Raw genomic sequence first — 71,262 nt, 5'->3', positions numbered from 1 at the left:
AACATGAAATTGTTTCAAAATAATTATGAGGTGTTGTGGCGAGAGGTACAGAAAGATATGGAGATTTGGAAAAAAACTGCAGCTGTCTCTACTTGGAAGAATAGCAGCAGTTAAGATGAACGTTTTGCCAAGATTTCTTTTTTTGTTTCAAATGATTCCGGTGCTTAAAAGTGACAAACAACTAAGAGAATGGCAAAGTGGAGTGAATAGGTTTGTATGGAATGAGAAAAAACCGAGAGTTAAGCTGAAAATTATGCAAGATGTTTCAGAAAGGGGAGGCCTTAAACTTCCAAACCTACAATTATACTATGAAGCAGCAGCTTTGACACAAGCAAGTGATTGGTTTGGAAGAAAAAAGACTGGAATATTGAATATAGAAAGTTATGATCTTGAATTTGGTTGGCATGCATACTTATTTTATGAGAACAAAGTGGATAAAGTATTTAAAAGCCACATACTCAGAAATTCTTTGATGAGAGTCTGGAGGAAGCACCGATTCAAATGGGATTATAAAATACCGCTATGGCTGGATCTTGGTCATATCTTGTGGAATACAAATATAATGTCACTCGGGGGGGGGGTTATATAAAGAAGTTCTTTTTACAGATGCGGGCAGATGGCAACTGAAGACATTAGAAACGCTGTTGGAAGAAGGGATTAATTTAACTTGGTTACAGTATAACCAACTTCAACTGAGATGGAAAGAGGATCAAAAAACTGGTATAATGATGCATGAAGAAGAACTGGTTAGACATATAAAAGAGAAAGGTCCAATACCTATTAAAAGGGTTTATAATGTTTTATTAGAAAGAGATTCAGAAACTGAACTGGTTAAAGATTGTATGATAAAGTGGGCACAAAATTTTGCAGAACCAGTGATGTTGGAAACATGGGAAAAAATATGGGTTCAGAATGTTAAATTTACACAATCGCAGAATTTGAGGGAAAATTTTTATAAAATGTTTTATAGGTGGCATTTAGATCCTAAGAAGTTATTGTGTATGTACCCTAATGTTCAACCAAAATGCTGGAGATGTGATTGCCTAGATGCCACATATTATCATATGTGGTGGACTTGTAAGAAAGTGAAGGCTTTTTGGATAAAAATTTGGTGGGTCATACAAAATGTTTTGAAGAAAAAAATTCAGTTCTCTCCACAATTGTTTTTATTGGGTATAGTTAAGGGTTTTACATTGGGTGAAGTGAAGCTGATATTGCATATGATTACAGCAGCAAGACTACTGATAGGTCAATATTGGAAAAATGATGCTATGCCCACTATTGAAGAATGGACTTTGAAGATGGCTAGTTTTGCAGAGATGGCGAAGATTTCAGCATATCTAAAAGATCGGACACAAGAGACTTATGTATGGGAGTGGAAAAAGTGGATAGATTATGTGTAGAATAAATATCAAACTAGGAAATATCAGATAGCTTTTAATTGAAGGTATTATATAGTGATAGACTAATTGAATTGTGAAAATGTGAAAAATATATAGGGGGTGGAGGGGTTTAAGTTTTATAAAATATGTTTTTGATTTGGATTATATTCTGTGGAAGTCCAGGGGGAGGGGAGGGTTAGGGGGGTTAGGGAGGGTTAGGGAGGGTTAGGGGGGGAAATTGGGGAGAAAATGTATTTGTAAAACTTTTTCAATAAAAAAAAAAGAACATATATGGCCACAAATTTCATGTATGTAACTCTGAGACACTCTATGGAGAAATGATAGTTGAATGTCATGAAGGTTCATTCATCATGTTTTACTGTGTCTTGGGCTACATGGGCCTCTTGGCCCTTCTCAGCTTCATTGTGGCCTTCCTAGCCAGGAAGTTGCCAGACAGTTTTAATTAATTTTTCAGCAAGCACTTTTCCATATGATTTAATTAAGCTTTGGGTTTTCATTAGTAGTAACATAACAACTGGGTTAATATCAAGATAGACATCAGAAGTAACACAAAGAACAAACTTCAAGATTCTTTGAAAATTGTTGACTGATTTCCTGACCCATTTAAAACCGCTGATAAATTGACTTTTGCCAATGAAGATGATAATACAGTCATTCTGAAACTTTACATCATTCCCAATTAAATTGGGAGATGCATGATACCACCTGAGCAATTATTTTAATGGGCAGTTCTTGATGCCATGAAGCTTTAAATATACGTAAAGAAGTCTTTCTTTGCCTAGGTGAAAACAAGAATATCCAGAGGAAATCTGTGCCTTTTTATGGTTTTGTCACATAGATTAGAACAGGAAGACATAGCATAGTGTGGTGGCCAAATTTAGGCTCAGGTAAAGCAACAAAATTAAGAGATTAACAGATTAAAAGAGTTGAAAGGGACCTTGTAGGTCATCTAGTCCAACCCCCACCTAAGCAGGAGACCCAACACCATTTCTGACAAATGGCAGTCCAATCTCTTCTTGAAAGTCTCAAGTGATGCAGCCACCACAACTTCCAAAGGCAAGCTGTTCACTTTGAAGATACATTATTTTATTTACATACATACAAGCAATAGTACAGGATATTCTGGATTTGCTGAGCACACATAAGCAACAGCAAACCAGGTCTTATATAGGGTATCACAGAAAAAAATTATAGGTGACATTGGAATATTTTAAAGAAACCTCCAAGGTGCTTTTTCAAAAGGCAACTGGACTGTTTCTCCCCACCATCCAGTCAGAACTGATGAAGCTTCTTGGATGAGAAGCAAAATACCTTCTTCTACCTCAAACAAACAAAAACAACCCAGTCCACTTGTCTTTTGAAAAAACAACTTTTTCAAAGTTCAAAGACAATTGTGACCTAAAATGGACACCTAACATCAAAAACGTCATCAAAAAAGCACAACAAAGAATGTTCTTTCTGCGCCAACTCAGAAAGCTCAAACTGCCCAAAGAGCTGCTGATCCAGTTCTACAGAGGAATTATTGAGTCTGTCATCTGCACCGCTATAACTGTTGGCTCTGCAACTCAACAAGAGAGACACAGACTTCAGAGGATAATTAGAACTGCAGAAAAAACAATGGCTACCAACCTGCCTTCCATTGAGGACCTGTATTCTGCACAAGTCAAAAAGAGGGCAGTGAAAATATTTACAGACCCCTCACATCCTGGACATAAACTGTTTCAACTCCTACCCTCAAAACGACGCTATAGAGCACTGCACACCAGAACAACTAGACACCAGAACAGTTTTTTCCCGAACGCCATCACTCTGCTAAACATTATTTATCCCTTCCTACTAGTAGTCATATAATTTTGGGCATATACTACAATATGCGAAAGATTAGGAGCCTAAATTTAGCCTGTGTGTTTGTATGTGAGAGGGAGATTGATTGATTGATTGATTGATTGATTGATTGATTGATTGATTGATTATTCATTCATCCATTCATTCCTTCATTCATTTCAAGAACATATATGGCGACTTCTGGTTTGGTCTTCGCCACCGCCAGACGGTCTTTTTTTAGACCACCAGCCCCGCTGTCTGTAAAGAGCAGCTTCGAGAAAGGAGAAGCAGCTCGAAAAACTCCAAATCCGAAAGGAATTGTGTGCAGAGCCGGCGGCATTTGGTTGAGCCCCTGTGAAGCCCCCAGACTGCTTTTTTTGCTTCTGGGGGAGGAAACAGGCGCGGCTCCCTCTCCAGCCCGCTGAAGCTCCGGACCTTGGGGACGCTTCTACCTGGTAGAACAAAACGGCGTGACCATCCAAACAAGTGAAAGCAATGCAAATTTCCAAATTGAACAGGGCGAAATCGGGACTTGAACCTCAAAACCGCAAGTATTTGCTGTGCTGTGCTAGCCCTGTGATTAAGTTTAAGTGGGAGAGTGAAAGTTTCCTGAAAATGGCGCCCAGCTTCAGCGCAGAGGAATGCTGAAAGTGAAAGTGGATTTGCCTAGTTACTTTAATACGTTACAAAGTCTCACTGCTTGTAACAACTGAAGAGAAAAGACTAAAAGATTATAATAAGCAAGCTTGATTTTGACTTAACTTTATTTTTAATTTGATCAAACCTGGGGGAATTTTTTAGAGGACTTTGTGGAGGAAGAAGGGAAAGAAGAACCTCCCTTTTTGAAAAAGTTAGGCTACGTGGCAGAATGGCTTCTAAACAGACAAAGCAAGACACGAAGGAGGCAGGGGGGGGCTCTCCCACCCAAAAGCCACAACAACAGCCTTCTAGCCAGCAGAGCCAGAGAAAAGAGATTGATCTTGAAAGTTTGAAAGAGTTTATTGCCCAGGCTTTGATGAAACAAGATGAAAATTTGGATGAGAAGTTTAAAAAGTCACAACAGGAAATTAAGCAGGAGATTAAAGAAATTAAAGAGGTGGTGCAAGAAAAATATGAAAAGGTGACTAAAAAATTAATGACAGTTGTGACTGGATTGTCAGAAGCAATTATTAAAACTGATAAAAAAGTGGAGGAACTCAGATCAGAAATGGATGTTAAAAAAAAGGAGACTGATTGTAAAATCTTTGATGCTGACAATAAAATGCAGAGACTTGAAAATGAGATTACAGTGATGCAGTTCAGGTCCATGGAATTTGCCATAAGGCTGAGGGGCTTAAAAGAGAATGATAGGCAAGACCTGAGACAGGTCTGTGCTGATGCATTAGCTGTGATGTTAAAGATTAGTTCTGAAGAGATTTTTTGTAAAATGGACAAAGTGTACAGAGTGAATTCTTGGGTGGCCAGACAAAGACAATTGCCCGGAGATGTGGTGATATATTTTACAGACAGAAAAATGCGAAATAATATTCTGCAAAAGTCCTTTGTCTCTGCTGTGCAAGTGGATGGAAAGGAGATTGGAGTCTATAAAGAGCTACCACCTAAGATGTTAAAAGATAGAAAGGACTTTGGATTTTTAGTGAATGAACTAAAAAAACAACAAATTCCATTTAGATGGGATGCTCCAAGTGGTATAATTTTGAGATATAAAGGAGAAAGATACCGATTAAATACTGTTGAGAAGGCGGAAGAATTCTATTCAAATTTTTTTAAATCAAGTTCACCATCTCCACGTACATCTTCTGTGTTGGAGACAAAGGAGTGTGATAAGGAGAAGCAATCTCAGCAAGAGATGGAAGAGCAGTCTAAGCAGCTGGAACTGGAGGCAATGGAAATGCAGGGAGCTGCAGGAGGATTTCTGGATGCACCCCTGCTAGACTTTCCTTCGGAAATTGTAAATGTACCACCCAAGACTACAAGAGAAGTGGCTTTGGATCTAGCTCGGATGTGTGAAGCTAAAGATCAGCGCATAACTCGAGCAGTTTCTAAGCAAATCAAAGAAAAACAAAAACAGGAAACGCCCAAACCACAGCAATATAAGAAAGGAGTTAAGGGCAATATACAAGAATCTGGAGCCATGGGAGGAGCAAAGCCGAAGACCACCGACTCGGAAAATCTTCAGCACGAGCTCTTGTCGCTTCAAGAAAGTGTACATGACGATTAAATTTTTATCTTGGAATGTGAATGGATTAAACTCACTACAGAAAAGGAAGAAAATAGTTAATTACCTGAGACAATTTAATAATGATATAATTTGTTTACAAGAAACTCATATTAGAATACAAGATCAAAAATACTTGATAAACTCAAGATTAGGAACACATTTTATAACTTCGAATCTGGAAAAAAAGAATGGTGTAGTGATTTATATAAATAAAAGACTGTCAGCTAAAATTATAGAAGCAGATGACTGTGGTAGGTTTATAGCAATTGAACTCTACACAGCAAATGGTCCAATTCTGGTGATTGGAATTTATGCTCCTAATCAACAACAAGAAGATTTTTATAAAATTTTGCATTCTAAAATATTGCAATGGGACTATAGATCTATTCTAATTATGGGAGATTGGAATGGAGTAATTGATTCTAAAATAGACAAAAAGAGCTTGGCAAAGTCAAGGATTAGATTACCACAGACTTTTTTTGATATGAAAGAAGATTTGGAATTAAAAGATATTTGGAGAATACATAACCCAAAAGATTTGGACTTTACCTTCTTTTCAGACAGACATAGATCCTTTTCTAGGATTGATTTTATTTTATTATCATCTGATCTACTTGTAAAAACAAAAAGAACAAAGATTTTTCCAAGGACTTTAACTGACCATAGCCCGGTATGGATAGAAATTGAGATGGGAAAGAGTGAGAAAAGATCATGGAGAGTAAATGAAAATTTGTTTAGATATGAAAAGAATATAACAGAACTTAAAAAGCAGATGAAAGAATTTTTTGAAATGAATTTGAATAAGGGTACCCCTATTGAAATTGTGTGGGATGCGAGTAAGGCATATATGAGAGGGGTACTTATTCATATGAACTCTAAACATAAATTAAACCGACAAAAGAAAAGATCTGAAATGGAAGTAGAAATAAAGAACAAAGAACAGTTACTTATAAAAAATCCAACAGATGAAAGAATACGAGGAGCTATAAAACTTTTGAAAGACCAATTTCAAATGCTTATGGCGGAACAAACAGCAACAAATTTACAATTTGCGAAACATAATACATTTTGCAACACTAATAAACCGGGCAGATGGTTGGCTTATACACTAAGGAAGAAGCAGAGTGCACGGGTCATCGATAGTGTTGACAGCGGAGGGAAGGAAGTTTCTCAACAAAAATTAATTAAAGAAATTTTCTTAGATGATTATACTAAATTATATGCCAAAGATGATACACAGAATGGACTTATAGAGAAATATTTAGAAAAAAGAAGAGTTACAAAAATTTCTAGTCAACAAAAGGAGAGAATGGACTATCCTATAACAGTTGAGAAGATTAGTGCCGCAATTAAACAATTGAAAATAGCTAAAGCACCAGGGATGGATGGTTTAACTGTGGTGTATTATAAAACTTTACAAGCAGAAATGATTGAACATCTTAAAGATCTATTTTGTAGTATACAACAAGGGGGTAAAATACCCCCTTCATGGAAAACAGCTTATATTTCACTGATACCGAAAGAGCAAGTAGGTCCTAAAAAACCTGAGAACTTTAGACCAATATCTCTTCTGAACAATGATTATAAAATTTTTGCAAAAGTATTAGCCAACAGGTTGATGCCAATTATTCAAGAGGTGATTCATTGTGATCAAGTGGGATTTATAGAAGGCAGATACATGAAGGATAATGTAAGGCAAATTATAGATTTATTGGAATATCTTGAGAAGAATAAACAGATCCCTGCAGTGCTGGTTTTCCTGGATGCGGAGAAGGCCTTTGATAGAGTGGATTGGAACTTTCTACTAAAGACTTTAAGAAAGATGGATTTTGGGGATCAATTTCTACAGGCGGTTTCAGCAATTTATCAAGAACAAATGGCACAAATTATTATTAATGGAAGTTTGACAACAAATTTTAGTATTGAAAAAGGAACAAGACAAGGTTGTCCACTATCCCCGTTGCTATTTATTTTAACATTAGAAGTCTTGTTGAACACAATACGGGACTCGAGTACCTTGAAGGGAATAGTGATAAGGCAAGAGGATTACAGAATAAGGGCATTTGCAGATGATCTGGTTGTTACCCTAACACAGCCGATGGAATCAATAATCCAGATGAAAGACATTATAGAACAATATGGTATGGTATCAGGATTTAGATTGAATCAGAGAAAAACTAAGATGATAGTTAAAAATATGACACAAGATCGAAAACAGGAACTTGAAAGCAAGGCAGGTTTTGAGATAGTATCAAAGGTTAAATATCTAGGAGTTCAGGTTGCAGAATCAAACATGAAATTGTTTCAAAATAATTATGAGGTGTTGTGGCGAGAGGTACAGAAAGATATGGAGATTTGGAAAAAAACTGCAGCTGTCTCTACTTGGAAGAATAGCAGCAGTTAAGATGAACGTTTTGCCAAGATTTCTTTTTTTGTTTCAAATGATTCCGGTGCTTAAAAGTGACAAACAACTAAGAGAATGGCAAAGTGGAGTGAATAGGTTTGTATGGAATGAGAAAAAACCGAGAGTTAAGCTGAAAATTATGCAAGATGTTTCAGAAAGGGGAGGCCTTAAACTTCCAAACCTACAATTATACTATGAAGCAGCAGCTTTGACACAAGCAAGTGATTGGTTTGGAAGAAAAAAGACTGGAATATTGAATATAGAAAGTTATGATCTTGAATTTGGTTGGCATGCATACTTATTTTATGAGAACAAAGTGGATAAAGTATTTAAAAGCCACATACTCAGAAATTCTTTGATGAGAGTCTGGAGGAAGCACCGATTCAAATGGGATTATAAAATACCGCTATGGCTGGATCTTGGTCATATCTTGTGGAATACAAATATAATGTCACTCGGGGGGGGGGGGGTTATATAAAGAAGTTCTTTTTACAGATGCGGGCAGATGGCAACTGAAGACATTAGAAACGCTGTTGGAAGAAGGGATTAATTTAACTTGGTTACAGTATAACCAACTTCAACTGAGATGGAAAGAGGATCAAAAAACTGGTATAATGATGCATGAAGAAGAACTGGTTAGACATATAAAAGAGAAAGGTCCAATACCTATTAAAAGGGTTTATAATGTTTTATTAGAAAGAGATTCAGAAACTGAACTGGTTAAAGATTGTATGATAAAGTGGGCACAAAATTTTGCAGAACCAGTGATGTTGGAAACATGGGAAAAAATATGGGTTCAGAATGTTAAATTTACACAATCGCAGAATTTGAGGGAAAATTTTTATAAAATGTTTTATAGGTGGCATTTAGATCCTAAGAAGTTATTGTGTATGTACCCTAATGTTCAACCAAAATGCTGGAGATGTGATTGCCTAGATGCCACATATTATCATATGTGGTGGACTTGTAAGAAAGTGAAGGCTTTTTGGATAAAAATTTGGTGGGTCATACAAAATGTTTTGAAGAAAAAAATTCAGTTCTCTCCACAATTGTTTTTATTGGGTATAGTTAAGGGTTTTACATTGGGTGAAGTGAAGCTGATATTGCATATGATTACAGCAGCAAGACTACTGATAGGTCAATATTGGAAAAATGATGCTATGCCCACTATTGAAGAATGGACTTTGAAGATGGCTAGTTTTGCAGAGATGGCGAAGATTTCAGCATATCTAAAAGATCGGACACAAGAGACTTATGTATGGGAGTGGAAAAAGTGGATAGATTATGTGTAGAATAAATATCAAACTAGGAAATATCAGATAGCTTTTAATTGAAGGTATTATATAGTGATAGACTAATTGAATTGTGAAAATGTGAAAAATATATAGGGGGTGGAGGGGTTTAAGTTTTATAAAATATGTTTTTGATTTGGATTATATTCTGTGGAAGTCCAGGGGGAGGGGAGGGTTAGGGGGGTTAGGGAGGGTTAGGGAGGGTTAGGGGGGGAAATTGGGGAGAAAATGTATTTGTAAAACTTTTTCAATAAAAAAAAAAGAACATATATGGCCACAAATTTCATGTATGTAACTCTGAGACACTCTATGGAGAAATGATAGTTGAATGTCATGAAGGTTCATTCATCATGTTTTACTGTGTCTTGGGCTACATGGGCCTCTTGGCCCTTCTCAGCTTCATTGTGGCCTTCCTAGCCAGGAAGTTGCCAGACAGTTTTAATTAATTTTTCAGCAAGCACTTTTCCATATGATTTAATTAAGCTTTGGGTTTTCATTAGTAGTAACATAACAACTGGGTTAATATCAAGATAGACATCAGAAGTAACACAAAGAACAAACTTCAAGATTCTTTGAAAATTGTTGACTGATTTCCTGACCCATTTAAAACCGCTGATAAATTGACTTTTGCCAATGAAGATGATAATACAGTCATTCTGAAACTTTACATCATTCCCAATTAAATTGGGAGATGCATGATACCACCTGAGCAATTATTTTAATGGGCAGTTCTTGATGCCATGAAGCTTTAAATATACGTAAAGAAGTCTTTCTTTGCCTAGGTGAAAACAAGAATATCCAGAGGAAATCTGTGCCTTTTTATGGTTTTGTCACATAGATTAGAACAGGAAGACATAGCATAGTGTGGTGGCCAAATTTAGGCTCAGGTAAAGCAACAAAATTAAGAGATTAACAGATTAAAAGAGTTGAAAGGGACCTTGTAGGTCATCTAGTCCAACCCCCACCTAAGCAGGAGACCCAACACCATTTCTGACAAATGGCAGTCCAATCTCTTCTTGAAAGTCTCAAGTGATGCAGCCACCACAACTTCCAAAGGCAAGCTGTTCACTTTGAAGATACATTATTTTATTTACATACATACAAGCAATAGTACAGGATATTCTGGATTTGCTGAGCACACATAAGCAACAGCAAACCAGGTCTTATATAGGGTATCACAGAAAAAAATTATAGGTGACATTGGAATATTTTAAAGAAACCTCCAAGGTGCTTTTTCAAAAGGCAACTGGACTGTTTCTCCCCACCATCCAGTCAGAACTGATGAAGCTTCTTGGATGAGAAGCAAAATACCTTCTTCTACCTCAAACAAACAAAAACAACCCAGTCCACTTGTCTTTTGAAAAAACAACTTTTTCAAAGTTCAAAGACAATTGTGACCTAAAATGGACACCTAACATCAAAAACGTCATCAAAAAAGCACAACAAAGAATGTTCTTTCTGCGCCAACTCAGAAAGCTCAAACTGCCCAAAGAGCTGCTGATCCAGTTCTACAGAGGAATTATTGAGTCTGTCATCTGCACCGCTATAACTGTTGGCTCTGCAACTCAACAAGAGAGACACAGACTTCAGAGGATAATTAGAACTGCAGAAAAAACAATGGCTACCAACCTGCCTTCCATTGAGGACCTGTATTCTGCACAAGTCAAAAAGAGGGCAGTGAAAATATTTACAGACCCCTCACATCCTGGACATAAACTGTTTCAACTCCTACCCTCAAAACGACGCTATAGAGCACTGCACACCAGAACAACTAGACACCAGAACAGTTTTTTCCCGAACGCCATCACTCTGCTAAACATTATTTATCCCTTCCTACTAGTAGTCATATAATTTTGGGCATATACTACAATATGCGAAAGATTAGGAGCCTAAATTTAGCCTGTGTGTTTGTATGTGAGAGGGAGATTGATTGATTGATTGATTGATTGATTGATTGATTGATTGATTGATTGATTATTCATTCATCCATTCATTCCTTCATTCATTTCAAGAACATATATGGCGACTTCTGGTTTGGTCTTCGCCACCGCCAGACGGTCTTTTTTTAGACCACCAGCCCCGCTGTCTGTAAAGAGCAGCTTCGAGAAAGGAGAAGCAGCTCGAAAAACTCCAAATCCGAAAGGAATTGTGTGCAGAGCCGGCGGCATTTGGTTGAGCCCCTGTGAAGCCCCCAGACTGCTTTTTTTGCTTCTGGGGGAGGAAACAGGCGCAGCTCCCTCTCCAGCCCGCTGAAGCTCCGGACCTTGGGGACGCTTCTACCTGGTAGAACAAAACGGCGTGACCATCCAAACAAGTGAAAGCAATGCAAATTTCCAAATTGAACAGGGCGAAATCGGGACTTGAACCTCAAAACCGCAAGTATTTGCTGTGCTGTGCTAGCCCTGTGATTAAGTTTAAGTGGGAGAGTGAAAGTTTCCTGAAAATGGCGCCCAGCTTCAGCGCAGAGGAATGCTGAAAGTGAAAGTGGATTTGCCTAGTTACTTTAATACGTTACAAAGTCTCACTGCTTGTAACAACTGAAGAGAAAAGACTAAAAGATTATAATAAGCAAGCTTGATTTTGACTTAACTTTATTTTTAATTTGATCAAACCTGGGGGAATTTTTTAGAGGACTTTGTGGAGGAAGAAGGGAAAGAAGAACCTCCCTTTTTGAAAAAGTTAGGCTACGTGGCAGAATGGCTTCTAAACAGACAAAGCAAGACACGAAGGAGGCAGGGGGGGGGCTCTCCCACCCAAAAGCCACAACAACAGCCTTCTAGCCAGCAGAGCCAGAGAAAAGAGATTGATCTTGAAAGTTTGAAAGAGTTTATTGCCCAGGCTTTGATGAAACAAGATGAAAATTTGGATGAGAAGTTTAAAAAGTCACAACAGGAAATTAAGCAGGAGATTAAAGAAATTAAAGAGGTGGTGCAAGAAAAATATGAAAAGGTGACTAAAAAATTAATGACAGTTGTGACTGGATTGTCAGAAGCAATTATTAAAACTGATAAAAAAGTGGAGGAACTCAGATCAGAAATGGATGTTAAAAAAAAGGAGACTGATTGTAAAATCTTTGATGCTGACAATAAAATGCAGAGACTTGAAAATGAGATTACAGTGATGCAGTTCAGGTCCATGGAATTTGCCATAAGGCTGAGGGGCTTAAAAGAGAATGATAGGCAAGACCTGAGACAGGTCTGTGCTGATGCATTAGCTGTGATGTTAAAGATTAGTTCTGAAGAGATTTTTTGTAAAATGGACAAAGTGTACAGAGTGAATTCTTGGGTGGCCAGACAAAGACAATTGCCCGGAGATGTGGTGATATATTTTACAGACAGAAAAATGCGAAATAATATTCTGCAAAAGTCCTTTGTCTCTGCTGTGCAAGTGGATGGAAAGGAGATTGGAGTCTATAAAGAGCTACCACCTAAGATGTTAAAAGATAGAAAGGACTTTGGATTTTTAGTGAATGAACTAAAAAAACAACAAATTCCATTTAGATGGGATGCTCCAACTGGTATAATTTTGAGATATAAAGGAGAAAGATACCGATTAAATACTGTTGAGAAGGCGGAAGAATTCTATTCAAATTTTTTTAAATCAAGTTCACCATCTCCACGTACATCTTCTGTGTTGGAGACAAAGGAGTGTGATAAGGAGAAGCAATCTCAGCAAGAGATGGAAGAGCAGTCTAAGCAGCTGGAACTGGAGGCAATGGAAATGCAGGGAGCTGCAGGAGGATTTCTGGATGCACCCCTGCTAGACTTTCCTTCGGAAATTGTAAATGTACCACCCAAGACTACAAGAGAAGTGGCTTTGGATCTAGCTCAGATGTGTGAAGCTAAAGATCAGCGCATAACTCGAGCAGTTTCTAAGCAAATCAAAGAAAAACAAAAACAGGAAACGCCCAAACCACAGCAATATAAGAAAGGAGTTAAGGGCAATATACAAGAATCTGGAGCCATGGGAGGAGCAAAGCCGAAGACCACCGACTCGGAAAATCTTCAGCACGAGCTCTTGTCGCTTCAAGAAAGTGTACATGACGATTAAATTTTTATCTTGGAATGTGAATGGATTAAACTCACTACAGAAAAGGAAGAAAATAGTTAATTACCTGAGACAATTTAATAATGATATAATTTGTTTACAAGAAACTCATATTAGAATACAAGATCAAAAATACTTGATAAACTCAAGATTAGGAACACATTTTATAACTTCGAATCTGGAAAAAAAGAATGGTGTAGTGATTTATATAAATAAAAGACTGTCAGCTAAAATTATAGAAGCAGATGACTGTGGTAGGTTTATAGCAATTGAACTCTACACAGCAAATGGTCCAATTCTGGTGATTGGAATTTATGCTCTAATCAACAACAAGAAGATTTTTATAAAATTTTGCATTCTAAAATATTGCAATGGGACTATAGATCTATTCTAATTATGGGAGATTGGAATGGAGTAATTGATTCTAAAATAGACAAAAAGAGCTTGGCAAAGTCAAGGATTAGATTACCACAGACTTTTTTTGATATGAAAGAAGATTTGGAATTAAAAGATATTTGGAGAATACATAACCCAAAAGATTTGGACTTTACCTTCTTTTCAGACAGACATAGATCCTTTTCTAGGATTGATTTTATTTTATTATCATCTGATCTACTTGTAAAAACAAAAAGAACAAAGATTTTTCCAAGGACTTTAACTGACCATAGCCCGGTATGGATAGAAATTGAGATGGGAAAGAGTGAGAAAAGATCATGGAGAGTAAATGAAAATTTGTTTAGATATGAAAAGAATATAACAGAACTTAAAAAGCAGATGAAAGAATTTTTTGAAATGAATTTGAATAAGGGTACCCCTATTGAAATTGTGTGGGATGCGAGTAAGGCATATATGAGAGGGGTACTTATTCATATGAACTCTAAACATAAATTAAACCGACAAAAGAAAAGATCTGAAATGGAAGTAGAAATAAAGAACAAAGAACAGTTACTTATAAAAAATCCAACAGATGAAAGAATACGAGGAGCTATAAAACTTTTGAAAGACCAATTTCAAATGCTTATGGCGGAACAAACAGCAACAAATTTACAATTTGCGAAACATAATACATTTTGCAACACTAATAAACCGGGCAGATGGTTGGCTTATACACTAAGGAAGAAGCAGAGTGCACGGGTCATCGATAGTGTTGACAGCTGAGGGAAGGAAGTTTCTCAACAAAAATTAATTAAAGAAATTTTCTTAGATGATTATACTAAATTATATGCCAAAGATGATACACAGAATGGACTTATAGAGAAATATTTAGAAAAAAGAAGAGTTACAAAAATTTCTAGTCAACAAAAGGAGAGAATGGACTATCCTATAACAGTTGAGAAGATTAGTGCCGCAATTAAACAATTGAAAATAGCTAAAGCACCAGGGACGGATGGTTTAACTGTGGTGTATTATAAAACTTTACAAGCAGAAATGATTGAACATCTTAAAGATCTATTTTGTAGTATACAACAAGGGGGTAAAATACCCCCTTCATGGAAAACAGCTTATATTTCACTGATACCGAAAGAGCAAGTAGGTCCTAAAAAACCTGAGAACTTTAGACCAATATCTCTTCTGAACAATGATTATAAAATTTTTGCAAAAGTATTAGCCAACAGGTTGATGCCAATTATTCAAGAGGTGATTCATTGTGATCAAGTGAGATTTATAGAAGGCAGATACATGAAGGATAATGTAAGGCAAATTATAGATTTATTGGAATATCTTGAGAAGAATAAACAGATCCCTGCAGTGCTGGTTTTCCTGGATGCGGAGAAGGCCTTTGATAGAGTGGATTGGAACTTTCTACTAAAGACTTTAAGAAAGATGGATTTTGGGGATCAATTTCTACAGGCGGTTTCAGCAATTTATCAAGAACAAATGGCACAAATTATTATTAATGGAAGTTTGACAACAAATTTTAGTATTGAAAAAGGAACAAGACAAGGTTGTCCACTATCCCCGTTGCTATTTATTTTAACATTAGAAGTCTTGTTGAACACAATACGGGACTCGAGTACCTTGAAGGGAATAGTGATAAGGCAAGAGGATTACAGAATAAGGGCATTTGCAGATGATCTGGTTGTTACCCTAACACAGCCGATGGAATCAATAATCCAGATGAAAGACATTATAGAACAATATGGTATGGTATCAGGATTTAGATTGAATCAGAGAAAAACTAAGATGATAGTTAAAAATATGACACAAGATCGAAAACAGGAACTTGAAAGCAAGGCAGGTTTTGAGATAGTATCAAAGGTTAAATATCTAGGAGTTCAGGTTGCAGAATCAAACATGAAATTGTTTCAAAATAATTATGAGGTGTTGTGGCGAGAGGTACAGAAAGATATGGAGATTTGGAAAAAAACTGCAGCTGTCTCTACTTGGAAGAATAGCAGCAGTTAAGATGAACGTTTTGCCAAGATTTCTTTTTTTGTTTCAAATGATTCCGGTGCTTAAAAGTGACAAACAACTAAGAGAATGGCAAAGTGGAGTGAATAGGTTTGTATGGAATGAGAAAAAACCGAGAGTTAAGCTGAAAATTATGCAAGATGTTTCAGAAAGGGGAGGCCTTAAACTTCCAAACCTACAATTATACTATGAAGCAGCAGCTTTGACACAAGCAAGTGATTGGTTTGGAAGAAAAAAGACTGGAATATTGAATATAGAAAGTTATGATCTTGAATTTGGTTGGCATGCATACTTATTTTATGAGAACAAAGTGGATAAAGTATTTAAAAGCCACATACTCAGAAATTCTTTGATGAGAGTCTGGAGGAAGCACCGATTCAAATGGGATTATAAAATACCGCTATGGCTGGATCTTGGTCATATCTTGTGGAATACAAATATAATGTCACTCGGGGGGGGGGGGTTATATAAAGAAGTTCTTTTTACAGATGCGGGCAGATGGCAACTGAAGACATTAGAAACGCTGTTGGAAGAAGGGATTAATTTAACTTGGTTACAGTATAACCAACTTCAACTGAGATGGAAAGAGGATCAAAAAACTGGTATAATGATGCATGAAGAAGAACTGGTTAGACATATAAAAGAGAAAGGTCCAATACCTATTAAAAGGGTTTATAATGTTTTATTAGAAAGAGATTCAGAAACTGAACTGGTTAAAGATTGTATGATAAAGTGGGCACAAAATTTTGCAGAACCAGTGATGTTGGAAACATGGGAAAAAATATGGGTTCAGAATGTTAAATTTACACAATCGCAGAATTTGAGGGAAAATTTTTATAAAATGTTTTATAGGTGGCATTTAGATCCTAAGAAGTTATTGTGTATGTACCCTAATGTTCAACCAAAATGCTGGAGATGTGATTGCCTAGATGCCACATATTATCATATGTGGTGGACTTGTAAGAAAGTGAAGGCTTTTTGGATAAAAATTTGGTGGGTCATACAAAATGTTTTGAAGAAAAAAATTCAGTTCTCTCCACAATTGTTTTTATTGGGTATAGTTAAGGGTTTTACATTGGGTGAAGTGAAGCTGATATTGCATATGATTACAGCAGCAAGACTACTGATAGGTCAATATTGGAAAAATGATGCTATGCCCACTATTGAAGAATGGACTTTGAAGATGGCTAGTTTTGCAGAGATGGCGAAGATTTCAGCATATCTAAAAGATCGGACACAAGAGACTTATGTATGGGAGTGGAAAAAGTGGATAGATTATGTGTAGAATAAATATCAAACTAGGAAATATCAGATAGCTTTTAATTGAAGGTATTATATAGTGATAGACTAATTGAATTGTGAAAATGTGAAAAATATATAGGGGGTGGAGGGGTTTAAGTTTTATAAAATATGTTTTTGATTTGGATTATATTCTGTGGAAGTCCAGGGGGAGGGGAGGGTTAGGGGGGTTAGGGAGGGTTAGGGAGGGTTAGGGGGGGAAATTGGGGAGAAAATGTATTTGTAAAACTTTTTCAATTAAAAAAAAAAGAACATATATGGCCACAAATTTCATGTATGTAACTCTGAGAAATAGGCCACTCAGCCAAATTATAGACCTCAAGCGCAGTTCCTCAATCCCCAAGAGGATGCAGAATAAGGTCTCCGTTCACAAACATGTTTGCTCCAGCAACATCTCTCCAGATATCAAAGACATGATGATTAAGTCAACAGGTCAATCCTCCAGTGGCTCTCAAGATGTTTCTGAAGGAACTAGCAGAAGCAAATCTCAGAATCAATATATATATATCTATCCAATATATTGCTCCCTGCTGAGGACCATTCCTCAAAATTGATTGAAGTGCTCCCCAACCATGACAGGGTCAATATGAGAGCTGTTGCCATAAATTTGGGTTCTCAGAATCTTTTTGCTGTTCATAGCATAAATATCTATTTCTTGTGGGCTTTGTGCTAATATTTTTAGACTGTTGATCAGCCAATGCCTACTCAATTCCAGAGCTGACAGATTCTCCCTATTTCTCTATGTGAAACTAGCTACATTACTCCACACCTGTGAAATATACTCTGACCATCATCTTGGAATAATTATACAAGATCAATGAAATTCTGTTAAAACCTCATACCCAGAGTCTTTTAAATTGCTAATAATTAGATATTAGACTCAAAGGTCAACTCTCTCCTTTACACTTTGAGTATCCAGACATAAGGGAGGCTGAAGAAAATGGATCAGATCAATGAATGAGGCACGATATATTCTGAAGACAGATCTCAACCAAGGTAGCATTTCTTTCACTATCTATAGTATCCTGTTTGAATCAAGGCTGCTGGCAACAGCAATACAGGAGAAGCTAAATCAGCAGGAATGTTGGGGATTATTGCCATTTTACTCTATCCAGAATTGACCATGAAGATCCAGCCTCTTAAGTGCACTGGAGATGAAGCCATTCAAATTCCACAGGAATGGTACCAGGAGGGAGACCTTCTCATTGGTGGATTGGTGTCTCATGTTCACTACATGTTCCCCAAAGTTACTTTTGATAAACATCCTTCTGAGGAATCGCTTGCCTTCCCAATGTAAGAAATCCCTCTCTTAGTTTATTTTAATCTAATCCTGCTCTCTCCTTTCCATCTATGTAAAAGTAGATGTTCCATCATCATCTGTTAATGAATATAAATGTATCACGGGCATATCCTTAACAGCAGCTTGTTATATAGAAATGATTTGTTAATTCAACATCCTCTGTTCTAATTAAGCCAAAATCCGATAGACCAGGACAAGCAGATATTCTGTTGAGAACTGAAAACTCTTCCAACTTGGAGGAAAAACAACCGGCCCTAATTCACCATCACCTAATAGGCACTATAATATTTTAAATATAGGCATTGACTGTGGAATGAAAAATCATTTCCAAAGCTTTGGGGTAACACTAGTTATTACTACCGTGTCTCTATTTTTTTCATGTATCGCTTAGAGGCTTGGGATCCACCTGTCCTATTTCAAAAAGATCCACAATCTTTGAAAGAAAAATGCAAAGCTGAAACACAAAACTTTACAAGGAGAAATAGGTCCTCTTCTCTTTACCATCTCCTTTTAAGAATAGAAAGAGTTCACCATGGAAGGATAAATGAATTCCTAATATAGCTAATAGCTATGTTCATCAGCTCTACTCTCCTGATCACTGAGCTCCCCCGTACTATAAATTTGTTCCGCTCAGCTCAGATTCTCATTTTTAAAAAATGAACCCGTTCTGTTTCTTCCAACTTGATAACCTGTCTTCTCTTCAGAGTTTTCTTATGGAGTATTTAATGATTCCTACTATCCCTTATTTTGCTGCTTATCAAGGAGCAAAATGTTTGGATTTTTTACAACACTGAACAGGCTTGAGCTGATTGTACAGGAATTGTTTTCATAATAAGATGAATGTTTTAACAGAATCATAAAGACCTTGTACGTCTTCTAAGCCAGGGATCAGCAACCCGCGGCTCTGGAGCCACATGGGACTCTTTTATCCCTCTGCTGCAGCTCCCTGTCGCTCAAAATATGAGTCACAACCACCAATGTGCGACACCCGCTTGGACATGATTTCTTGAGCTTTTTGACTCCTGGTAGGCAAACCATGGATAAATCCAAGAAAAGAAAAGTTTTAGAAGAAAAAAGAACGTTTAATTCAACTACATATGCTAGTTTTGTAGCCACTCAGGAAATAGTCAGGCACGGGAAAAGTTTTGTGGCTCCCGGTGTTTTTTTTTTTGTTGTTGTTGTTTTTTTTTTTTTTTTTTTTTTTGTGAAACAGGTCCAAATGGCTCTTTGAGCGTTTAAGGTTCCCAACCTTTGTTCTAAGCCAATCCTTGCTCAGAGGACATTATGGAACTGGATGAAGGGCCAAAATTTGAATGGAAATTTTAACATGAATAAACATGAAAAAAAGAAACATAAAGTCTCTCCTTTTTAAAGGCAGGAAAAATGGGATTTCTTCTGTAGATCTCTTCTACATGACAACCATACAGATGTTTCGAGAATATTATCCTCTCTTCCTTCCTTAAAATATTTCATGATTCCTCCAGTTTTTCAAAGGGAATGCACAGTGGTGGGTTTCAACTGGTGTTACCCCTGGTTCACTTTATACATGCGTTTCGCATGCACTTGCTCCATGCAAGCGCAGTGTTTTACGGAACAGCTGAGATGCGGCAATCCGCTCTGCCACACCTTTCAGCTGGGCTAAAAACAATGGAATATAAGGTATGTATAACGGAGACGCGGGTGGGAGGGCCAAGCTAATCGTCAGAGAGAACTGGTTCACTCTCAGCTCACCATTGCCGCTATCAGATCTCCCGAACCAGGCCAAACAATCATGTCCTTTAACATTTCTGGGTATATCAGTTATCCGTTTAAGTATCTGTTAAAGGATACAGTTAAACAAACCACTTCTTATAGGATATGAACCTGGAATCATAAAACTGTGAACTTCAGTATAGTTCTCTTGTCAGTGTGTCTTCCTCGTAGTATTTCTGTCACTGGATATGTCTTCCTTAGTATGTAATGCATAGCACAGTTTTTTTTGAAACAAGTGACTTTTTTACAGTGTGGTAACCAAGTTCTACCAACACGTCTTGGCTTTAGTGTTTGCCGTGAAAGAGATCAACAAGGATTCTCACATCTTGCTTAACATCACTCTTGGATTCCATATCTATGACAGCTACTCTGATGCACTAATGACCTATCGTACCATTCTGGATCTGCTTTTTAAGTCGCATAAAATTGTCCCCAACTATATTTGTGGGACTGAAAAGAAAGTGATGGGAATCATTGGAGGGATGAGTCCCGAAACATCCATACGAATGGCAGAAATTTTGCAGCTTTTCAAGATCCCACAGGTTGGAGCCATAACTAAAGATCTCAAAATTAGGACATCAATCACACAGATTGTCTGCCTTTGAATTCCCCTTCAAGAAGCAACTTGATGGTTTATCGGTAAACAGATGTAAAGAAATTAGGGTAAAGAGGAGTAAAGAAATTAGGGTAAAGGGCAGACTTTGATTAATCCGTGTTTCTCTTCAGTATATTGCTTCGTTCAGTATGATGAATCGAGACATACAGAATTTTAACACATAGTTCTTTGAACCTGCAGGCTTATGCTAGCTATCATTACCTGCCTCGCTTATTTCAGTTCATATATTTGAAGCATAATGTGCACAAATACCTGGGTTTTATATTAAAGATGGGGAGCACAACATGTAGAAGGAACATTCACCTAGGAAGCACTGAAAGATTTGATTCTTTCAATTCAAATATTCAAGTTATCTTGTATTGTAGTATGTAGTATGTAGTATGGGTATGCACAGTATACCCATACAACAAAATTCACTTAACACCCAAAGACCAGGTCCAACATACATAACAATCCCCAAACACACTCCCACCCACACAAATTCCCCACTCCTAAACCACCTAAACATCCACACAACAGACCAAGTAATGTTGTCCAACAGCTCACTGTTGGTGGCCCTTTAGTTCATTGTTGAGTGCAATTATAGCTCTGGGATAAAAACTATTCAGAAAACGTGTGGTCTGAGTTTTAATTGTTCTGTATCTTCTGCCAGAAGAAAACATCCAAAAAGATTGTAAGCAGAATGGGAAGAGTCTCTGAGAATGTTATGCAACTTCCTCAAACAGCGATATTTGAAGATGTCATTCAGGGCTGGCAGCCGGAGCCCGATGATATTCTGGGCAGTTTTAATGATTCTCTGTAAAGCTTTTTTGTCCGCTACAGAGCTGCTATCATGCCATGCAAAAATGCTCTATGTCCGTGATGGCAAACCTATGGCACGGGTGCTACAGGTGGCACACGGAGCCATATCGGTGGGCATGGAAGCTCAGCTCCGACACGCATGCGTGCACCAGCCAGCTGATTTTCGGGCCTTTTGGGCCCACCAGAAATCAGGAAACACACTGTTTCTGGCCTCCGGAGGGCCTCTGGGGTGGGGAGGCTGTTTTTGCCCTCCCCAGGCTCCTAGAAAGGCTCTGGAGTCTGGGGTAAGCAAAAAACGGAGCTACCAGGCCCACTGTGCCATCGTGTGCCAAAAGCGGGGGGAGCACGGGGGGCGGGGCACAGAGAATTATGGATGTGGGCACACGTGCATGAGACCCCACCATGCTCCCCCCACTTTTGGCACACGATGGCAAAAAGGTTAGCCATCACTGCTCTATGTTATGATGCTCTCAATGGTGCTGCGATAGTAGGATAGAAGTAGATGCTGAAATTGATTTATCTTCCTGAGCACTCTCAGGAAGTACAGCCTCTTCTGTGCCTTCTTCACAAGCATCATGATGGTGATGATGATGATTATGATGATGATGATGATGATGATGATGACGACGACTGACAGACAGAGAGACAGAGAGACAGACAGATAGACAGACAAAGTTCAGAAAGGATATCCCCCTTTTAGGGAGATGTCTGAATCTTATCTATATTACTAAACAACCATATTTTGAAAAACAACGTAGTTTACAGTAAATCAATAAAAACAGGACATATCCATCCATTCTCTTACTCTATCATTTTCTCTTTGTCTTATTCCTCCTTTCTTTTTTTTTTTTTTAGATTTCATATGGTTCTTTTCAATTGGCAGTGACTGATGAATCGCGTTTCCCCCCTTTTTATCGCATGGCCCCCAATGAAGATCTCCAGTACAAGGGTTTAATCCAGCTCCTCCTGTACTTTGGATGGAAATGGGTAGGATTTGTCATTGTAGATGATAAACATGGAGAACATTTCATACAAACTCTGGAACCCATGCTCTCTCAAAATAAAATCTGCTCCGAATTCACCGAAAGGATTGACAGAAATTTACACTCTTCCAAAGGATTAGACTTGATTGAACATTGTCTGAGGCACACTACTTTGTTCACAGAGAGAACCGCAAATACAATTATTGTACATGGAGAAAATACAGTCTTTATGTGGCTGGTCTCTATTCTACAAGCCACCCAATTTTTTCTCCCAACACCTTCGGATTCTTCACAGAAAATTTCCACGCGAAAAGTGTGGATCACAATGGCCCAAAATGATTTCACATTACATTGCTTACAAAGAGCTATCGATATGCAAACGTTCCAAGGGGCAATTTCCTTCTCAATTAGCACAAGAGAACTTCCAGGTTTCCAACAATTTATACAGGCCGTCACCCCGTCTGAGGCAAGTCAAGATGGCTTTATTAGAGATTTCTGGAGCCACGCTTTTGGCTGTTCACCACCAAATAATGTTGTTTCTCAAGATGAGGAACATACTGGAGAGGAAAGACTAGAGGACCTTATTGCACCCTTCTTTGAAACCAGAATACTTGGCCATAGTTACAGTATCTATAATGCAATCTATGCTGTGGCTCAAGCATTACAGGCTGTTCAAACATGGAGGACTTATCAGAAGATACAAAACAACAGGGATCAAGGGCGATCAAAGATTATAGAAGCCTGGCAGGTAAGTTTTCCCCTTTCTCAATGCTCTTTTGAAATGTTGTCCTTGACTTATTGAGTGCCAAGACTTATTGAGTCAACAGATCATTGTAGACCATCTATCTAAGCATCACTGATGTTCATCTTTCTTCAAGATTGAAACATTACAAATATTAACCCACTTTTGCCTACACATCAGAGGTGGTATTCAGCCGGTTCATACCGGTTCGGGTCCAGCCACACCGAAAAAAAGATGTGGTGCCTGCAGGCTTCTTGCAGTGAAAATTACCAGCCTCCGGCTCCACTCCACTTCTCGAATGCACCACCACCCTCTTCTATGTGCACCAGCTGCACAGGCTCACCCCATTGCCTACTTCGCTGCTCCGCTTGGACTTGCCCGGGGAAGTCTCTTCAGGGCAGCGGCAGCAGGCAATGGGGTGTGCCTGCATGGCTGGTGCATAGAAGAGGGTGACAGCAGTGCATTCGGGAAACGGAGCAGAGCCGGAGGTCAGTAATTTTCTGTGCAAGAAGCCTGCAGGTACTGCGTCGTTTCTTAGGTGCGGCTGGACTCCAGCCACACCTAAAAAAAGAGGAGGAGGCTGCAGGCATCTCATGACAAGGGGGGGTGAGATGCAGGCTGGTGGGGAGCCCAACGGCGATGCCTCACTTCTGGCTTGCCTTCCCTGGCAGCCAGCCGTAGGAGAAAGGGACAGAGCCGTGTTAGGTCACGCCTGTGAGACGACAAAAGAGGCAGTCATGGGGGAGGAAGCCGGGCTAAGACTAGGGCCTCTGAAGGAGAGGAAACGGGGTGACGCGTGTGACTGGTGAAGGGAGAGCAGGCGACATGCAGTACTAGGCCAGGCCTGGGCAAAAAATAGGTAGAAAGAATAGCTGTAAATTCAATATTTTTTCTACCAGGTTCTGTGGGCGTCGCTTGGTGGGGGGTCATGTGACATAGTGGGCATGGACATGAGTGACGTCAAGTTGGACATGCCCACTCAGTCACATGACCCCCAACACCAAGCCACGCCCACAGAACTCATAGGGAAAAAAATTGAATACCACCACTGTTACACATCTCAGCTTTTTCCTCTTTCCACATCAACAAAACTGGTCCTTAACAGACTTCTGCCTTTCTACTTCTCTGTAGATTTCCTTCCCATAGTTTCTTCTTGCTCTTTTTCCACTAACTCTCTCAATTGTCACTAGAAAAAAAAATCAATATGTACTAAAAAAAATTTAGTCCGTAAGATGGACTATGGTCCAAAATAACCACTAGATTCTTTCAGTCCTCTATACTTCTTTATTCCCAAGGAAGGAAGCCTCCAAACTTAAAAAGTGGTGTTGTTTGAAGCCATTTTGAAAGCTAACCTTATCCTTTTTCTTCCGCAAGCTCCACTCATTTCTGCAGAGAATTTCCTTCAACAACAATGCTGGAGATGAAATTAAATTCAATGAAGATGGAGCATTAGAAGCTGGATTTGACATTGTCAATTTGGTTACTTTCCCAAACAACTCCTATATCAACATCCCAGTTGGGGAACTAGATCTGCAAGGAGAAACCTTCCGTATTCATCAAGACAAAATCCAGTGGCATCATGGATTCACTCAGGTAACATAACAATAATATGGGAGAGAGAGATGTGTGCTTTAGAATTCAATAGATAGGTAGATGATAAAGAGAGATGATAGAGATTGAAACAGAGAAACAGACAGATGAGAGAGACAGAGACAGAGAGAGAGAGAGAGAGAAAGAGACAGAGACAGAGACAGAGACAGAGACAGAGACAGAGAGAGACAGAGAGAGACAGAGAGAGACAGAGAGAGACAGAGAGAGACAGAGACAGAGAGACAGAGACAGAGACAGAGAGACAGAGACAGAGAGACAAAGTGAGAAAGTGACAGAGACAGAGACAGAGACAGAGACAGAGACAGAGAAAGAAAGACAGAGACAGATAGATGATGGACGGACGGATGGACGGATGGATGGATGGATGGATGGACAGATGGACAGATGGACAGATAGACAGACAGATGGACAGATGGACAGATGGATGGACGGACAGTCAGTCAGTCACTCTGGGCAATGGACTATGTGTGTAGATCTGAATGCTTTATTGAGAGAATAGGATATGATGAAACCGAGACAAATAGGGATATATACAGTGAGAATCAAATATAAGATAGACAGTATTAAGTTACTGCTGAACATAACAATCAATAAATACAAGCCGTTTGAATCTCACCAGCAATGCTCTGTGTGTGGGATGTGAACTTGTTCTTGGATGATCATGTGCCACAGATTAAAATGGCTGCTTTTTTGTGCTTTTGCCTTCTCCAAATGCTAAAAGAAATGGAGTCTGGCTTCCCACCATACACTTGGTTTGAGAGTGCGGGCTGATGAATAAATTGGTGGAGTCAGCTCCAAACAATAGAGTTCAGGCATATTTGTCTCTCCAGCCACTGGATGGGGCAAGAGAGCCACAACAGTATAAAAAGTTATATGTTGTAGCATGATACTCCTGCTTCAGCAGGGGCTGGACGAGAAGACCACCAAGGTCCCTATTCTATTCTATTCTATTCTATTCTATTCCATTCCATTCCATTCCATTCCATTCCATTCCATTCCATTCCATTCAAGAAAAGAGGTCCTTATAAATGGCATTGTTTAATTAAGGGGACTTGAAGTGTGCCAACCTTATGAGAGTTATCCAACCAGGCAGCTACTATGTGGGACAGGGAATCCATCATTTAACCAGGCCTTATGTCTTCCTGGGTTTAAAGATAGTAACCAGAGCCTTGACTGGGGAACAGTAGGGAAAATAATCCAGGTTTAGATATAAATGTGGGCTGCATTTCATTCATTAAACTTCAGCTAGATAAAAAAAAACAAATCAAATGCAACTTCGCTTACGTTCCTGGCTCTGGTAACCTTTTGGAGGTTGAATTGTCTGTTACATGGCAGAAATGACTATCAACAGTCATTGCCTGTAAGACAAAAATGTAAGTAAAACATTACTACTGACTTCTTTCTTTATTTGGGGACAGATCCCTCCTCCCTCCTTATGTAATGAGCCATGTCCTCTTGGAAAAAGAAAGAACAAGATCGAAGGGCGGAAATTTTGCTGCTACGCTTGTGCTCCCTGTCCAGAAAAGATGATATCCAGACAAATGGGTAAGATTCATGACATCCCAATGGAACCAGCCCAGTGGTGGGTTCGGACTGGTTCACAAAAACCGGTAGTAAAACTGGCGGGATGCCCCGCCCACTGCTCCGGATGTTCTCATCAGTGGTCTGCACATGCGCAGAACAGTGGTTGGTTTCAAAAAATTTTACTACTGGTTCTGTGGGTGTGGCTTGGTGGACGTGGCATGGCATGGCTTGGTGGGCATGGCTGTGGAAGGATACTGTAAAATCTCCATTCCCACCCCACTCCAGGGAGAAAATACTGTAAAATCTCCAGTCCCTCCCCACTTCAGGGGAAGATTACTGCAAAATCCCCATTTCCTCCAGATCAGCTGGGACTCCTGAGGCAGAGAATAGATGTAAATAGGTAGTAAAAAAATGCTAAAAAGGTTTTTTAAAAAGTTCCAACGATCACACATCACTCAGCTGATTGTCAGAACTTTTTTTTTACATTTTTTACTAATGGTTCGAAGAACCAGTAGACTTTTTACTACCGGTTCAGGCGAACTGGACCGAACCGGTAGCATTTCAACCCTGATCTAAAGTATCAAGCATCTCTTTTCTCTTTCCCACTAGCTGGTACACATTTAGAAAGTGGGACGTGCTATTCTCTTGCTCAGAAATGCTATAAAACCTAGTGCACTCCAACAGCACTGATATATAGAAAAATCTAAATTGTGTTTCACGACAGTACTCATTTTTACAATCTAGGTTGAATAGAGAGTTACAAAAGGATTTAGAAAAAACTTACATTGCGGGTATATCCAGAAAAGAAATTCTGAAACTTCGGAAAAGTTTAAGCCTGTTCAGAAACTGTTCTCTTCTTTTCAGACATGGAGAATTGTGACCGTTGTCCCGAGGATCAATTTCCAAATCAAGTTCACGATGAGTGCATTCCAAAGACACTGCATTTCCTCTCCTTTGAAGAGCCACTGGGCATTACTCTGGTGTCTCTGTCTCTTCTTTTTTCCCTACTTACAGCTTTGGTGTTTATAATTTTTATTAAGCAACGGGACACTCCCATTGTCAAAGCCAACAATCGCAACCTCACCTACCTTCTACTTATCTCCCTCTTTCTCTGTTTCCTCTGCTCATTTCTGTTCATTGGAAAGCCCAATAGGGCGACCTGCCTCCTCCGACAAACCAATTTTGGCATCATCTTCTCTATTGCGATCTCTTCTATATTGGCCAAAACCATCACAGTCATCGTAGCATTCCTAGCATCAAAGCCAGGGAGCCTATTCCATAAATGGGTGGGGCAAAAGTTGGCCTATTCTATTATCTGGTTCTGCTCCTTCATTCAAGTAACTATTTGTGCCATCTGGCTGAGTACATCTCCCCCATTTCCACATTTAGACATGGAGACACTCTATGGAGAAATGATAGTCGAATGTCATGAAGGTTCATTCATCATGTTTTACTGCGTCTTGAGCTACATGGGCTTCTTGGCCCTTCTCAGCTTCATTGTGGCCTTCCTAGCCAGGAAATTGCCAGACAGTTTTAATGAAGCCAAGTTCATCACCTTCAGCATGTTGGTTTTCTGCAATGTTTGGCTGACCTTTGTCCCCACCTATCTGAGCACCAAAGGGAAGTACGTGGTAGCTGTGGAGATCTTCTCTATCCTGTCTTCCAGTGCTGGTTTACTGGGATGCATCTTCGTCCCCAAAATCTATATAATTATACTGAGGCCTGACCTCAACACTAGAGAGCAATTAACACATAAGAAATAAAAAAAGGAACAAGATTCCATTTTGAATAAGCAAAACTACTTGGAATTGTGCTCGTGTGTGTGTGTACATACATATTTGACTGAATTCATCTTCCATCTCAGAATTATGTGGTTTTGGAAGAATAGGGTATATTAATTTTTCAGCAAGCACTTTTCCATATGATTTAATTAAGCTTTGGGTTTTCATTAGTAGTAACATCACAACTGGGTTAATATCAAGATAGACATCAGAAGTAACACAAAGAACAAACTTCAAGATTCTTTGAAAATTGTTGACTGATTTCCTGACCCATTTAAAACCGCTGATAAATTGACTTTTGCCAATGAAGATGATAATACAGTCATTCTGAAACTTTACATCATTCCCAATTAAATTGGGAGATGCATGATACCACCTGAGCAATTATTTTAATGGGCAGTTTGAAGGCATGAAGCTTTAAATATACATAAAGAAGTATTTCTTTGCCTAGATGAAAACAAGAATATCCAGAGGAAATCCGTGTCTTTTTATGGTTTTCTCACATAGATTAGAACAGGAGGACATAGCATAGTGTGGTGGCCAAATTTAGGCTCAGGTAAAGCAACAAAATTAACAGATTAACAGATTAAAAGAGTTGGAAGGGACCTTGTAGGTCAACTAGTCCAACCCCCCACCCAAGCAGGAGACCCAACACCATTTCTGACAAATGGCAGTCCAATCTCTTCTTGAAAGTCTCAAGCGTAGAAGCCACCACAACTTCTGAAGGCAAGCTGTTCACTTTGAAGAGACATTATTTTATTTACATGCATACAAGCAATAATACAGTATATTCTGGATCCCCAGCAAAGCTTTTGATACTTTTCTGAGCACACATAAGCAGCAGCAAACCAGGTCTTATATAGGGTATCACAGAAAAAAATTATAGGTGACACTGGAATATTTTAAAGAAACCTCAAACGTGATTTTTCAAAAGGCAATTGTTGTGACTCCGACCCCTAAGCCCATCTTATCAGAGGAAGAAGGCTCCAAAAGTGAAGGAGAGGAGTTGGCCAGGCCTCCCTCTCCAGGACCCTCCTCGCTGGCAATGCCTCAGGTGTCTCCCGAAGGAGAAGAGATTGGCCAGGAGCCAGGTATCGCCGAGCAGTCACAGTCGGACAGTGACGAAGATAAGTCTTGGCTGGATCCACGCCAGCGTCGGAGAGACAAGCACATGCAGCAGAAAAGGAGGCATACCAGAGATTAAGCTGAGTCACTGGACCACACCCCACAGGGGATAAAAGGGGGTGTGGTGGCCAATCAGGCTCTGTGACAGACAAAACTAAACAACTAGTGAGTCGCATTGTATCTCCGAAACGACGTTATCTGCCTGCCTTGGATTTAATACGGACTGGACTTGACAATTCTGTGGATTTGTGGATTTGTTTTTATTCTCTGTGAGTAAAGTTCTTGGCAAGCAGCTACTGGGTTGCTGCCAATCCTGTTATCGAAGGAATTTATTGTCTGCAAGTTTTATTTAACTCCTGGCTGACTGTTTGTGTGCGTGTGTGAGACGGGGACAGAACAGCAATTGGATTTTCTCCCCACCATCTAGTCAGAACTGATGGAGCTTCTTGGAGGAGAAGTGAAACATCTTCTTCTACCTCAAACAAACAAAAAAAGACACAGTCCACTTGCCATTTGAAAAAGCAACTTTCAGACAATTATGACCTGGATGACTGAGAATATCCATAGATGTTTTAAAGAAACTCCCCTGAGTGACCATAATATCATTTATCCATTCCTACTGGTAGTGATATAATTTTGGGCATATATAGGGGTGGAATTCAGCTGGTTCGGACTGGTTCAGGTGGACCAGATACTAATTTTGCATCTGGTTCACTGAACTGGTAGTTGTAAAGACTGCCCCTCCCAGGAGTCTCCACACAGCCCATTTTGGACACCATGTAAATGCAGTGCCCATGTGGAGGTTCTGGGAGGGCGAAAAACAGGCATCCCGGAAGTTCTAGAAGTCTGCAAATGGGGCCGTTTCCAGCCTCCATTTTTACCATCCTGGAGGCTTGAGGGAAGCCTCCATAGCCTGCGGAGGGTGAAAACGCCACCCACCCACCCCCCACCCCCCGCTGTGGAGCAGAAGGCCGAGTAGGCCATGCCCATAATGCCCAGCAACCAGGCATAGAACTGGATGCTAAAATTTTTGAAATCCACCCCTGGGCATATACCACAATATGTGAAAGATTAGGAGCCCAAATTTAGCCTCTGTGTTTGTATGTGAGAGGGAGATTGATTGATTGATTGATTGATTGATTGATTGATTGATTGATTGATTGATGATCCATTCATTCATTCATTGATTGATTTAGAGAACATATATGGCTACAAATTTCATGTACGTAACTCTGAACAATAGGCCACTCAGCCAAATAATAGACCTTGTTGCTGGTATCCTTACAATTTATATTGACTGTTTCCTAATATGATTTGATTATATCATTAAGTGTTGTACTTTATGATTCTTGACAAATGTACCTTTTCTTTTATGTACACTGAGAGCATATGCACCAAAGACAAATTCCTTGTGTGTTCAATCACACTGGGCCAATAAAGAATTCTATTCTATTCTGTTCTGTTCTGTTCTGTTTTGTTCTATTTTGTTCTATCTGTTTGATTATGACCTGGATGACTGAGAATATCCATAGACATTTTAAAGAAACCCCTCCAAGTGACCATAATATTATTTATCCCTTCCTACTACTAGTCATATAATTTTAGGCATATACCACAATATGCGAAAGATTAGGAGCCTAAATTTAGCCTGTGTGTTTGTATGTGAGAGGGAGATTGATTGATTGATTGATTGATTGATTGATTGATTGATGATTCATTCATCATTCATTCATTCATTTCAAGAACATATATGGCCACAAATTTCATGTATGTAACTCTGAGCAATAGGCAACTCAGCCAAATAATAGACCTCAAGCGCAGTTCCTCAGTCCCCAAGAGTAAGCAGAATAAGGTCTCCGATCACAAACATGTTTGCTCCAGCAACATCACTCCAGATATCACAGACATGATGATTAAGTCAACAGGTCAATCCTCCAGTGGCTCTCAAGATGCTTCTGAAGGAACTAGCAGAGGCAAATCTCAGAATAGATATATATCTATCTATCCAATATATTGCTCCCTGCTGAGGACCATTCCTCAACATTGATTGAAGTGCTCCCCAACCATGACAGGGTCAATATGAGATCTGTTGCCATAAATTTGGGTTCTCAAAATCTTGTATCTATTTGCTGTTCATAGCATAAATATATATAGATATAGATATGTGTATATATATTGTGGGCTTTATGCTAATATTTTTAGAATGCTGATCAGCCAATGCCTAGTCAATTCCAGAGCTGACAGATTCTCCAAGATTTCTCTATGTGAAACTAGCTACATTACTCCACACCTGTGAAATATACACTGACCATCATCTTGGAGTAATTATACAAGATCAATGAAATTCTGCTAAAACCTCATACCCGCGGCCTTTTAAATTGCTAATAATTAGATATTAGACTCAAAGGTCAACTCTCTCCTTTACACTTTGAACATCCAGACATAAGGGAGACTGAAGAAAATGGATCAGATCAATGAATGAGGCACGATATATTCTGAAGACAGATCTCAACCAAGGTAGCATTTCTTTCACCAAGGTAGCATTTCTTTCACTATCTATAGTATCCTGTTTGAATCAAGGCTGCTGGCAACAGCAATACAGGAGAAGCCAAATCAGCAGGAATGTTGGGGATTATTGCCATTTTACTGTTTCCAGAATTGACCATGAAGATCCAGCCTCTTAAGTGCACTGGAGATGAAGCCATTCAAATTCCACAGGAATGGTACCAGGAGGGAGACCTTCTCATCGGTGGATTGGTGTCTCATGTTCACTACATGTTCCCCAAAGTTACTTTTGATAAACATCCTTCTGAGGAATCGCTTGCCTTCCCAATGTAAGAAATCTCTCTCTTAGTTTATTTTAATCTAATCCTGCTCTCTCCTTTCCATCTATGTAAAAATAGATGTTCCATCATCATCTGTTAATGAATATAAATGTATCACGGACATATCCTTAACAGCAGCTTGTTATATAGAAATGATTTGTTAATGCAACATCCTCTTTTCTAATTAAGCCAAAATCCGATAGACCAGGACAAGCAGATATTCTGTTGAGAACTGAAAACTCTTCCAACTTGGAGGAAAAACAACCGGCCCTAATTCACCATCACCTAATAGGCACTATAATGTTTAAAATAGAGGCATTGACTGTGGAATGAAAAATCATTTCCAAAACCTTGGGGTAACACTAGTTATTACTACCGTGTCTCTATTTTTTTCATGTATCGCTTAGAGGCTTGGGATCCACCTGTCCTATTTCAAAAAGATTGCAATCTTTGAAAGAAAAATGCAAAGCTGAAACACAAAACTTTACAAGTAGAAATAGGTCCTCTTCTCTTTACCATCTCCTTTTAAGAATAGAAAGAGTTCACCATGGAAGGATAAATGAATTCCTAATATAGTTAATAGCTATGTTCATCAGCTCTACTCTCCTGATCACTGAGCTCCCCCGTAATATAAATTTGTTCCACTCAGCTCAGATTCTCATTTTTAAAAAAATGAACCCGTTCTGTTTCTTCCAACTCGATAACCTGCCTTCTCTTCAGACTTTTCTTATGGAGTATTTAATGATTCCTACTATCCCTTATTTTGTTGCTTATCAAGGAGTGAAATGTTTGGGTTTTTTTACAACACTGAACAGGCTTAAGCTGATTATACAGGAATTGTTTTCATAATAAGATGAATGTTTTAACAGAATCATAGAGACCTTGTAGGTCTTCTAAGCCAGGGATCAGCAACCTGTGGCTCTGGAGCCACATGGGACTCTTTTATCCCTCTGCCGCAGCTCCCCGTCGCTCAAAATATGAGTCACAACCACCAACGTGTGACACCCGCTGGCACATGATTTCTTGAGCTTTTTGACTCCTGGTAGGCAAACCATGGATAAATCCAAGAAAAGAAAAGTTTTAGAAGAAAATAGAATGTTTAATTCAACTACATATGCTAGTTTTGTAGCCACTCAGGAAATAGTCAGGCACGGGAAAAGTTTTGTGCTCCCGGTGTTTTTTTTTCTTTGTGAAACAGGTCCAAATGGCTCTTTGAGCGTTTAAGGTTCCCAACCTTTGCTCTAAGCCAACCCTTGCTCAGAGGACATTATGGAACTGGATGAAGGGCCAAAATTTGAATGGAAATTTTAATATGAATAAACATGAAAAAAAAAAAGAAACATGAATAAACATGAAAAAAAGAAACATAAAGTCTCTCCTTTTTAAAGGCAGGAAAAATGGGATTTCTTCTGTAGATCTCTTCTACGTGACAACCATACAGATGTTTCGAGAATATTATCCTCTCTTCCTTCTTTAAAGTATTTCAGGATTCCTCCAGTTTTTCCAAGGGAATGCACAGTGGTGGGTTTCAACCGGTGTTACCACCGGTTCACTTCATACATGCGTTTCACATGCACTTCGCTCCATGCAAGCGCAGTGTTTTACGGAACAGCTGAGATCCGGCTATCCGCTCTGCCACACCTTTCAGCTGGGCTAAAAACAATGGAATATAAGGTATGTATAACGCAGGGCTGGGTGGGAGGGCCAAGCTAATCGTAAGAGAGAACTGGTTCACTCTCAGCTCACCATTGCCGCTATCAGATCATCCGAACCGGGCCGAACCGGTAGAAACCCACCACTGGGAATGCATTACTTTTTTATTCAATCATGTCCTTTAACATTTCTGGGTATATCAGTTATCCGTCGCATCCTTTTTGGGTTATCCGTTTAAGTATCTGTTAAAGGATACAGTTAAACAAACCACTTCGTATAGGATATAAACCTGGAATCATAAAACTGTGAACTTCAGTATAGTTCTCTGGTCAGTGTGTCTTCCTCGTAGTATTTCTGTCACTGGATATGTCTTCCTTAGTATGTAATGCATAGCACAGTTCTCTTTTGAAACAAGTGACTTTTTTACAGTGTGGTAACCAAGTTCTACCAACACGTCTTGGCTTTAGTGTTTGCCGTGAAAGAGATCAACAAGGATTCTCACATCTTGCTTAACATCACTCTTGGATTCCATATCTATGACAGCTACTCTGATGCACTAATGACCTATCGTACCATTCTGGATCTGCTTTTTAAGTCGCATAAAATTGTCCCCAACTATATTTGTGGGACTGAAAAGAAAGTGATGGGAATCATTGGAGGGATGAGTCCCGAAACATCCATACGAATGGCAGAAATTTTGCAGCTTTTCAAGATCCCACAGGTTGGAGCCATAACTAAAGATCTCAAAATTAGGACATCAATCACACAGATTGTATGCCTTTGAAATCCCCTTCAAGAAGCAACTTGATGGTTTATCGGTAAACAGATGTAAAGAAATTAGGGTAAAGAGAAGTAAAGAAATTAGGGTAAAGGGCAGACTTTGATTAATCCGTGTTTCTCTTCAGTATATTGCTTCGTTCAGTATGATGAATCGAGACATACAGAATTTTGACACATAGTTGTTTGAACCTGCAGACTTATGCTAGCTATCATTACCTGCCTCACTTATTTCAGTTCATATATTTGAAGCAGAATGTGCACAAATACCTGGGTTTTATATTAAAGATGGGGAGCACAACATGTAGAAGGAACATTCACTTAGGAAGCACTGAAATATTTGATTCTTTCAATTCAAATATTCAAGTTATCTTCAAGAAAAAGACTTGAGATGATGATGATCATAATAATAACTTTATTGTCATTATACGTATATACACAGTATACCCATACAACAAAATTCACTTAACACCCAAAGACCAGGTCCAACACACATAACAATCCCCAAACACACTTCCACCCACATAAATTCCCCACTCCTAAACCACCTAAACATCCACACAACAGACCAAGTAATGCTGTCCAACAGCTCACTGTTGGTGGCCCTTTAGTTCATTGTTGAGTGCAATTATAGCTCTGGGATAAAAACTATTCAGAAAACGTGTGGTCTGAATTTTAATTGTTCTGTATCTTCTGCCAGAAGGCAACAGTCCAAAAAGATTGTAAGCAGGATGGGAAGAGTCTCTGAGAATGTTATGCAACTTCCTCAAACAGCGATATTTGAAGATGTCATTCAGGGCTGGCAGCTGGAGCCCGATGATATTCTGGGCAGTTTTAATGATTCTCTGTAAAGCTTTTTTGTCCGCTACAGAGCTGCTCTCATACCATGCAAGAATGCTGTATGTTAGGACGCTCTCAATGGTGCTGCGATAGTAGGACAGAAGTAGATGCTGAGATCGATTTATCTTCCTGAGCACTCTCAGGAAGTACAGCCTCTTCTGTGCCTTCTTCACAAGCATTATGATGGTAATGATGATGATCATGATGATGATGACTGACAGACAGATAGACAGACAGACAATGTTCAGAAAGGATATCCCCCTTTTAGGGAGATCTCTGAACCTTATCTATATTACTAAACAACCATATTTTGAAAAACAACGTAGTTTACAGTAAATCAATAAAAACAGGACATATCCATCCATTCTCTTACTCTATCATTTTCTCTTTGTCTTATTCCTCCTTTCTTTTTTTTTTTTAGATTTCATATGGTTCTTTTCAATTGGCAGCGATTGATGAATCGCGTTTCCCCCCTTTTTATCGCATGGCCCCCAATGAAGATCTCCAGTACGAGGGTTTAATCCAGCTCCTCCTGTACTTTGGATGGAAGTGGGTAGGATTTGTCATTGTAGATGATAAACATGGAGAACATTTCATACAAACTCTGGAACCCATGCTCTCTCAAAATAAAATCTGCTCCGAATTCACTGAAAGGATTGACAGAAATTTACACTCTTCCGAAGGATTAGACTTGATTGAAGATTGTCTGAGGCACATTACTTTGTTCACAGGGAGAACCGCAAATACAGTTATTGTACATGGAGAAAATACAGTCTTTATGTGGCTGGTCTCTATTCTACAAGCCACCCAATTTTTTCTCCCAACGCGTTCGGATTCTTCACAGAAAATTTCCACACGAAAAGTGTGGATCACAATGGCCCAAAATGATTTCACATTACATACCTTACAAAGAACTGTCGATATGCAAACGTTCCATGGGGCAATTTCCTTCTCAATTAGCACAAGAGAACTTCCAGGTTTCCAACAATTTATACAGGCTGTCACCCCGTCTGAGGCAAGTCAAGATGGCTTTATTAGAGATTTCTTGAGCCACGCTTTTGGCTGTTCACCACCAAATAATGGTGTTTCTCAAGATGAGGAATGTACTGGAAAGGAAAGACTAGAGGACCTTATTGCACCCTTCTTTGAAACCAGAGTACTTGGTCATAGTTACAGTATCTATAATGCAATCTATGCTGTGGCTCAGGCCTTACATGCTGCTCAAACAGGAACGACTTATCAGAAGATACAAAACAACAGGGATCAAGGGCGATCAAAGATTGTAGAAGCCTGGCAGGTAAGTTTTCCCCTTTTCTCAATGCTCTTTTGAAATCTTCTCCTTGGTTACAACAGAGTGCCAAGACTTAATGAGTCAATAGATCATTGTAGACCATCTATCTAAGCATCACTGATGTTCATCTTTCTTCAAGATTGAAACATTACAAATATTGACCCACTTTTGCCTACACATCAGAGGTGGTATTCAGCCGGTTCATACCGGTTCGAGTCCAGCCACACCGAAAAAAAGATGCTGTGCCTGCAGGCTTCTTGCAGTGAAAATTACCAGCCTCCAGCTCCACTCCACTTCTCGAATGCACCACCACCCTCTTCTATGTGCACCAGCCGCACAGGCGCACCCCATTGCCTGCTTCGCTGCTCCGCTTGGACTTGCCCGGGGAAGTCTCTTCGGCGCAGCGGCAGCAGGCAATGGGGTGTGCCTGCATGGCTGGTGCATAGAAGAGGGTGATAGCAGTGCATTCAAGAAGTAGAGCAGAGCCGGAGGTCAGTAATTTTTGGTGCAAGAAGCCTGCAGGCACTGCGTTTTTTTTTAGGTGCGGCTGGACTCCAGCCGCACCTAAAAAATTAGGAGGTGGCTGCAGGCATCTCATGACAAGGGGGGGTGAGATGAGGGCTGGTGGGGAGCCCAACGGCGATGCCTCAGCTCTGGCTTGCCTTCCCTGGCAGCCAGCCATGGGAGAAAGGTAAGGTCGCGGCCGTGAGACGACAAAAGAGGCATTCATGGGGGAGAAAGCCGGGCTAGGGCAAGGGCCTCTGAAGGAGGGGAAACGGGGTGACGCATGTGACTGGTGAAGGGAGAGCAGGAGGCATGCAGTACTAGGCCAGGCCTGGGCAAAAAATAGGTAGAAAGAATAGCTGTAAATTCAATTTTTTTTTCTACCAGGTTCTGTGGGCATCGCTTGGTGGGGGGTCATGTGACATAGTGGGCATGGCCATGAGTGACGTCAAGTTGGACATGCCCACTCAGTCACATGACCCCCAACACCAAGCCACGCCCACAGAACTCGTAGGGAAAAAAATTGAATACCACCACCATTACACATCTCAGCTTTTTCCTCCTTCCACATCAACAAAACTGGTCTTTATACTTCTGCCTTTCTACTTCTCTGGAGATTTTCTTCCCATAGCTTCTTCTTGCTCTTTTTCCACTAACTCTCTCAATTGTCACTAGAAAAAAAAAAATCAACATATACTAAAGAAATTTTAGTCCGTAAGATGGACTATGGTCCAAAATAACCACTAGATTCTTTCAGTCCTCTATACTTCTTTATTCCCAGGGAAGAAAGCCTCCAAACTTAAAAAGTGGTTTGAAGCCATTTTGAAGGCTAACCTTATCCTTTTTCTTCCGCAAGCTCCACTCATTTCTGCAGAGAATTTCCTTCAACAACAATGCTGGAGATGAAATTAAATTCAATGAAGATGGAGCATTAGAAGCTGGATTTGACATTGTCAATTTGGTTACTTTCCCAAACAACTCCTATATCAACATCCCAGTTGGGGAATTAGATCTGCAAGGAGGAACCTTCCGTATTCATCAAGACAAAATCCAGTGGCATCATGGATTCACTCAGGTAACATAACAATAATATGGGAGAGAGAGATGTGTGCTTTAGAATTCAATAGATAGGTAGATGATAAAGAGAGATGATAGAGATTGTAACAGAGAAACAGACAGATGAGAGAGACAGAGACAGAGAGACAGAGAGAGAAAGACAGAGAGAAATAGAGACAGAGAGACAGAGACAGAGACAGAGACAGAGACAGACAGAGACAGAGACAGAAACAGACAGAGACAGAGACAGAGACAGAGACAGAGAGACGGAGAAAGAAAGACAGAGACAGAGACAGAGACAGAAAAGAGACAGAGAGACAGAGACAGAGACAGAGACAGAGACAGAGACAGAGACAGAGACAGAGAGACGGAGAAAGAAAGACAGAGACAGAGACAGAGACAGAGACAGAGACAGATAGATGATGGACGGATGGATGGATGGACAGATGGACAGATGGACAGATAGACAGACAGATAGACAGATGGACAGATGGATGGACGGACAGTCAGTAGGTCACTCTGGGCAATGGACTGTGTGTGTAGATCTGAATGCTTTATTGAGAGAACAGGATATGATGAAACAGAGACAAATAGGGATACATACAGTGAGAATCAAATATAAGATAGACAGTATTAAGTTACTGCTGAACATAACAATCAATAAATACAAGCCGTTTGAATCTCACCAGCAATGCTCTGTGTGTGGGATGTGAATTTGTTCTTGGATGATCATGTGCCACAGATTAAAATGGCTGCTTCTTTGTGCTTTTGCCTTCTCCAAATGCTAAAAGAAATGGAGTCTGGCTTCCCACCATACACTTGGTTTGAGAGTGCGGGCTGATGAATAAATTGGTGGAGTCAGCTCCAAACAATAGAGTTCAGGCATATTTGTCTCTCCAGCCACTGGATGGGGCAAGAGAGCCACAACAGTATAAAAAGTTATATGTTGTAGCATGATGCTCCTGCTTCAGCAGGGGCTGCACGAGAAGACCACCAAGGTCCTTATTCAATTCTATTCTATTCTATTCTATTCTATTCTATTCCATTCCATTCCATTCCATTCCATTCCATTCCATTCCATTCAAGAAAAGATATCCTTCCAGGGTCCTTATAAATGGCATTGTTTAATTAATGGGACTTGAAGTGTGCCAACCTTATGAGAGTGATCCAACCAGGCAGCTACTATGTGGGACAGGTAGTCCATCATTTAACCAGGCCTTATGTCTTCCTGGGTTTAAAGATAGTAACCAGAGCCTTGACTGGGGAACAGTAGGGAAAATAATCCAGGTTTAGATATAAATGTGGGCTGCATTTCATTAATTAAACTTCAACTAGATAAAAAAAAACAAATCAAATGCAACTTCGCTTACGTTCCTGGCTCTGGTAACCTTTTGGAGGTTGAATTGTCTGTTACATGGCAGAAATGGCTATCAACAGTCATTGCCTGTAAGACAAAAACGTAAGTAAAACATTACTACTGACTTCTTTCTTTATTTGGGGACAGATCCCTCCTCTCTCCTTATGTAATGAGCCCTGTCCTCTTGGAAAAAGAAAGAACAAGATCGAAGGGCGGAAATTTTGCTGCTACGCTTGTGCTCCCTGTCCAGAAAAGATGATATCCAGACAAATGGGTAAGATTCATGACATCCCAATGGAACCAGCCCAGTGATGGGTTCAGACTGATTCACAAGAACCAGTAGTAAAACTGGTGGGAGGCCCCGCCCACTGCCCTGGACGTTGTCATCAGCTGTGGCTAGAGGGACCTTTGCACAGGTTCGCCTAGTGCACCAATTGCGACCCTACTTGGATCAGGAGGCTCTCCTCACGGTCACTCATGCCCTTGTCACCTCATGGTTAGATTATTGCAACGCGCTCTACATGGAGCTACCCTTGAAAAGTGTTTGGAGACTACAGTTGGTCCAGAATGCAGCCGCGCGAGCTGTCGTGGTTTCACCTAAGTATACCCACATTACACCAATTGTCCGCGAGCTGCACTGGCTCCCTATAGGTCTCCGGTCACAATTCAAGGTGTTGGTTATTACCTTCAAAGCCCTACATGGCTCAGGGCCAGGTAAGATCCCACAGAGTTGGTCTCCTCCGGGTCCTGTCAGCTAAACAATGCCGGCTGGCGGGCCCGCGGGGGAGGGCCTTCTCTGTGGCTGCCCCAGCTCTCTGTAACCAGTTACCTCCTATCCCCACCCTATTGGCTTTCCGAAAAGTGGTGAAGACCTGGCTTTTCCAGCAGGCCTGGGGCCGTTGATCTCGCTCTTGCAATCCGGCGAGATCCGGCCATGAATGATATGAATGAGTTTTAAAGTTTTTAATGTTTTTAATTTTTAAATGTTTTTTATTAGGATTTTAAATGTATTGTGAGCCGCCCTGAGTCTTCAGAGAGGGGCGACATATAAATTGAATTAAATTGAAAATTGAATTGAAATCTGCACATGCGCAGAACAGTGTTGGGTTTCAAAAATTTTTACTACTGGTTCTGTGGGTGTGGCTTGGTCGGTGTGGCATGGCATGGCTTGGTGGGCGTGGCTGTGGAAGGATACTGTAAAAACTGCCACTTCAGGGGAAGATTACTGCAAAATCCCCATTTCCTCCAGATCAGCTGGGACTCGGGAGGCAGAGAATAGATATAAATAGGTAGTAAAAAAATGCTTAAAAGATTTTTTAAAAAGTTCTGACGATCGCACGTCGCTCAGCTGATTGTCAGAAATTTTTTTTTACATTTTTTACTAACGGTTCGACGAACCAGTAGACTGTTTTACTACCGGTCCAGGCGAACTGGACCGAACCGGTAGCATTTCAACTCTGATCTAAAGTGTCAAGCATCTCTTTTCTCTTTCCCACTAGCTGGCACACATTTAGAAAGTGGGACGTGCTATTCTCTTGCTCAGAAATGCTATAAAACCTAGTGCACTCCAACAGCACTGATATATAGAAAAATCTAAATTGTGTTTCACTACAGTACTCGTTTTTACAATCTAGGTTGAATAGAGAGTTACAAAAGGATTTAGAAAAAACTTACATTGCAGGTATATCCAGAAAAGAAATTCTGAAACTTCGGAAATGTTTAAGCCTGTTCAGAAACTGTTCTCTTCTTTTTAGACATGGAGAATTGTGACCGTTGTCCAGAGGATCAATTTCCAAATCAAGTTCATGATGAGTGCATTCCAAAGACACTGCATTTCCTCTCCTTTGAAAAGCCACTGGGCATTACTCTGGTGTCTCTGTCTCTTCTTTTTTCCCTACTTACACCTTTGGTGTTTATAATCTTCATTAAGCAACGGGACACTCCCATTGTCAAAGCCAACAATCGCAACCTCACCTACCTTCTACTTATCTCCCTCTTTCTCTGTTTCCTCTGCTCACTTCTGTTCATTGGAAAGCCCAATAGGGCGACCTGTCTCCTCCGACAAACAACATTTGGCATCACCTTCTCTGTTGCGATCTCTTCTATATTGGCCAAAACCATCACAGTCATCGTAGCATTCCTAGCATCAAAGCCAGGGAGCCTATTCCACAAATGGGTGGGGCAAAAGTTGGCCTATTCTATTATCTGGTTCTGCTCCTTCATTCAAGTAACTATTTGTGCCATCTGGCTGAGTACATCTCCCCCATTTCCACATTTAGACATGGAGACACTCTATGGAGAAATGGTAATCGAATGTCATGAAGGTTCATTCATCATGTTTTACTGTGTCTTGAGCTACATGGGCTTCTTGGCCCTTCTCAGCTTCATTGTGGCCTTCCTAGCCAGGAAGTTGCCAGACAGTTTTAATGAAGCCAAGTTCATCACCTTCAGCATGTTGGTTTTCTGCAATGTTTGGCTGACCTTTGTCCCCACCTACCTGAGCACCAAAGGGAAGTACGTGGTGGCTGTGGAGATCTTCTCTATCCTGTCTTCCAGTGCTGGTTTACTGGGATGCATCTTCACCCCCAAAATCTATATAATTATACTGAGGCCTGACCTCAACACTAGAGAGCAATTAACACATAAGAAATAAAAAAAGGAACAAGATTCCATTTTGAATAAGCAAAACTACTTGGAATTGTGCTCGTGTGTGTGTGTACATACATATTTGACTGAATTCATCTTCCATCTCAGAATTATGTGGTTTTGGAAGAATAGGGTATATTAATTTTTCAGCAAGCACTTTTCCATATGATTTAATTAACCTTTGGGTTTTCATTAGTAGTAACATCACAACTGGGTTAATATCAAGATAGACATCAGAAATAATACAAAGAACAAACTTCAAGATTCTTTGAAGATCGTTGACTAATTTCTTGACCCATTTAAAACCGCTGATAAATTGACTTTTGCCAGTGAAGCTGATAATACAGTCATTCTGAAACTTTACATCATTCCCAATTAAATTGGGAGATGCATGATACCACCTGAGCAATTATTTTAATGGGCAGTTCTTGATGCCATGAAGCTTTAAATATATGTAAAGAAGTCTTTCTTTGCCTAGGTGAAAACAAGAATATCCAGAGGAAATCTGTGCCTTTTTATGGTTTTGTCACATAGATTAGAACAGGAGGACATAGCATAGTGTGGTGGCCAAATTTAGGCTCAGGTAAAGCAACAAAATTAACAGATTAACAGATTAAAAGAGTTGGAAGGGACCTTGTAGGTCATCTAGTCCAACCCCCGCCTAAGCAGGAGACCCAACACCATTTCTGACAAATGGCAGTCCAATCTCTTCTTGAAAGTCTCAAGTGATGCAGCCACCACAACTTCCAAAGGCAAGCTGTTCACTTTGAAGATACATTATTTTATTTACATACATACAAGCAATAGTACAGTATATTCTGGATTTGCTGAGCACACATAAGCAACAGCAAACCAGGTCTTATATAGGGTATCACAGAAAAAAATTATAGGTGACATTGGAATATTTTAAAGAAACCTCCAAGGTGCTTTTTCAAAAGGCAACTGGACTGTTTCTCCCCACCATCCAGTCAGAACTGATGAAGCTTCTTGGATGAGAAGCAAAATGCCTTCTTCTACCTCAAACAAACAAAAACAACCCAGTCCACTTGTCTTTTGAAAAAACAACTTTTTCAAAGTTCAAAGACAATTGTGACCTAAAATGGACACCTAACATCAAAAACGTCATCAAAAAAGCACAACAAAGAATGTTCTTTCTGCGCCAACTCAGAAAGCTCAAACTGCCCAAAGAGCTGCTGATCCAGTTCTACAGAGGAATTATTGAGTCTGTCATCTGCACCGCTATAACTGTTGGCTCTGCAACTCAACAAGAGAGACACAGACTTCAGAGGATAATTAGAACTGCAGAAAAAACAATGGCTACCAACCTGCCTTCCATTGAGGACCTGTATTCTGCACGAGTCAAAAAGAGGGCAGTGAAAATATTTACAGACCCCTCACATCCTGGACATAAACTGTTTCAACTCCTACCCTCAAAACGACGCTATAGAGCACTGCACACCAGAACAACTAGACACCAGAACAGTTTTTTCCCGAACGCCATCACTCTGCTAAACATTATTTATCCCTTCCTACTAGTAGTCATATAATTTTGGGCATATACTACAATATGCGAAAGATTAGGAGCCTAAATTTAGCCTGTGTGTTTGTATGTGAGAGGGAGATTGATTGATTGATTGATTGATTGATTGATTGATTGATTGATTGATTGATTATTCATTCATCCATTCATTCCTTCATTCATTTCAAGAACATATATGGCGACTTCTGGTTTGGTCTTCGCCACCGCCAGACGGTCTTTTTTTAGACCACCAGCCCCGCTGTCTGTAAAGAGCAGCTTCGAGAAAGGAGAAGCAGCTCGAAAAACTCCAAATCCGAAAGGAATTGTGTGCAGAGCCGGCGGCATTTGGTTGAGCCCCTGTGAAGCCCCCAGACTGCTTTTTTTGCTTCTGGGGGAGGAAACAGGCGCGGCTCCCTCTCCAGCCCGCTGAAGCTCCGGACCTTGGGGACGCTTCTACCTGGTAGAACAAGACGGCGTGACCATCCAAACAAGTGAAAGCAATGCAAATTTCCAAATTGAACAGGGCGAAATCGGGACTTGAACCTCAAAACCGCAAGTATTTGCTGTGCTGTGCTAGCCCTGTGATTAAGTTTAAGTGGGAGAGTGAAAGTTTCCTAAAAATGGCGCCCAGCTTCAGCGCAGAGGAATGCTGAAAGTGAAAGTGGATTTGCCTAGTTACTTTAATACGTTACAAAGTCTCACTGCTTGTAACAACTGAAGAGAAAAGACTAAAAGATTATAATAAGCAAGCTTGATTTTGACTTAACTTTATTTTTAATTTGATCAAACCTGGGGGAATTTTTTAGAGGACTTTGTGGAGGAAGAAGGGAAAGAAGAACCTCCCTTTTTGAAAAAGTTAGGCTACGTGGCAGAATGGCTTCTAAACAGACAAAGCAAGACACGAAGGAGGCAGGGGGGGGCTCTCCCACCCAAAAGCCACAACAACAGCCTTCTAGCCAGCAGAGCCAGAGAAAAGAGATTGATCTTGAAAGTTTGAAAGAGTTTATTGCCCAGGCTTTGATGAAACAAGATGAAAATTTGGATGAGAAGTTTAAAAAGTCACAACAGGAAATTAAGCAGGAGATTAAAGAAATTAAAGAGGTGGTGCAAGAAAAATATGAAAAGGTGACTAAAAAATTAATGACAGTTGTGACTGGATTGTCAGAAGCAATTATTAAAACTGATAAAAAAGTGGAGGAACTCAGATCAGAAATGGATGTTAAAAAAAAGGAGACTGATTGTAAAATCTTTGATGCTGACAATAAAATGCAGAGACTTGAAAATGAGATTACAGTGATGCAGTTCAGGTCCATGGAATTTGCCATAAGGCTGAGGGGCTTAAAAGAGAATGATAGGCAAGACCTGAGACAGGTCTGTGCTGATGCATTAGCTGTGATGTTAAAGATTAGTTCTGAAGAGATTTTTTGTAAAATGGACAAAGTGTACAGAGTGAATTCTTGGGTGGCCAGACAAAGACAATTGCCCGGAGATGTGGTGATATATTTTACAGACAGAAAAATGCGAAATAATATTCTGCAAAAGTCCTTTGTCTCTTCTGTGCAAGTGGATGGAAAGGAGATTGGAGTCTATAAAGAGCTACCACCTAAGATGTTAAAAGATAGAAAGGACTTTGGATTTTTAGTGAATGAACTAAAAAAACAACAAATTCCATTTAGATGGGATGCTCCAACTGGTATAATTTTGAGATATAAAGGAGAAAGATACCGATTAAATACTGTTGAGAAGGCGGAAGAATTCTATTCAAATTTTTTTAAATCAAGTTCACCATCTCCACGTACATCTTCTGTGTTGGAGACAAAGGAGTGTGATAAGGAGAAGCAATCTCAGCAAGAGATGGAAGAGCAGTCTAAGCAGCTGGAACTGGAGGCAATGGAAATGCAGGGAGCTACAGGAGGATTTCTGGATGCACCCCTGCTAGACTTTCCTTCGGAAATTGTAAATGTACCACCCAAGACTACAAGAGAAGTGGCTTTGGATCTAGCTCGGATGTGTGAAGCTAAAGATCAGCGCATAACTCGAGCAGTTTCTAAGCAAATCAAAGAAAAACAAAAACAGGAAACGCCCAAACCACAGCAATATAAGAAAGAAGTTAAGGGCAATATACAAGAATCTGGAGCCATGGGAGGAGCAAAGCCGAAGACCACCGACTCGGAAAATCTTCAGCACGAGCTCTTGTCGCTTCAAGAAAGTGTACATGACGATTAAATTTTTATCTTGGAATGTGAATGGATTAAACTCACTACAGAAAAGGAAGAAAATAGTTAATTACCTGAGACAATTTAATAATGATATAATTTGTTTACAAGAAACTCATATTAGAATACAAGATCAAAAATACTTGATAAACTCAAGATTAGGAACACATTTTATAACTTCGAATCTGGAAAAAAAGAATGGTGTAGTGATTTATATAAATAAAAGACTGTCAGCTAAAATTATAGAAGCAGATGACTGTGGTAGGTTTATAGCAATTGAACTCTACACAGCAAATGGTCCAATTCTGGTGATTGGAATTTATGCTCCTAATCAACAACAAGAAAATTTTTATAAAATTTTGCATTCTAAAATATTGCAATGGGACTATAGATCTATTCTAATTATGGGAGATTGGAATGGAGTAATTGATTCTAAAATAAACAAAAAGAGCTTGGCAAAGTCAAGGATTAGATTACCACAGACTTTTTTTGATATGAAAGAAGATTTGGAATTAAAAGATATTTGGAGAATACATAACCCAAAAGATTTGGACTTTACCTTCTTTTCAGACAGACATAGATCCTTTTCTAGGATTGATTTTATTTTATTATCATCTGATCTACTTGTAAAAACAAAAAGAACAAAGATTTTTCCAAGGACTTTAACTGACCATAGCCCGGTATGGATAGAAATTGAGATGGGAAAGAGTGAGAAAAGATCATGGAGAGTAAATGAAAATTTGTTTAGATATGAAAAGAATATAACAGAACTTAAAAAGCAGATGAAAGAATTTTTTGAAATGAATTTGAATAAGGGTACCCCTATTGAAATTGTGTGGGATGCGAGTAAGGCATATATGAGAGGGGTACTTATTCATATGAACTCTAAACATAAATTAAACCGACAAAAGAAAAGATCTGAAATGGAAGTAGAAATAAAGAACAAAGAACAGTTACTTATAAAAAATCCAACAGATGAAAGAATACGAGGAGCTATAAAACTTTTGAAAGACCAATTTCAAATGCTTATGGCGGAACAAACAGCAACAAATTTACAATTTGCGAAACATAATACATTTTGCAACACTAATAAACCGGGCAGATGGTTGGCTTATACACTAAGGAAGAAGCAGAGTGCACGGGTCATCGATAGTGTTGACAGCGGAGGGAAGGAAGTTTCTCAACAAAAATTAATTAAAGAAATTTTCTTAGATGATTATACTAAATTATATGCCAAAGATGATACACAGAATGGACTTATAGAGAAATATTTAGAAAAAAGAAGAGTTACAAAAATTTCTAGTCAACAAAAGGAGAGAATGGACTATCCTATAACAGTTGAGAAGATTAGTGCCGCAATTAAACAATTGAAAATAGCTAAAGCACCAGGGACGGATGGTTTAACTGTGGTGTATTATAAAACTTTACAAGCAGAAATGATTGAACATCTTAAAGATCTATTTTGTAGTATACAACAAGGGGGTAAAATACCCCCTTCATGGAAAACAGCTTATATTTCACTGATACCGAAAGAGCAAGTAGGTCCTAAAAAACCTGAGAACTTTAGACCAATATCTCTTCTGAACAATGATTATAAAATTTTTGCAAAAGTATTAGCCAACAGGTTGATGCCAATTATTCAAGAGGTGATTCATTGTGATCAAATGGGATTTATAGAAGGCAGATACATGAAGGATAATGTAAGGCAAATTATAGATTTATTGGAATATCTTGAGAAGAATAAACAGATCCCTGCAGTGCTGGTTTTCCTGGATGCGGAGAAGGCCTTTGATAGAGTGGATTGGAACTTTCTACTAAAGACTTTAAGAAAGATGGATTTTGGGGATCAATTTCTACAGGCGGTTTCAGCAATTTATCAAGAACAAATGGCACAAATTATTATTAATGGAAGTTTGACAACAAATTTTAGTATTGAAAAAGGAACAAGACAAGGTTGTCCACTATCCCCATTGCTATTTATTTTAACATTAGAAGTCTTGTTGAACACAATACGGGACTCGAGTACCTTGAAGGGAATAGTGATAAGGCAAGAGGATTACAGAATAAGGGCATTTGCAGATGATCTGGTTGTTACCCTAACACAGCTGATGGAATCAATAATCCAGATGAAAGACATTATAGAACAATATGGTATGGTATCAGGATTTAGATTGAATCAGAGAAAAACTAAGATGATAGTTAAAAATATGACACAAGATCGAAAACAGGAACTTGAAAGCAAGGCAGGTTTTGAGATAGTATCAAAGGTTAAATATCTAGGAGTTCAGGTTGCAGAATCAAACATGAAATTGTTTCAAAATAATTATGAGGTGTTGTGGCGAGAGGTACAGAAAGATATGGAGATTTGGAAAAAAACTGCAGCTGTCTCTACTTGGAAGAATAGCAGCAGTTAAGATGAACGTTTTGCCAAGATTTCTTTTTTTGTTTCAAATGATTCCGGTGCTTAAAAGTGACAAACAACTAAGAGAATGGCAAAGTGGAGTGAATAGGTTTGTATGGAATGAGAAAAAACCGAGAGTTAAGCTGAAAATTATGCAAGATGTTTCAGAAAGGGGAGGCCTTAAACTTCCAAACCTACAATTATACTATGAAGCAGCAGCTTTGACACAAGCAAGTGATTGGTTTGGAAGAAAAAAGACTGGAATATTGAATATAGAAAGTTATGATCTTGAATTTGGTTGGCATGCATACTTATTTTATGAGAACAAAGTGGATAAAGTATTTAAAAGCCACATACTCAGAAATTCTTTGATGAGAGTCTGGAGGAAGCACCGATTCAAATGGGATTATAAAATACCGCTATGGCTGGATCTTGGTCATATCTTGTGGAATACAAATATAATGTCACTCGGGGGGGGGGGGTTATATAAAGAAGTTCTTTTTACAGATGCGGGCAGATGGCAACTGAAGACATTAGAAACGCTGTTGGAAGAAGGGATTAATTTAACTTGGTTACAGTATAACCAACTTCAACTGAGATGGAAAGAGGATCAAAAAACTGGTATAATGATGCATGAAGAAGAACTGGTTAGACATATAAAAGAGAAAGGTCCAATACCTATTAAAAGGGTTTATAATGTTTTATTAGAAAGAGATTCAGAAACTGAACTGGTTAAAGATTGTATGATAAAGTGGGCACAAAATTTTGCAGAACCAGTGATGTTGGAAACATGGGAAAAAATATGGGTTCAGAATGTTAAATTTACACAATCGCAGAATTTGAGGGAAAATTTTTATAAAATGTTTTATAGGTGGCATTTAGATCCTAAGAAGTTATTGTGTATGTACCCTAATGTTCAACCAAAATGCTGGAGATGTGATTGCCTAGATGCCACATATTATCATATGTGGTGGACTTGTAAGAAAGTGAAGGCTTTTTGGATAAAAATTTGGTGGGTCATACAAAATGTTTTGAAGAAAAAAATTCAGTTCTCTCCACAATTGTTTTTATTGGGTATAGTTAAGGGTTTTACATTGGGTGAAGTGAAGCTGATATTGCATATGATTACAGCAGCAAGACTACTGATAGGTCAATATTGGAAAAATGATGCTATGCCCACTATTGAAGAATGGACTTTGAAGATGGCTAGTTTTGCAGAGATGGCGAAGATTTCAGCATATCTAAAAGATCGGACACAAGAGACTTATGTATGGGAGTGGAAAAAGTGGATAGATTATGTGTAGAATAAATATCAAACTAGGAAATATCAGATAGCTTTTAATTGAAGGTATTATATAGTGATAGACTAATTGAATTGTGAAAATGTGAAAAATATATAGGGGGTGGAGGGGTTTAAGTTTTATAAAATATGTTTTTGATTTGGATTATATTCTGTGGAAGTCCGGGGGGAGGGGAGGGTTAGGGGGGTTAGGGAGGGTTAGGGCGGGTTAGGGGGGGAAATTGGGGAGAAAATGTATTTGTAAAACTTTTTCAATAAAAAAAAAAAGAACATATATGGCCACAAATTTCATGTATGTAACTCTGAGAAATAGGCCACTCAGCCAAATTATAGACCTCAAGCGCAGTTCCTCAATCCCCAAGAGGATGCAGAATAAGGTCTCCGTTCACAAACATGTTTGCTCCAGCAACATCTCTCCAGATATCAAAGACATGATGATTAAGTCAACAGGTCAATCCTCCAGTGGCTCTCAAGATGCTTTGGAAGGAACTAGCAGAAGCAAATCTCAGAATCAATATATATATATCTATCCAATATATTGCTCCCTGCTGAGGACCATTCCTCAAAATTGATTGAAGTGCTCCCCAACCATGACAGGGTCAATATGAGAGCTGTTGCCATAAATTTGGGTTCTCAGAATCTTTTTGCTGTTCATAGCATAAATATCTATTTCTTGTGGGCTTTGTGCTAATATTTTTAGACTGTTGATGAGCCAATGCCTAGTCAATTCCAGAGCTGACAGATTCTCCCTATTTCTCTATGTGAAACTAGCTACTTTACTCCACACCTGTAAAATATACTCTGACCATCATCTTGGAATAATTATACAAGATCAATGAAATTCTGTTAAAACCTCATACCCAGAGTCTTTTAAATTGCTAATAATTAGATATTAGACTCAAAGGTCAACTCTCTCCTTTACACTTTGAGTATCCAGACATAAGGGAGGCTGAAGAAAATGGATCAGATCAATGAATGAGGCACGATATATTCTGAAGACAGATCTCAACCAAGGTAGCATTTCTTTCACTATCTATAGTATCCTGTTTGAATCAAGGCTGCTGGCAACAGCAATACAGGAGAAGCTAAATCAGCAGGAATGTTGGGGATTATTGCCATTTTACTCTATCCAGAATTGACCATGAAGATCCAGCCTCTTAAGTGCACTGGAGATGAAGCCATTCAAATTCCACAGGAATGGTACCAGGAGGGAGACCTTCTCATCGGTGGATTGGTGTCTCATGTTCACTACATGTTCCCCAAAGTTACTTTTGATAAACATCCTTCTGAGGAATCGCTTGCCTTCCCAATGTAAGAAATCCCTCTCTTAGTTTATTTTAATCTAATCCTGCTCTCTCCTTTCCATCTATGTAAAAGTAGATGTTCCATCATCATCTGTTAATGAATATAAATGTATCACGGGCATATCCTTAACAGCAGCTTGTTATATAGAAATGATTTGTTAATTCAACATCCTCTGTTCTAATTAAGCCAAAATCCGATAGACCAGGACAAGCAGATATTCTGTTGAGAACTGAAAACTCTTCCAACTTGGAGGAAAAACAACCGGCCCTAATTCACCATCACCTAATAGGCACTATAATATTTTAAATATAGGCATTGACTGTGGAATGAAAAATCATTTCCAAAGCTTTGGGGTAACACTAGTTATTACTACCGTGTCTCTATTTTTTTCATGTATCGCTTAGAGGCTTGGGATCCACCTGTCCTATTTCAAAAAGATCCACAATCTTTGAAAGAAAAATGCAAAGCTGAAACACAAAACTTTACAAGGAGAAATAGGTCCTCTTCTCTTTACCATCTCCTTTTAAGAATAGAAAGAGTTCACCATGGAAGGATAAATGAATTCCTAATATAGCTAATGGCTATGTTCATCAGCTCTACTCTCCTGATCACTGAGCTCCCCCGTACTATAAATTTGTTCCGCTCAGCTCAGATTCTCATTTTTAAAAAATGAACCCGTTCTGTTTCTTCCAACTTGATAACCTGTCTTCTCTTCAGAGTTTTCTTATGGAGTATTTAATGATTCCTACTATCCCTTATTTTGCTGCTTATCAAGGAGCAAAATGTTTGGATTTTTTACAACACTGAACAGGCTTGAGCTGATTGTACAGGAATTGTTTTCATAATAAGATGAATGTTTTAACAGAATCATAAAGACCTTGTACGTCTTCTAAGCCAGGGATCAGCAACCCGCGGCTCTGGAGCCACATGGGACTCTTTTATCCCTCTGCTGCAGCTCCCTGTCGCTCAAAATATGAGTCACAACCACCAATGTGCGACACCCGCTTGGACATGATTTCTTGAGCTTTTTGACTCCTGGTAGGCAAACCATGGATAAATCCAAGAAAAGAAAAGTTTTAGAAGAAAAAAGAACGTTTAATTCAACTACATATGCTAGTTTTGTAGCCACTCAGGAAATAGTCAGGCATGGGAAAAGTTTTGTGGCTCCCGGTGTTTTTTTTGTTGTTGTTGTTTTGTTTTGTTTTTTTTGTGAAACAGGTCCAAATGGCTCTTTGAGCGTTTAAGGTTCCCAACCTTTGTTCTAAGCCAATCCTTGCTCAGAGGACATTATGGAACTGGATGAAGGGCCAAAATTTGAATGGAAATTTTAACATGAATAAACATGAAAAAAAGAAACATAAAGTCTCTCCTTTTTAAAGGCAGGAAAAATGGGATTTCTTCTGTAGATCTCTTCTACATGACAACCATACAGATGTTTCGAGAATATTATCCTCTCTTCCTTCCTTAAAATATTTCATGATTCCTCCAGTTTTTCAAAGGGAATGCACAGTGGTGGGTTTCAACCGGTGTTACCCCTGGTTCACTTTATACATGCGTTTCGCATGCACTTGCTCTATGCAAGCGCAGTGTTTTACGGAACAGCTGAGATGCGGCAATCCACTCTGCCACACCTTTCAGCTGGGCTAAAAACAATGGAATATAAGGTACGTATAACGGAGACGCGGGTGGGAGGGCCAAGCTAATCGTCAGAGAGAACTGGTTCACTCTCAGCTCACCATTGCCGCTATCAGATCTCCCGAACCAGGCCAAACCGTTAAAAACCCACCACTGGGAATGCATTACTTTTTTATTCAATCATGTCCTTTAACATTTCTGGGTATATCAGTTATCCGTTTAAGTATCTGTTAAAGGATACAGTTAAACAAACCACTTCTTATAGGATATGAACCTGGAATCATAAAACTGTGAACTTCAGTATAGTTCTCTTGTCAGTGTGTCTTCCTCGTAGTATTTCTGTCACTGGATATGTCTTCCTTAGTATGTAATGCATAGCACAGTTTTTTTTGAAACAAGTGACTTTTTTACAGTGTGGTAACCAAGTTCTACCAACACGTCTTGGCTTTAGTGTTTGCCGTGAAAGAGATCAACAAGGATTCTCACATCTTGCATAACATCACTCTTGGATTCCATATCTATGACAGCTACTCTGATGCACTAATGACCTATCGTACCATTCTGGATCTGCTTTTTAAGTCACATAAAATTGTCCCCAACTATATTTGTGGGACTGAAAAGAAAGTGATGGGAATCATTGGAGGGATGAGTCCCGAAACATCCATACGAATGGCAGAAATTTTGCAGCTTTTCAAGATCCCACAGGTTGGAGCCATAACTAAAGATCTCAAAATTAGGACATCAATCACACAGATTGTCTGCCTTTGAATTCCCCTTCAAGAAGCAACTTGATGGTTTATCGGTAAACAGATGTAAAGAAATTAGGGTAAAGAGGAGTAAAGAAATTAGGGTAAAGGGCAGACTTTGATTAATCCGTGTTTCTCTTCAGTATATTGCTTCGTTCAGTATGATGAATCGAGACATACAGAATTTTAACACATAGTTCTTTGAACCTGCAGGCTTATGCTAGCTATCATTACCTGCCTCACTTATTTCAGTTCATATATTTGAAGCATAATGTGCACAAATACCTGGGTTTTATATTAAAGATGGGGAGCACAACATGTAGAAGGAACATTCACCTAGGAAGCACTGAAAGATTTGATTCTTTCAATTCAAATATTCAAGTTATCTTGTATTGTAGTATGTAGTATGTAGTATGGGTATACACAGTATACCCATACAACAAAATTCACTTAACACCCAAAGACCAGGTCCAACACACATAACAATCCCCAAACACACTCCCACCCACACAAATTCCCCACTCCTAAACCACCTAAACATCCACACAACAGACCAAGTAATGCTGTCCAACAGCTCACTGTTGGTGGCCCTTTAGTTCATTGTTGAGTGCAATTATAGCTCTGGGATAAAAACTATTCAGAAAACGTGTGGTCTGAGTTTTAATTGTTCTGTATCTTCTGCCAGAAGAAAACATCCAAAAAGATTGTAAGCAGAATGGGAAGAGTCTCTGAGAATGTTATGCAACTTCCTCAAACAGCGTTATTTGAAGATGTCATTCAGGGCTGGCAGCCGGAGCCCGATGATATTCTGGGCAGTTTTAATGATTCTCTGTAAAGCTTTTTTGTCCGCTACAGAGCTGCTATCATGCCATGCAAAAATGCTCTATGTCCGTGATGGCAAACCTATGGCACGGGTGCTACAGGTGGCACACGGAGCCATATCGGTGGGCATGGAAGCTCAGCTCCGACAGGCATGCGTGCACCAGCCAGCTGATTTTCAGGCCTTTTGGGCCCACCAGAAATCAGGAAACACACTGTTTCTGGCCTCCGGAGGGCCTCTGGGGTGGGGAGGCTGTTTTTGCCCTCCCCAGGCTCCTAGAAAGGCTCTGGAGCCTGGGGTAAGCAAAAAACGGAGCTACCAGGCCCACTGTGCCATCGTGTGCCAAAAGCGGGGGGAGCACGGGGGGGCGGGGCACAGAGAATTATGGATGTGGGCACACGTGCATGAGACCCCACCATGCTCCCCCCACTTTTGGCACACGATGGCAAAAAGGTTAGCCATTACTGCTCTATGTTATGATGCTCTCAATGGTGCTGCGATAGTAGGATAGAAGTAGATGCTGAAATTGATTTATCTTCCTGAGCACTCTCAGGAAGTACAGCCTCTTCTGTGCCTTCTTCACAAGCATCATGATGGTGATGATGATGATGATGATGATGATGATGATGATGATGATGATGACGACTGACAGACAGAGAGACAGAGAGACAGACAGATAGACAGACAAAGTTCAGAAAGGATATCCCCCTTTTAGGGAGATCTCTGAACCTTATCTATATTACTAAACAACCATATTTTGAAAAACAACGTAGTTTACAGTAAATCAATAAAAACAGGACATATCCATCCATTCTCTTACTCTATCATTTTCTCTTTGTCTTATTCCTCCTTTCTTTTTTTTTTTTTTAGATTTCATATGGTTCTTTTCAATTGGCAGTGACTGATGAATCGCGTTTCCCCCCTTTTTATCACATGGCCCCCAATGAAGATCTCCAGTACAAGGGTTTAATCCAGCTCCTCCTGTACTTTGGATGGAAATGGGTAGGATTTGTCATTGTAGATGATAAACATGGAGAACATTTCATACAAACTCTGGAACCCATGCTCTCTCAAAATAAAATCTGCTCCGAATTCACCGAAAGGATTGACAGAAATTTACACTCTTCCAAAGGATTAGACTTGATTGAACATTGTCTGAGGCACACTACTTTGTTCACAGAGAGAACCGCAAATACAGTTATTGTACATGGAGAAAATACAGTCTTTATGTGGCTGGTCTCTATTCTACAAGCCACCCAATTTTTTCTCCCAACACCTTCGGATTCTTCACAGAAAATTTCCACGCGAAAAGTGTGGATCACAATGGCCCAAAATGATTTCACATTACATTGCTTACAAAGAGCTATCGATATGCAAACGTTCCAAGGGGCAATTTCCTTCTCAATTAGCACAAGAGAACTTCCAGGTTTCCAACAATTTATACAGGCCGTCACCCTGTCTGAGGCAAGTCAAGATGGCTTTATTAGAGATTTCTGGAGCCACGCTTTTGGCTGTTCACCACCAAATAATGGTGTTTCTCAAGATGAGGAACGTACTGGAGAGGAAAGACTAGAGGACCTTATTGCACCCTTCTTTGAAACCAGAATACTTGGCCATAGTTACAGTATCTATAATGCAATCTATGCTGTGGCTCAAGCATTACAGGCTGCTCAAACAGGGAGGACTTATCAGAAGATACAAAACAACAGGGATCAAAGGCGATCAAAGATTGTAGAAGCCTGGCAGGTAAGTTTTCCCCTTTCTCAATGCTCTTTTGAAATGTTGTCCTTGACTTATTGAGTGCCAAGACTTATTGAGTCAACAGATCATTGTAGACCATCTATCTAAGCATCACTGATGTTCATCTTTCTTCAAGATTGAAACATTACAAATATTGACCCACTTTTGCCTACACATCAGAGGTGGTATTCAGCCGGTTCATACCGGTTCGGGTCCAGCCACACCGAAAAAAAGATGCGGTGCCTGCAGGCTTCTTGCAGTGAAAATTACCAGCCTCCGGCTCCACTCCACTTCTCGAATGCACCACCACCCTCTTCTATGTGCACCAGATGCACAGGCTCACCCCATTGCCTACTTCGCTGCTCCGCTTGGACTTGCCCGGGGAAGTCTCTTCAGCGCAGCGGCAGCAGGCAATGGGGTGTGCCTGCATGGCTGGTGCATAGAAGAGGGTGACAGCAGTGCATTCGGGAAACGGAGCAGAGCCGGAGGTCAGTAATTTTCTGTGCAAGAAGCCTGCAGGTACTGCGTCGTTTCTTAGGTGCGGCTGGACTCCAGCCACACCTAAAAAAAGAGGAGGAGGCTGCAGGCATCTCATGACAAGGGGGGGTGAGATGCAGGCTGGTGGGGAGCACAACGGCGATGCCTCACTTCTGGCTTGCCTTCCCTGGCAGCCAGCCGTGGGAGAAAGGTAAGGTCGCGCCTGTGAGACGACAAAAGAGGCAGTCATGGGGGAGGAAGCCGGGCTAAGACTAGGGCCTCTGAAGGAGAGGAAACGGGGTGATGCGTGTGACTGGTGAAGGGAGAGCAGGCGACATGCAGTACTAGGCCAGGCCTGGGCAAAAAATAGGTAGAAAGAATAGCTGTAAATTCAATATTTTTTTCTACCAGGTTCTGTGGGCGTCGCTTGGTGGGGGATCATGTGACATAGTGGGCATGGACATGAGTGACGTCAAGTTGGACATGCCCACTCAGTCACATGACCCCCAACACCAAGCCACGCCCACAGAACTCGTAGGAAAAAAATTGAATACCACCACTGTTACACATCTCAACTTTTTCCTCTTTCCACATCAACAAAACTGCTCCTTAACAGACTTCTGCCTTTCTACTTCTCTGTAGATTTCCTTCCCATAGCTTCTTCTTGCTCTTTTTCCACTAACTCTCTCAATTGTCACTAGAAAAAAAAATCAATATGTACTAAAAAAAATTTAGTCCGTAAGATGGACTATGGTCCAAAATAACCACTAGATTCTTTCAGTCCTCTATACTTCTTTATTCCCAAGGAAGGAAGCCTCCAAACTTAAAACGTGGTGTTGTCTGAAGCCATTTTGAAAGCTAACCTTATCCTTTTTCTTCCGCAAGCTCCACTCATTTCTGCAGAGAATTTCCTTCAACAACAATGCTGGAGATGAAATTAAATTCAATGAAGATGGAGCATTAGAAGCTGGATTTGACATTGTCAATTTGGTTACTTTCCCAAACAACTCCTATATCAACATCCCAGTTGGGGAACTAGATCTGCAAGGAGAAACCTTCCGTATTCATCAAGACAAAATCCAGTGGCATCATGGATTCACTCAGGTAACATAACAATAATATGGGAGAGAGAGATGTGTGCTTTAGAATTCAATAGATAGGTAGATGATAAAGAGAGATGATAGAGATTGAAACAGAGAAACAGACAGATGAGAGAGACAGAGACAGAGAGAGAGAGAGAGAGAAAGAGAAAGAGAAAGAGACAGAGACAGAGACAGAGACAGAGACAGAGACAGAGACAGAGACAGAGACAGAGAGAGACAGAGAGAGACAGAGACAGAGACAGAGACAGAGAGAGACAGAGAGAGACAGAGACAGAGAGACAGAGACAGAGACAGAGAGACAGAGACAGAGAGACAAAGTGAGAAAGTGACAGAGACAGAGACAGAGACAGAGACAGAGACAGAGACAGAGACAGAGACAGAGACAGAGAAAGAAAGACAGAGACAGATAGATGATGGACGGACGGATGGACGGATGGATGGATGGATGGATGGACAGATGGACAGATGGACAGATGGACAGATAGACAGACAGATGGACAGATGGACAGATGGATGGACGGACAGTCAGTCAGTCACTCTGGGCAATGGACTATGTGTGTAGATCTGAATGCTTTATTGAGAGAACAGGATATGATGAAACCGAGACAAATAGGGATATATACAGTGAGAATCAAATATAAGATAGACAGTATTAAGTTACTGCTGAACATAACAATCAATAAATACAAGCCGTTTGAATCTCACCAGCAATGCTCTGTGTGTGGGATGTGAACTTGTTCTTGGATGATCATGTGCCACAGATTAAAATGGCTGCTTCTTTGTGCTTTTGCCTTCTCCAAATGCTAAAAGAAATGGAGTCTGGCTTCCCACCATACACTTGGTTTGAGAGTGTGGGCTGATGAATAAATTGGTGGAGTCAGCTCCAAACAATAGAGTTCAGGCATATTTGTCTCTCCAGCCACTGGATGGGGCAAGAGAGCCACAACAGTATAAAAAGTTATATGTTGTAGCATGATACTCCTGCTTCAGCAGGGGCTGCACGAGAAGACCACCAAGGTCCCTATTCTATTCTATTCTATTCTATTCTGTTCTGTTCTGTTCTGTTCTGTTCTGTTCTTTTCTGTTCTGTTCTGTTCTGTTCTATTCTATTCTATTCTATTCTATTCTATTCTATTCTATTCTATTCTATTCTATTCTATTCTATTCTATTCCATTCCATTCCATTCCATTCCATTCCATTCCATTCCATTCCATTCAAGAAAAGATATCCTTCCAGGGTGCTTATAAATGGCATTGTTTAATTAAGGGGACTTGAAGTGTGCCAACCTTATGAGAGTTATCCAACCAGGCAGCTACTATGTGGGACAGGTAGTCCATCATGTAACCAGGCCTTATGTCTTCCTGGGTTTAAAGATAGTAACCAGAGCCTTGACTGGGGAACAGTAGGGAAAATAATCCAGGTTTAGATATAAATGTGGGCTGCATTTCATTAATTAAACTTCAACTAGATAAAAAAAAACAAATCAAATGCAACTTCGCTTACGTTCCTGGCTCTGGTAACCTTTTGGAGGTTGAATTGTCTGTTACATGGCAGAAATGACTATCAACAGTCATTGCCTGTAAGACAAAAATGTAAGTAAAACATTACTACTGACTTCTTTCTTTATTTGGGGACAGATCCCTCCTCCCTCCTTATGTAACGAGCCCTGTCCTCTTGGAAAAAGAAAGAACAAGATCGAAGGGCGGAAATTTTGCTACTACGCTTGTGCTCCCTGTCCCGAAAAGATGATATCCAGACAAATGGGTAAGATTCAAGGCATCCAATGGAACCAGCCCAGTGGTGGGTTTGGACTGGTTCACAAAAACCGGTAGTAAAACTGGCGGGATGCCCCGCCCACTGCCCCGGACGTTGTCATCAGCGATCTGCACATGTGCAGAACAGTGGTGGGTTTCAAAAATTTTACTACTGGTTCTGTGGGTGTGGCTTGGTGGACGTGGCATGGCATTGCTTGGTGGGCATAGCTGTGGAAGGATACTGTAAAATCTCCATTCCCACCCCACTCCAGGGAGAGAATACTGTAAAATCTCCATTCCCTCCCCACTTCAGGGGAAGATTACTGCAAAATCCCCATTTCCTCCAGATCAGCTGGGACTCAGGAGGCAGAGAATAGATGTAAATAGGTAGTAAAAAAATGCTAAAAAGGTTTTTTAAAAAGTTCCAACGATCACACATCACTCAGCTGATTGTCAGAACTTTTTTTTTACATTTTTTACTAACGGTTCGACGAACCAGTAGACTGTTTTACTACCGGTCCAGGCGAACTGGACCGAACCGGTAGCATTTCAACCCTGATCTAAAGTATCAAGCATCTCTTTTCTCTTTCCCACTAGCTGGCACACATTTAGAAAGTAGGACATGCTATTCTCTTGCTCAGAAATGCTATAAAACCTAGTGCACTCCAACAGCACTGATATATAGAAAAATCTAAATTGTGTTTCACTACAGTACTCGTTTTTACAATCTAGGTTGAATAGAGAGTTACAAAAGGATTTAGAAAAAACTTACATTGCAGGTATATCCAGAAAAGAAATTCTGAAACTTCTGAAAAGTTTAAGCCCGTTCAGAAACTGTTCCCTTCTTTTTAGACATGGAGAATTGTGACCGTTGTCCCGAGGATCAATTTCCAAATCAAGCTCACAATGAGTGCATTCCAAAGACACTGCATTTCCTCTCCTTTGAAGAGCCACTGGGCATTACTCTGGTGTCTCTGTCTCTTCTTTTTTCCCTACTTACAACTTTGGTGTTTATAATTTTTATTAAGCAACGGGACACTCCCATTGTCAAAGCCAACAATCGCAACCTCACCTACCTTCTACTTATCTCCCTCTTTCTCTGTTTCCTCTGCTCATTTCTGTTCATTGGAAAGCCCAATAGGGTGACCTGCCTCCTCCGACAAACCAATTTCAGCATCATCTTCTCTATTGCGATCTCTTCTATATTGGCCAAAACCATCACAGTCATCGTAGCATTCCTAGCATCAAAGCCAGGAAGCCTATTTCACAAATGGGTGGGGCAAAAGTTGGCCTATTCTATTATCTGGTTCTGCTCCTTCATTCAAGTAGTTATTTGTATTGTTTGGCTGAACACATCTCCCCCATTTCCACATTTAGACATGGAGACACTCTATGGAGAAATGGTAATCGAATGTCATGAAGGCTCCATCATCATGTTTTACTGTGTCTTGATCTACATGGGCTTCTTGGCCCTTCTCAGCTTCATTGTGGCCTTCCTAGCCAGGAAGTTGCCAGACAGTTTTAATGAAGCCAAGTTCATCACCTTCAGCATGTTGGTTTTCTGCAATGTTTGGCTGACCTTTGTCCCCACCTACCTGAGCACCAAAGGGAAGTACGTGGTTGCTGTGGAGATCTTCTCTATCCTGTCTTCCAGTGCTGGTTTACTGGGATGCATCTTCGTCCCCAAAATCTATATAATTATACTGAGGCCTGACCTCAACACTAGAGAGCAATTAACACATAAGAAATAAAAAAAGGAACAAGATTCCATTTTGAATAAGCAAAACTACTTGGAATTGTGCTCGTGTGTGTGTGTACATACATAGTTGACTGAATTCATCTTCCATCTCAGAATTCTTTGAGGATTATGTGGTTTTGGAAGAATAGGGTATATTAATTTTTCAGCAAGCACTTTTCCATATGATTTAATTAACCTTTGGGTTTTCATTAGTAGTAACATCACAACTGGGTTTGAGCCAGGCTAGGATTCGATATTGGGATAAAACTTAAATATTAGAAATCCAAATCTTTGGTCAAGGCAGAAGTGCCTCTTCCGTGCCAAGGTGCTGAATTGATACAAGGTATTTGACGTAGGTACAGCATTGTAAAAGGGCAAACTGACCCTAAACAGATACATCCTATTGTTTACTGTTTATTACACCTCAAATGTCATGTATATCCTAGAGAAGAAAAACTGCTTCCCTTACTGTCCTTTTTACTGCTCTTGAGGCGCCTTTGAGCCCCTTATCTCCTCCTTTATTATGTCTTGAGCTCCGGAGCTGAGAACCTGAGCCTGTGGGAATCAGGCTGTTATGTCTTTCCTAGAGATAGATTAAAGGGTAACTTCTACGTGCGAAATGTTGCACTCTTCGTAATAACTTTGTCTTTATACTGTATAAATATCTGGTTGAAATCAGTCATCACTGTTCAGACTTTTGTTTCGTGGTCCTCGGACTGTTTGAACCTTTGCGCAAATAAAAACTCTTTCCTGCACTGAAGAGCTTGTCCTAGTCCGTTATTTTTCCTACAACAGCTGGCACCCCAGATGGGACTAGGTGCAAGGCGATATTTCGCTGAGGACCGTTTCGACCCCTCGGGACCATCGGGAGGTCGCTCCTGAACATTCTCCAGGCGCCACGGAGATACGTCTCCGGGAGACAGCCGCGATAACCCCATGGCCCCAACGGTGCTCTGATCGAGTCCAAGAACCCTGCGGTGCAGGAAAGGTGGTCTGAACAAATTCCTGGCCAGGAATCTACGGAGTGGGAGCGTTTTTAAGTGAGTATATTGTAAAAGAATTGTACCTGTCTCATTTGAAGGCAGAAGAAGGGATTTGATCACTCCCTTGGACTGGGGTAGGCTACCCTAACGAAGTCCGTGTCAGGTTGTGTGGGTGGTTAAGTCGTCGTATTTCTCGCTAGCGGCCGTGAGTTTCCGGGGCTACGAGTCGACAGCAGTGTGATAAGATGGGGGGGGCTCAGAGCGTGCCAAATACTCCTTTGGCATGCATGCTAAAAGGTTTTGACAAGTATTTTAGCAACCCTTCCTATCTGAAAGGATCAAAGGAGCGATTAAAATTTTTATGTAAGCATGTGTGGCCATTATTGGGGACAGGGTGGCCCCCGCAGGGATCATTAAGGGAGGAAACGGTGGATAAGTTGTGGGGGGTGATCGTAGTGAATCAGGATAAATATCCTGATCAATTTCAATACATTGATCAATGGGCGAGAGCCCTAACAGAAAAAGCTGAGGATTTGCTGCAATGTCAGGCTGAAATGGTCAGGCTGTGTGTATCCAGATCTGGCGGAAAGAGTAAAGGGGGGAGAGAAGGGGGGAGAAGTGAGCAAGAAAAAACCCAGGCAAAAAGAGGAGAGGAATATTCAAGGAGGAGAAAAGTATTGACAGAAGATGAGGAGGAGTTAGTTAGACCCCCACCGTATGCTCCATTGTGGCAGCAGCAGCCCCCAGTGCAGCAGCAGCCCCCAGCGCAGCCCCTAGACCAACAGCAGCAGTTGCCGGGAGCTGTAGGAGGAGAGGGAGGTGGAAATCAGAGACGCATGAGCGATCCTGGGGCGAGACCGAAAATAAGGAAAAGTCCCCCGGTGGAAGAAGGTAGTTGGAGTGAAGGAGAAGATCGGGATGATAAGGGGTTGAAGGAAGCAACAGGAGGAGAGCAAGTGGGGGTGCAAACTCGCGTGGTAACAGCGAAGCTGAAGGCTAGCAAGCAAGAAGTTACAGCGCCTTTGCGCCAGGTGGATCAGATAATAGTAAACCAGCAGGGGCAGGTGGAACGTCAGCCCCTTTTTCAATACGTGCCGTTTACTACTACTGATCTTTTAAATTGGAAGCAACATTATGGGCCGCTGACTACTAAGCCCACTGAGATGGCGGACCTGTTTCAAACTATTATGTTAACACATAACCCAACGTGGCAGGATGTACAACAGTTGTTACGCACTCTGTTAATTCCGGAAGAACGAGAAAAGTGGAAAGCGGCAGTTAGGCAGTGTGTGAAAGAGATGTTGCCAAATGATGCGGATGTGCAGCCGGAGGTGTTGGTCCGGGCGCCCGAAATAGATCCGGGCTGGGACCCTAAGGAAGAACAGGACCGGACACGCTTGAGGGAATATCAGAATTTGGTAGTGCAAAGTCTTAGAAGAGCAGGGAAGCCCCCAGTAAATATGTCCAAGCCATCTCTAGTGATGCAGGGTGCGGATGAAAGCCCGGAGAGTTTCCTGCAAAGATTGATTGAAGCGTATGAGTTATATACACAGGTGGATCCAAGGCAGGGGGATAATGTGCGGATGTTGAATGAAAGGTTTATAGCTCAAAGTTATGAGGATATACGGCGAAAATTGCAGCGGGTAGAAGGAGCATTAGGGAAGAACACGACGGAATTGTTGGAATTGGCACGGAAGGTGTATGTCAATAGGGATAAGGTGGAAAAGAAGGAGAGAGATGCCAGAATGCAAAAGAAGGCTGAGTTATTGGCAGTAGCACTACAGGGAGGAATGAGCTTCGACCCCAACCCGGGGACATCCCTGGGTCCTAACCAATGTGCCTATTGTAAAGGAGAAGGCCATTGGCAAAGAGAATGCCCCAGACGGATGATGAGAGGTAGAGGGATGATGAGAAGACCTGAATTTGGAGCAGGAATGAGGGGGCAGTTTGCAGGAAGAAGGGGAGAACGAGGAATGAGAGGGGGCTTGAATAGAGGATTTGGACAAAGAGGCTTGGGACGAGGCTTTGGTAGAGGAGCGAGAGGGGGCGCCGGACCAAGAGAAGCAGAAAGTATTGGATTGGCAGATATGGTGTGGTCAGATTGACGGGGACCAGGCTTGGAAGAACCCCCGCCTGAGCCGTTGGTTACAATGACGATAGGGGGCCAGCAGACAACATTTTTAGTGGATACAGGAGCAGGTAGATCAGTTGTAAATAAGCAAATTGCAGCCCCTGGATCACGTAAAATCCAGGTTCAGGGGGTATCAGGACAGATTATGGGACGGCAGGTCCTAAAGCCTGTGATGTGTGATTTTAAAGGAGCTGAAATCCAACATGAATTTTTGTATATCCCTGAGTGCCCTATTCCATTGCTAGGCAGGGATCTGCTGAGCAAATTAGGGGCAACAATTTCTTTTGATGAAGGCAGTCAGAAAATGACCATAAGACATTCTCCGGAGGAAATTTGGAGGTTGATGATAGGGAGACAGGTCGGTGAGAAGGAAAAGGAGGAAAAGTGGAGGATGTTTGGCGTGCCGGGTTTGTGGGCGGAGGACAATCCACCAGGTTTTGCAGCACACCACCCTCCAGTGGTGGTCGAGCTAAAACCGGGAGCAATGCCAGTCAGAATAAGGCAACGGCCCATTTCATGGGAAGCGATCTATGCTATTTATGAGAGTATACAGAAATATTTGGAAGCGGGTGTTTTGGTGCCTACTCAATCCCCATGGAATACCCCAATTATCCCGATTAAAAAGGCAGATGGGTCTTTTCGCCCGGCCCAGGATTTGAGATTTGTGAATAGCCGAACAGTTACCTTACACCCGGCCGTGTCTAATCCATATACTTTGTTAAGTTTGATCCCACCCCAGGCGGGGTGGTTTTCTGTAGTTGATTTGAAGGATGCCTTCTTTACAATTCCTATTCATCCATCAAGCCAGCCGCTGTTCGCTTTTGAGTGGGAGAACCCTCATACGGGCACAAAAATGCAATACACATGGACTAGGTTGCCACAGGGGTTTAAAAATTCCCCGACATTGTTTGGAACAGCGCTGGCTAGGGACTTGCAGTACTACATGCCTCAGCAACCGGGGGATACAATTTTACAATATGTTGATGATGTTTTAGTGACTGGACAGACAGAGGATTTATGCTGGGACAATACTAAAATGTTATTAGACTTGTTGCTCGAGTGTGGGTATCGGGTATCAAGGAAGAAAGCTCAACTGGTGAAAGAGAGGGTGAGGTACTTGGGTTATGATATTGAGAAAGGACACAGGGCTTTAGGACCGGAGCGGAAACAGGCAGTTTTGATGCTGGCCGAACCTAGAACAAAGAGACAACTGAGAAGCTTTTTAGGGTTGGCTGGCTTTTGTCATATTTGGATCCCCAACTTTGCTTTGATGGCAGCACCCTTGTATGCAGCCACCAGGGGCGCTAATACAGAACCCCTTGAGTGGGGGGGAGAACAGAAAAAAGCCTTTAAAGATATAAAACTTGCGCTGACTCAGGCGCCGGCGTTAGCCTTACCGAATTTGCAGAAGCCTTTTAATTTGTATGTAGATACAAGCAGAAATATTGCAGTGGGGGTGCTTACTCAACCGTTGGGAAGTTGGCAACAACCAGTAGCATACTTATCAAAACAGTTGGATGGAGTGGCGCGAGGCTGGCCGCATTGTTTAAAAGTGTTGGCTGCAATTGCAGAATTAATTCAGGATTGTAATAAACTTACTTTTTCCTGTCCAATAAATGTGCACTCTCCCCATGCGGTACAGTCCGTCTTGGATGCTAAAGGACACTTATGGATTAGTGGACAGAGATTGGCAAAGTATCAGGCAATCATGATTGAGAACCCCCAGGTGCGTTTGGTAATGTCCAATAGGTTGAATCCGGCTACGTTATTGCCAACGGAAGTAGATACCCAACACAATTGTTTACAGGTATTAGACAAAGTTTATTCCACCCGCCCTGATTTAACGGATATCCCATTACCCAATGCACAGTTCAATTGGTATATGGACGGATCCAGTTATATTGTAGATGGATATCGGGTGTCTGGATATGCCATTGTAGATGATGAAGGAGTGGTGGAAAGCGGACCTTTAGGAAGTGGACATAGTGCACAGGTGGCTGAGTTGTGGGCATTGATACGTGCCTTAGAAAGGGCTGAGGGAGAAACATTGAATGTGTGGACTGATAGTAAATATGCATTCCTTACTTTACATGCACATGGGGCTGTTTATAAGGAGCGAGGGTTTAGAGATTCAGCAGGGAAAAGTATTTTGCATGGACATCTTATTAGCCGCCTGATTGAAGCTGTAAATAAACCAAAGAAAGTAGCAGTGATGCATTGTAAAGGACATCAAAGAGGAGATGATAAGGTAGCTATAGGGAATAGAGCAGCGGATGTGGAGGCAAGGGAAGCAGCGAAGCAAGAGGGGCCTTTGCCCGACTTATCTGTCTGTGTAGCAATGGATTTAGGGGTTATTCCCCCTGAAATTAAACCAACATATACGCAACAGGAAAGTGTGAAAGCAGTGACAGACTTGAAAGCTCAGGTTGAGGATGGGTGGTATGTATTACCAGACAGGAGGATTTTCGTACCAGCCTCAATGGCATGGACACTAGGATGCCTAGCCCATGAAACAACACACATGGGAAAAACAGCTTTAGAATTGGCATTAGGAAGAGACTATTACATCAATGGGCTGGCCGGAGTCGCTGCTGGAACTGTTGCAAAGTGTGTTACATGTGCTAAGGTTAACCCAAGACAAGGGCCATTACTGCCCCCTGGTGCCATACCCCGGTCATACATCCCCATGGATTATATTATGATAGACTTTACTGATATGCCTAGATGTGGATTGTTTAGAGCTCTGTTAGTTATGGTGGATATGTATACAGGGTGGCCGGAGGCTTTTCCAACAAAGACCAAACAGGCGCGGGAAGTGGCAAGGTTATTATTGAAAGAGATCATTCCCAGATTTGGAATCCCCAGTTATATCTCCTCAGATAATGGTCCCGAGTTTGTCCATCATATTAACCAGGCAGTTGCAAAGGCGGTAGGAATAAAGTGGCGGTTTCACAGTTCATTTCGGCCAGAAGCAGGTAGATGTGTGGAACGCATGAATAGGACTCTGAAGGAAAGGATTACTAAGATTTGTACAGACAGTCATTTAAAATGGCCAGATGCTCTACCACTAGCCTTGTATGCCATTCGAAGCTCACCAAGGGGCCAGCACAAGTTGTCGCCATATGAGTTAATGTATGGACGACCGCCAGGGTTGTTAAGAAGAAATTTGGCAGGGTGGCCAGATTTGGGGCATAAAGGGGGGGTCTGGAATATGGAAATGGTACAAGAACTTAATAAGCAAGTTGAGAGGCTTCAGCGATACGTGATGGAACAAGTGCCCCCCCGGTTAATAACCCATTGTCATCCGTTCAAACCAGGGGATCAAGTGTGGGTTAAACATTGGAAGAAAGAGCCACTGCTAGGACGGTGGAAGGGACCTTTTACTGTTATTATGACTTCTCCCCTTGCTATTAAGATTGCAGAATCAAAGTCATGGATCCACTGGACACGAGTCAAGGCGGCAGCAGAAACTGGATGGAAAGTGATCGTGGATAAACAAAACCCTACTAAGTTAACGTTCAAGCGTGCTCAAAAATAGTTTTTTTCTCTATTTTATATAGGATACTTGGAAGTGTGGTCGATTGTGGGGATCCTCAATGGATCATAGGAGTGAACTACATACCCGGGTTGTCGTATTTCTTTTGGAAACTGATTAACGACAAGTGACTGAAGAACAAAGGATCCATGTGGGAGGAGAATTGGATGTGGGTGTGTTGGGGATTGGGGGTATTGGGTCTGTTGATTATTGTGTTTTACAGGTATAAACAGTGGTTTTGTGGACGACCAAGGCACATCACGGCACCAGCTACTCCAATTCCTAACTGCCCGGATCTGCTCCTGAACACCCACTCAGTATAAACTGTTTGGTTATTAAAGAAATCTTGATTGTAATAAGCAAAGGGGCGATTTTTGAATGTATTAAGATTTTTTTTCCAATGTGTTGGTTCTGTAATTGTGGATGTGAGTGCTGTTGTTGCACTCATTGTATAGACTGCGTTTTATGTACAGGGTGTTTGATTGAGTGTGACATAAAAATCATAGAAGAAGTACTAGAATACTATTTGGTGATAGGGTTAACGACACCTTATTACACACTTAAGGTTACCCCCACCGTTGAGAGAGCATTGAGGGATCTGAACAAAAAGGACCGGGAGGATGCAGAATATGGTAATCATTGGACTGGGATTATGGATGAGCGGATGGGTAATGAGACTACGAAGTGAGCTAGACATTCCCATAACAGAAGCGGTGAGTGAGGAGAACTGTGACGCATGCATACGCACAACATTGCAGGGAACACGGGTTTCTAAAACTTTGATCTATCACACTCAGAAGCCTGACGGTTGTGGGGAGTATAAACCCCAAACCTGTCAGGTAAATAATACCATATATCACATGTGTGTGTTGAAGAATAAGGTACAATGTTACAACCCGGCAGAAGCTAAGCAAATCACTACTTATGAGATGTCAATATACACAACTGAATGTGGGAGAGAAGAACTTTTAAATAAGACGGAGTTTAGACAATTAGGAAAGTCAGTAGAGATAACATTTGATGCCTGTTTAGCTATCAATCGTAACTGTGATATGTGGAAGTCAACATGTGGGACATTAGAATGGGAAAGAAGTTATATGTTGGACAAAAAATATATGTGCCGAAAGCAGGGAGAATGTAGTGATCGGGACACATATAGTTATTGTCCATACTGGACTTGTGCAGTTATGTGGACGGGAGATCAGCCAGGGGGCTCTCAAAGATGTAAGCTGGAAAACGGGGTAGCTAGTAGTAACTGTCAACGAAACCAATGTAACCCTATAAAGATTACATGTACCCCGACAAAATTATGGAAGGAGGACTATGGATTAGGAATCTATGCAAAGGGAAAAGACCCTCTTGTAACCCTTCGATGGTATGTCGCTAAAGTTACCAGAGCGACACAGGATACGAAAGGATTGTTCTGGTCATATTATTTGGAAATGGAAAAGTTGAATGTACCTGAAATTCCTAGTCATGTAACAAATACCTTTGTCAAATTAGCCGAAGATATAGCCCATACCCTGAATGTATCAAATTGTTTTGTTTGTGGAGGAACTAACATGGGAGAAAAATGGCCATGGGAAGCCCAGGAATTAAATTATTCCAAAGTCTTAGAAATGGATTATAAGGGTAATCTGTCATATAATAAGGGTAAGGATGGAGACTGGACCTTGACTACTAGTTTGGTAGGGAATGTTTGTTTTCAGAGAAAGATTGTGCCAGGCTGTTATCAGGTGGGAAACCTCATATGTACAGGAAAATGGGAAAGTAAGGTATGGTGGTCAGGAGCAAATGCCACAGAGGGACCTGATGAAATGGCCTTGTTTAAAGTAAACGGGTTATCCTTTTTAAAGGATCCAGATAATCGGACCCTTGAATGGCTGGCTCCTGATGGGCTATACTGGATATGTGGTAAGATGGCATATGGGGTTCTACCTAAATCCTGGTGTGGTGCCTGTGTCTTGGGATTAATTAGGCCTGGATTCTTTTTGCTTCCCCTTAAAACCCGGCAGGTGTTAGGTGTCCCGGTATATGATGAGGTGGGAAATTTAAGACAAAGAAGGCATGTAGATACATCGGCAATAGGAAAGGTTAAGGTTGGAGGTAACCAACGTAGTTGGGGGAGTGAAGAATGGCCTGCAGAGCAAATTATTGAGGTTTATGGACCAGCTACATGGGCGGAAGATGGCATGTATGGCTACCGGACCCCTATATACATTCTGAACCGTTTAATTCGTCTGCAAGCGGTGGTTGAAATCATTACCAATGAAACTGTGAAAGGTCTTACTCAATTAGCTAGGGAAAGTGTCAAATCAAGGACATATATTATGCAGAATAGATTAGCTTTAGATTATTTGTTGGCTAAGGAAGGAGGGGTATGTGGAAAGTTTAATTTGACTAATTGCTGTATAGAAGTTGATGAAAGTGGAAAAGTTATTAAGGAAATAACAGATAAAATGGTTAAAATAGCTCATGTGCCAGTCCAGACATGGAAAGGCCTTAATTTACAGGATATGTTTTCAGGATGGTGGCCAAAGTTACCTGGCCTGCAGGCCATTTTTGGCCTGGTAGGACTAATAGCTGCAGGGTGTATTTTTCTCCCATGTATTTTACCTCTGTTTGTTAAAACTATCTCTAAAAGTCTATCCTTGCTGGTGGAACGTAAGACTACTGCTCAGGTGATGGCTATGTGGGATTATAAAAGGCTCCAGCAGGAAGAGGACTTAGAGGTATGACTCGTCTGGTTATCTCAGATGAGTCACAAAGGGGGGGTATGAGCCAGGCTAGGATTCGATATTGGGATAAAACTTAAATATTAGAAATCCAAATCTTTGGTCAAGGCAGAAGTGCCTCTTCCGTGCCAAGGTGCTGAATTGATACAAGGTATTTGACGTAGGTACAGCATTGTAAAAGAGCAAACTGACCCTAAACAGATACATCCTGTTGTTTACTGTTTATTACACCTCAAATGTCATGTATATCCTAGAGAAGAAAAACTGCTTCCCTTACTGTCCTTTTTACTGCTCTTGAGGCGCCTTTGAGCCCCTTATCTCCTCCTTTATTATGTCTTGAGCTCCGGAGCTGAGAACCTGAGCCTGTGGGAATCAGGCTGTTATGTCTTTCCTAGAGATAGATTAAAGGGTAACTTCTACGTGCGAAATGTTGCACTCTTCGTAATAACTTTGTCTTTATACTGTATAAATATCTGGTTGAAATCAGTCATCACTGTTCAGACTGTTGTTTCGTGGTCCTCGGACTGTTTGAACCTTTGCGCAAATAAAAACTCTTTCCTGCACTGAAGAGCTTGTCCTAGTCCGTTATTTTTCCTACAACAGGTTAATATCAAGATAGACATCAGAAATAATACAAAGAACAAACTTCAAGATTCTTTGAAGATCGTTGACTAATTTCCTGACCCATTTAAAACCGCTGATAAATTGACTTTTGCCAGTGAAGCTGATAATACAGTCATTCTGAAACTTTACATCATTCCCAATTAAATTGGGAGATGCATGATACCACCTGAGCAATTATTTTAATGGGCAGTTCTTGATGCCATGAAGCTTTAAATATACGTAAAGAAGTATTTCTTTGCCTAGGTGAAAACAAGAATATCCAGAGGAAATCCCTGCCTTTTTATGGTTTTCTCACATAGATTAGAACAGGAGGACATAACATAGTGTGGTGACCAAATTTAGGCTCAGGTAAAGCAACAAAATTAACAGATTAACAGATTAAAAGAGTTGGAAGGGACCTTGTAGGTCATCTA

At 40.4% G+C, this 71,262-nt stretch overlaps 3 protein-coding genes across 3 annotated transcripts; all 3 read left to right on the top strand.

The window, feature by feature from the left end:
- The first annotated feature begins 17,983 nt into the window (after window positions 1–17,983).
- Window positions 17,984–27,994, top strand: LOC139324637 (vomeronasal type-2 receptor 26-like). The gene is made up of 6 exons (XM_070954362.1): window positions 17,984–18,195; window positions 20,205–20,496; window positions 22,227–23,102; window positions 24,471–24,689; window positions 26,126–26,252; window positions 27,096–27,994. Exons 1-6 carry the CDS (start codon window positions 17,984–17,986, stop codon window positions 27,992–27,994), a joined length of 2,625 nt encoding a protein of 874 aa, XP_070810463.1.
- A 3,765-nt stretch (window positions 27,995–31,759) lies between these two features.
- Window positions 31,760–42,093, top strand: LOC139324258 (vomeronasal type-2 receptor 26-like). The gene is made up of 6 exons (XM_070953976.1): window positions 31,760–31,971; window positions 34,045–34,336; window positions 35,654–36,529; window positions 37,884–38,102; window positions 39,588–39,714; window positions 41,195–42,093. The coding sequence occupies exons 1-6, from the start codon at window positions 31,760–31,762 to the stop codon at window positions 42,091–42,093; spliced, it is 2,625 nt and encodes an 874-aa protein (XP_070810077.1).
- Window positions 42,094–50,621: 8,528 nt separating this feature from the next.
- On the top strand, window positions 50,622–60,854 carry LOC139324636 (vomeronasal type-2 receptor 26-like). Its single transcript, XM_070954361.1, has 6 exons — window positions 50,622–50,833; window positions 52,876–53,167; window positions 54,899–55,774; window positions 57,131–57,349; window positions 58,987–59,113; window positions 59,956–60,854. Exons 1-6 carry the CDS (start codon window positions 50,622–50,624, stop codon window positions 60,852–60,854), a joined length of 2,625 nt encoding a protein of 874 aa, XP_070810462.1.
- Window positions 60,855–71,262: the final 10,408 nt, after the last annotated feature.

Source organism: Pituophis catenifer, unplaced genomic scaffold (genome assembly GCF_029215685.1).
Source record: "Pituophis catenifer annectens isolate HBS135680 unplaced genomic scaffold, rPitCat1.0.hap2 SCAF_15, whole genome shotgun sequence".
In the NCBI taxonomy this organism is placed as follows: Eukaryota; Metazoa; Chordata; class Lepidosauria; order Squamata; family Colubridae; genus Pituophis; species Pituophis catenifer.
Note: the sequence above shows the minus strand (reverse complement) of the source record. Positions and strands in the feature narration are given on the sequence as shown.

Coding starts and splice junctions, on each gene's coding strand:
- LOC139324637 (XM_070954362.1), top strand. CDS start 17,984: ATGTTGGGGATTATTGCCATTTTACTCTATCCAGAATTGACCATGAAG. Junction 18,196..20,204: donor GAATCGCTTGCCTTCCCAAT/GTAAGAAATCCC, acceptor ACTTTTTTACAG/TGTGGTAACCAAGTTCTACC. Junction 24,690..26,125: donor GGCATCATGGATTCACTCAG/GTAACATAACAA, acceptor ATTTGGGGACAG/ATCCCTCCTCCCTCCTTATG.
- LOC139324258 (XM_070953976.1), top strand. CDS start 31,760: ATGTTGGGGATTATTGCCATTTTACTGTTTCCAGAATTGACCATGAAG. Junction 34,337..35,653: donor AGCTTTTCAAGATCCCACAG/GTTGGAGCCATA, acceptor TTTTTTTTTTAG/ATTTCATATGGTTCTTTTCA. Junction 36,530..37,883: donor AGATTGTAGAAGCCTGGCAG/GTAAGTTTTCCC, acceptor TTCTTCCGCAAG/CTCCACTCATTTCTGCAGAG.
- LOC139324636 (XM_070954361.1), top strand. CDS start 50,622: ATGTTGGGGATTATTGCCATTTTACTCTATCCAGAATTGACCATGAAG. Junction 53,168..54,898: donor AGCTTTTCAAGATCCCACAG/GTTGGAGCCATA, acceptor TTTTTTTTTTAG/ATTTCATATGGTTCTTTTCA. Junction 57,350..58,986: donor GGCATCATGGATTCACTCAG/GTAACATAACAA, acceptor ATTTGGGGACAG/ATCCCTCCTCCCTCCTTATG.